Below are 72,089 nucleotides of genomic sequence, written 5' to 3' on the forward strand. Positions count from 1 at the left end.
AGCTCAGGTTTCTTTAGATTCCTCTCAAGCAATGAAAGACACAACTACACAAATAGTTTAATTAAGTAACTTTATTTAACCCTTAACTCAAAGAACAAAGAAATCTGTAATCCTGGTCATTTTATTTAGCTACAGATCTAATTTACCTCATAACTACAGCTGCAAATCTAATATAACTCAACTAAAAGAACAAAGGAGAAACAAAGGACTGCAGATGTTGGAATCTGGATGAAACACACTATGATGCTGGAGGAACTCAGCAGGCCAGGCAGCATCCGTAGAGAAAAGCAGGTGCTCAATGTTCCGGGTCAGGACTCTTCTTCAGGACTGAAGACAGGAAAAGGAGAAGCCTAATATATAGGAGGGAAAAGCAGAGCAGTGATAGGTGGACAAAAGGGGGGAGGCGGGGTGGGCACAAGGTGGTGATAGGTAGATTCAGGTAAGAGTGATAGGCAGGTGCAGGGGAGGAGGGGAGAGCAGATCCACTAGGGAATGGGTCAAATGTAAGGAGAGAGAGGAAAAATAAGGTAGAAATAAAGAGGCTAGGAGAGAAGAAGCATGGGGGTGGGGGAGTTGTGGGGAAGGGGGTTGGGGATTACCTAAAGTGGGAGAATTCAATGTTCTTGCCATTTGGCTGCAAGGTTCCAAGACAGAAAATGAGGTGCTGTTCCTCCAGTTTGTGCTTGGAATTCTCCTAGCAGTGGAGGAGGCCGAGGACTGACATATCAGTGATAGTGTGGGAGGGGGAGTTGAAGTGACTGGCAATGGAGATGCAGATCGTGATTACAGACTGAGCACAAGTGTTCTGCGAAACGGTCACCTGGACTGCGTTTGGTCTCATCAATGTAGAGGAGGCCACATTTGGAGCACCGAATGCAAAGAACAAAACTCAGAATTCTTTATTTGAGTTTCCACTGATAAATCAAGCTCAAGGTTGCATGCAATTCATACTAATACTTATCAGCAATCAACAATAAGCAGCACAGCTTGTGTATTCTTAACCACTTAGTCTTTAGCCGCCAGGGAGCCCCGACACTTCGATGAGACATGAAGGGCTATCAACGTCACCAGGCACAGGTCGTGATCTTGCCCATGGAGAAGCTACAAATATTCCTTGAAAAGACCTTACTATTATACTGTTCAGGGTCTCCCTTATCTACCCTACAAGTGAATAACAACTCCATATAAGGCAAGGCCACCAATGCGTGATTTACTGGAAACCACCACATGATTTCCGGTAAATCCTCTCAGACAGGCCTACCTGTGTAACCAGTCATCGAGTTAACATATTTGACCATTTTGTTAACAAATTCAGCCATTTTACAGCTATTGCAAAAGGGAAGTCACTAATTCTGCTTCATCTTACCACATCTTCCCGACAAACTTCTGCTTCTTTTACAAACCGAAATACGATCTGCTGTCGTATTTCTATGCAAGTAAGAGATCAGAAATCAACAGCTTTTGCAGAAGGATGACTTCTGTACTTTGACCAGATATAAAAGGAGAAAATGCATATGTGCAATCAGATATGGTTTTTAGTACTTTGTGCATTCTTTTTAGAGATAATTTATTCCATATACATTTAAGATTATAATAAATGTATATTCTTATACATAGATTATATGTATATAATCTATGTATATATTAGATAAGCATATATTATATTTTATGATGATCATGTATTCATATATTCATATATGATCACATATGAATCATACATTATATTTTATATGATCAATCATATATCATATGATTGATATATCAATCATATATTGATAATCATATAATCACATATTATAATATATGATTATATTATAATCATACGTTATATTTGTGTATATAATAATCATATATTATATTTTTACTTCATGAAAGCTAATTAGATATATAACTAGCCACTTCACCTATTGATGAAACTCCCTTTCCATTCATCAGAACAAGCGTAAATGTGTTAATGAAACTATGAGACGAATTTGACATAGTATGTGGCAAAAGTAAAAATAAGATACAGTTATTTGATTGAACCATGAAATAAAAGTTAGAAGAAAAAAAAGTGAAATAAGTTGGATCAGAATACAGAAAATGTGCAGAATATATGTCAAGTTACATTGGTATTGAATTTTAAATGTAAAACAGTTTGACAAAATCTATTCAGAAAAAATGCTTTATTTAAGTTTTCTATGGCAGGGAACCAAATCAACTTGTTTTCTCCCCTGACAGTGCATACGTTTAGAAATGCAAATGCAATAATTTCTTAATTTGGTTCAAAACTGAGTAGGAGCTTCCAAAATCTTATGGAGGACATTTTGTTGTTCAAAAGAATATGAATGAGTACCTCCAACTTCTGACTATCATTCTTTAGCAGCAAGAAAGGCAATGGCTCATCTACATGTAAATGTATTCAGTAAATCAATCGTATGCAAGCAGATTTGACTACACATTGACACTCACATATCCAGCAGGAAATTGACTGACATCGACAAGAAAATTGCACAGATGAACCTGATAATTTCTTTATATCACCATTGTCATTTCTACCACATTCTTCTACTCTTTACTGTGGTAATTCCTTGCTTTTGTGAAGTGCCTTGGTTATCAGTCCTTGGTAAGGTGGCTATGATTCATGAATGATCACCATCAGACTATTTAAACATGAAAATCATCACATTTAAATTCAGCCTCTTGCAGAGACATCTCTGAATTCTGATCTGGATTGAGAAACACTGGCAAAGCATAACCACAGATGCTGAGCACAATTATAACAATTTTGCTTTGAAGGTTGGGTACTCATTTCTAATTGGACTTGAATCTTAATCTTCCTGAACTGCATGGTTCAGCTACCTATTGAATAAACAAGAGTGACCCAGTGCAGTTATTTTTAGTATAGCTCCCAAATTTCTATAATTACTATTATAGGTGCATGATTACACAGTATTGTATTCCCCATCCTTCCCCACCCAAATTCTCCTGCTGAAGGTGTGAATTTTATCTTTCCACATGGCTGATAATCTGGTAAAATGGATCACTTGCCTTTTGAGAACCAAGACATATCTTCAATCCTTAACAAAACTTGAAAAAAGATGTTCAAATGTAAAATACTACTTGAACCTAGAATGAAATATGTACCTGATGAAAAATTGAGAATTGTTTTCCCACCCACATTTAAAATGAGCCTAATGTTCATTTCATGAAATAAATATTAAATTCTTAATTGCTCATTCTTGGTGGGTTAATATTCTGGGTACAGTCCATTTTTGTGTGTGTGCATGTGGGGGGGGGGGGGGGGGAGGTGGTGGAGAAGCAGACTATAGGTCCACTACTGTAAGTACTCTATCCATGTACAGCACATTTCAGCATTTTGCTATTCGTGATGTTCCTTAAGTCAAGTCATGTACACTACAGTATGGAAAGTGCTATATACTGGACATCCAATGTGGACTGAATTGCATTGGTATTGGTATTGGTTTATTATTGTCGCTTGTACTGAGGTAGAGTGAAAAGCTTGTCTTACAAACCGATCGTACAGGTCAATTCATTACACAGTGCATTTACATTGAGTTAGTACAAAGTGCATTGATGTAGTACAGGTAAAAGCAGTAACAGTACAGAGTAAAGTGTCACAGCTACAGAGAAAGTGCAGTGCAATAAGGTGTAAGGTCACAACAAGGTAGATCGTGAGGTCATAGTCCATCTCATTATATAAGGGAACCATTCAATAGTCTTATCACAGTGGGGTAGAAGCTGTCCTTCAGTCTGGTGGTACGTGCCCTCAGGCACCTGTATCTTCTACCTGATGGAAGAGGAGAGAAGAGAGAATGACCCAGGTGGGTGGGGTCTTTGATTATGCCGGCTGCTACACCAAGATAACGAGAGGTAAAGACAGAGTCCAAGGAGGGGAGGCTGGTGTCCGTGATGCACTGGGCTGTGTCCACAACTGTCTGCAGCTTCTTGCGGTCCTGGGCAGAGCAGTTGCCGTACCAAGCCGTGATACATCCAGATAGGATGCTTTCAATGGTGCATCTGTAAAAGTTGGTGAGAGTCAAAGGGGACAAACCAAATTTCTTTAGCCTCCTGAGTAAGTAGAGGTGCTAGTGAGCTTTCTTGGCTGTGGCATCTACGTGATTTGACCAGGACAGGCTGCTGGTGATGTTCACACCCAGGAACTTTGAAGCTCTCAACCCTCTCGACCTCAGCACCATTGATGTAGACAGGTGCACGTACACCACCCCCTTTCCTGAAGTCAACGACCTTGTCATTAACATTAAGTCAATAACATTGTTAGTTCCACATTACATGATTCACTTACTCATGGTACTACATGGGAACCGAATTGCATTTTCTGGAAAAAAAAGGCAGTAGATGCAGAAACAAAATTGCTAGGCATTCAGGATTGACGAAGAAAAAGAATATATAGGTTGTAATTATGTGTAAAGAAGATATAAGAAAAAGAGTAAATGAAGCTTTCCCCTCTGTCCAGTTACTGATTTACTTTAAAAATGAATCATTGCAAAAGTCTCTGAAATTTTTTAATTGTAGTTACTTCATCCAGATAAATTATAGTGACAATATTACTTCTTCTAAAATCTATGTCATCAATCAAGCTTTTAGTTATATCCTAATATGTCCTTTTCTGGTTCAGTATGAAATTTTGTTTGATAACTGTCCTAGATAATGCCTTGGGAAAGTTTTGCCACATTAAAAATGTGATATAAATCCAAGTGGTAGTTGCAGCAAGATTGCAAATACATTTTCATCAGTGAATTTGAATTTTATTTCATGCAGCATGTAATGTGTAAGAATTAACAGATAAGAGAAATGGAGAGTTTCATCACAGATAAAATAGAAAGGAATGATGTTCATTTCCTTTCATTATGTCTGATGGAAACAGTGTCTTCATGGAAGGTTTAAAGCAAGATATTGTTTTGCTTTTGTACACTGGTACAACTATAGCAGACAACCCAACAAGCACAAAAGAACCATGATTGATGTGAAAAGTCTATTATCTATCCTAATCCTGGTATAAATGAATATCACATGGTCAAGGTTGCAACTCTGGGTTTTATAGAAAGCAACTGTAATCCTATCATTATATATCCCTGATGAATTGGCAAGAAAATAATAACTAGATGTAACAACAAGCAAAATAAAAACAAAGCCCAAAACTACAGTTGATTGAACAGGTTATCAGGACTTTAATAAAATACTGTGTCTCCATTCTACCCACATCTTTGGTACTGCTTATAATGAATTACAATTATAATGAATTACAAACCTGTTTGTCTGTGTTAAGAGACTAGATTATAATATAATTTGTGTTATGATTTTAGAAGTATGAAAGGTTTCTCTTAAAGTTTATGTGGTTTGAACAATGTAACAAAATTCAACATTGGCCGAGTCCCAAAAATTCCTCTCACATGGTTTTGGAGAAATTATGTCACATGGAATGGTGAGATTCTTAAAAAAAAAGAATTTTAAGGATGAATTTGCTTGTGACCTGGTTCTTTGATTCTTTGATTTCTTAACATCTTCGAGTGCAGTGTTTTGTCTGGAAAGGACCAAGAACAATTCTCCAACAAAGGCCTGGTATTTAGCAAAGGCCTGCAGGCATCACTGCCTGTTTTTTCTGGAGATGTTGTCCCAAACAAAATGCAGCATGGACAGATGGCTGGTTTCAAGTTAGAATAGAAAGATTATGGATAAAGGATAGCTATTCACAGAGGCAGAAGGTAGAAAAATAGCAAATAATCAACAGAATGTATGTCAAAAATAGCAAATTAATTTCAATTGCTAAGTGTAAGGTTTGGTATGAAATAGAAGTTACATATTACTAAGAAAATAAGATTATGAATCAAAATGCAGTACTAATATAAAAGGATCTTGGATCCAAGAAACAGAGTTGACATTTCAGGTTAAAGGCTCTTCAAAGGAATTAATGCAATTTGACCTACTGAGTGTTTCTAGCATTTTCTGTCTTTATTCTAGATTTCCAGCATTTGCAGCAAGTACAGCCGGATCCATTTGTAAAAGAGAAGTAGCCCAGCTCCATGGTTTCAGTTTCAAACACTGATAAAATTGTAGAAATTAGCCTCAGGAAAATGTGAACCCTCTGAGGCTCAACATTGCCAAAGACCATAGGCTGTGAGAGGGGGAACAAAGTTAAGAAGCAATCAGTTTGTGGTTTGTTAAAATCAGAACATAATTGTTAAAAAGTCATTGGAAAGGTGTAACACAGAGGAAGCCACTTAACCACTGTCAAAAAATGCACTGTTAAGTAGGACACCATAAACTAAAGGTTAATCTGGGTTGTCATAATCATTTGGCATCCAAGTGACTTCAAGAAGAATTAAGATGCAAGCATCAGCCAAATTTTTGGAAGCATCAAGTGATTGTTCATGGACTGAATGTTCTCCTGTATTTTGGTACAATCAAAAAGTGCAGTTTTGTTTGTTAATTTATCCACAGCAGAATATCCAAACAAAGTATATGTCAAGAAATTATTGGAGATAAAAATAGCTGGCATTTGTTGAAGCAAATATACAAAATCTCTGATAATTATGTGTGCAAATCATGCTGAGGACCATGAAAGCTGATGATGTCCTTTTATTGCAAAAGAGGCTAAATCCCCTTATTATTTGTGTTATTTGTGTTAATTTGCAGAGTAGACAAACTCTCATACTTAAATTCTCAAACAATAGAAATGCTGAATAGCTGGACAACTTAGTGTTTTCGTGTGCAGTAACCACTATGTTTTCCTTTGTACTTTCAACAGGGTATTTATTGACAAAACCTTGTCAGTCAATAAGTGTGAGGTGGGGCTGGATGTATGACACAGCAATCAATCCACCATACAGCATAGTCAATCCATTCAGTTAAAAAAAAGTCGATATAAAGTGCAAAGGAAACAGAAACTGTAGCAACTTTTCCCAACAAAAGCTTAGAAATTAAGTGTATAAAATTAATCTGTCACTTACAGCAGTGTAGTTACCAAACTTAATTGACAAAGGAACTACTTAATCATCTCCACTCTGCCTGCTGTAGCATTGTCACTAGATATAGCCTCTCAATAATGATTTTTCAATGACTTTATATTTGTTTGATGAGAGCTAAACTGTGACATCTTTTAAACGTGTTGCCATAGCAAAATATAACTAAGAATGATAACAAAGCACTGACTCATATGCCTATATGGCTCATCTACAGTGTACTTCTTTCTTGATGTTAAACTTCAGAGAAGTTTCCTGGATCTATTCCCCACTTTACAAGCTATTATTAAAAATGGTATGGCAGGGAATTGTGAAAAATTCAAGGTAATCAAGCAAAGTCAACATGGATTATAGGAAGGGAAATCATTTTTGACCAATTCATTGGAGTTCTTTGAAGGAGTAAAGTATTGTGATTAAAGAAGTCTAGTAGATGTTCAATATTTAAATTTCCAGAAAGCATTTGATAAGGTGCCACATCAAAGAATATTGTGGAAAATAAAAGCTTATAGCAAATGAGGTGACATTTTGTCATGGAGAGATGAGTAGCTGGCTAAGTGGAAACGGAGATAAGGCATAAATGGGTCTTTTTCTGCATGGCAAGATGTAATGAGTAGTTGCAGTGCTGGGGCCTCAGCTTTTTACTGTTTATATGAATGACTTGGAGAAGGCACAAAATGTATGATTACCAATTATCCGAAAAAGGTACAATGACAGGTAGGAAAGTATAGAGGAACTAGGAGAATGGAATGGAGTCCTTGCATGAGACAGGGTGAGTGGAAGCATAGTCAAGACAGCTGAGAAAGTATTTAGGCTTGTAATAGACGTTTATGCTGGCCTATCCCCTGAGATGGAGATGGAAAGGTCCAAAAATTGAAGGAAACCATGTAAATATGGAAGCTGGGTGGAAACTGGCAGCAAAAATGATGACACTTCTGAGTTCCATTTGAGTGCAGGAAGAAGCACAAATACAATCATTAACCTAACAGAAAAAGAATTGAGGAAATGGGTCTCAGTAGGACTGAAGTAAAATCTGCATCCAACTATCCTACCAACGCAGGCAGAGCCTGGTCTGGTGCGAAAGAGAGTGGAGTTGAAGAAGAAGCTGAGAGGACAAGTTCAGCCGGGTGAATGAGTGTGTGGTAGTAGGGAACTTATTTGGCCTCTGTTCAGGGAAGGAGCAGAAGGCACTCAGACTCTCCAGATACGAGATGAAGGTGTAAGGGACTGTACGTCCATGGTGAAGATAAACTGATTGGCACCAGGAAATTGGAAAGTGTTGAAATTACGGAGGATACCCAAAGTGTCATGTATTAAAGTGGAATTTAGAAGAGTTAGAGGGAACAATTGAAACATATGAGATCCTGAGGGTGGATGTAAACAGTATGTTTCCTCTTCTGGGAGAATTTACACCGAGGGGTTACTGTCTAACAAATAGTGACTGCTATTTAAGACCAAGATAATGAGCTGCTTGATTTGTTACTGTGAGGCCCAACAGTGAATAAAAGGGAAGCAAGATCCAGTGGAGTGGCCATTTTAAGGCAGCCATTTTGAGGAGGGCTGTGTTGAGATTTGAAGTGCTGCTGTTGTGGTCAAAGTCAGGCTTTGGTGAACACGGGGCTTCAATGAAGAAGGCAAGCAGCAACAAGGTAAGGCAAGGTAAGGATTTGCCTTTTTCTTAAGTCTGCTGGTTTACTTAAGGGACTGTAATGGCAGTCAGTGGAGTGGCATGCTCCTCCTGTGGGATGTTGGAGATCTGGGAGCAGCCAAGTGTCTCTGACAACTATATCTGCAAGAAGTGTGTCTACCTGAGCTCTTCTCCGACTGCATGGATCAGTTGGAATGTACAGGAAGCAGAGAGTATCATAGAAAGGTGTTTCAGGGAGGTGGACACACCAAAGGTTCAGCCACATAGATGGGTGACAGCTGGGGGGGGGGGGGGTAGGCAGGTCATGCAGGAGTCTCCTGTGGCTGTTCCCCTCTCAAACAAGTATACTATTTTGATACTATTGGGTGGGATGGCCTCTCAGGAGAAAATGACAGTGGCACCCAGATCATGGGCGCAATGTCTGGCTCTGTTGTACAGCAGTGTAGGGCAAAGTCTAGGCAAGCAAAAATGATAGGGGACTCTATAGTCAGGGGCACAGATGGGCATTTCTGCAGACACAAGCTAGACTCCAGGACCAGGTGTTGCCTCCCTGGTGCCACGGTCAAGGATGTCTTGGAGTGGGCACAGGACATTCTGACAGGGGAGGGTGAGCAGCCAGAGGCCGTGGTCCATACTGGTAATAACAATGTAGACAGGAAGAGAGATACGGTCCTGCAAATAGGATTTAGGGAATTAGGCAGAAGGTTCAGGACCTCTAGGGTTGTAATTTTAGGATTACTCCCTGTGCCATGTGCTAGTGAGGCAAGAAATAGGAAAATGTTACAGTTAAATACATGGCTAAGATGCTGGTGCAGGATGAAGGCTTCAGGTACATGAATCATTGGGCTCTCTTCCAGGGCAGGGGGTACCTGCACTAGAAGGACAGGTTGCACCAGAACTGGAGGGAAGTTTCCTCGTGAGTCTTGGGAGGGTTTAAACTACCGTAGCATGGGAGTTGGGAACCAGAGCAAGAGGTCAGCAAGTGGAGGGATTGAGGGGAAGGTAGATGTTAGGTCAAGGAAGGCTGAAAGGAAGGATAGGTAGGGTCAGGTTAACGAACACAGTGGGGCTGATGGGCTGAACTGCGTTTATTTCAATGCAAGGAGTATTATAAGGTAAAGCAGATGAAATTAGAGCCTGGATTAGTACATGGAATTATGGTTTTGTAGCCATTACAGAAACTTGGTGGAGAGAAGGGCAGGACTGGCAGCTTAACGTTGCAGGGCTTAAATGTTTCAAACATGACAGATAGGGGTGCAAAAGAGGTGAGGGATTTGCAATACTGATCAGGGAGAATGTCACAGTGGCACTTCGAGAAGACATCCTGGGGGGATCATCCAGTGAGGCAATATGGGTGGAGCTCAGGAATAAGAAAGGTGCAAATCCTGAATAAAATACTTAAAAAATATGATAATCTGGTTATTGGTCTTTGTGGAATTGTACTGTGTATAACTTAGTTGCCACATTTCCTGTACTTTGAGACTGTAAAGTATTGAGGTTGTGAAAGCTGCTGTAGGAATGGAATTTCTTTCTTTCTTCATTGTACCTAATCAACATATTACTGCATATCTCTGCCAATTCAAAAAATTACATGAATGGCAGCAGGCGAAAGTGTAGCAGGAATGCAGCAATGAGTATGTCAGTTTGGGATTAACTATCTGCCTGCCCTATTCCTGTTGGTCACACCTGGTTAACATCAGCCCTGTATTGTGAACATTTCTTGATTTCTTTTAACAATCAGTAAATGACAGGGTTATAGTTGGGCTGAATCAGTTGGAACTGGACCACAATATATTAGTCTGCAAGTGACAGACTGTAAGCAGAGTTTGATCTGTTACATATAAACAATAAATCTGTTCTTCTATCTTTGAGTCTTGAATTTTAATGAACCTCACACATCCATGAATGTGCGCTCATAAATATTGCAATGAAAACCAGGTCAGTCAGTTGCTTGCATTTAGAGTGCTCTGCTATATATTCCAGCATGTTGCAAGATATAGAAAACAGATCAGGTTACTACCTAAAAAATTACTATTGATCTCTGAAAGATTTTGTGATAGAATTTCAGAAATAAGGATTCCCATTAATTTAGAAGGATGACATTTTACTTCCTCTTGTGGTCCATCTATACGCCAGAGAAAAGGTATCTCCCCTTGATAAACTTTAATCTTCCTCAGCCATGCTTTCTTATACAGGATCATTCATTCTGTCCAGTTTAACTATTTTTGTTCCCATTTTATCTCTGCCTCATAATCCGATAACGCTAAACTTGATTTGGCCAGAGGAACCAGTGCCCTAACTTTTGTCAGTATATTAATTATTTTCTGTTATTGCATCTAAACTCCAGCAGTTAATTATTATGCTGAATCACACTGCTTTGTACACCCTGTTACTCATGGTTATTTCTTATCTGACTAATGGCAAGTTTACTATCTTTAATACTTTAATTCACGTATTTGCTTCCTTATTTGATCCTATTTCAAATGCTCACATGTGGATTTTTAAACTGCACCTTTTTAAAATGCTGTTGAACAAATCATAGGACACTAAACAGCTTCATCTGGGTGCGTCAACTATTCTTCATGTTTAGTGACTTTATTTCTGTTGTAATAGCTTTTAGAGTGATACATTTGTTGTAGTTATGAATTGTTTTTAAATCCAAATTATTCTTCCACTCCATTTTCCCATTATAAACTTAATTGGTAATCGATTTTCACTGCAGTTAACAGATTTAATGCAGCACTTTCATGTATCAAATTCTCAAATTTAAAGTCCATCTTTTATAGCTCCTTACCTCATAGAGGAAGCATGATTTTTTTCTCTAATCTGTGCAACTAAATGAACACATTTTCTGCTTTGAAGAGATCCTTCTATTTTGGGTTTGATTGTCCAACATTGCTGTTGTATTTCCCTGCATTACAATAATGGTTGGAGTTCATTGGCTGTAAAGTACTTTGGGATATCCTCAAATTATATAAGGTACTTGAGAAATTCGAAGCTTTCTCTTTCGTTGCTGTGAAAGTTCCTGTATATAGCAATGGATACAAACAAATTCTTTTGATAGAAATGCAGCTGATAGACAGAAAGAGGTCAGCTGACACATCGAGGAGGAGCAGCCTTGCCACATTGCCACAATGAATTATAACATCCTCCTCCAACTAAATGCATATCTCGTCTCTAGAAACCATATAGTCAACTGGACGTGGCAAATAAAAAAACAGATAAGAAAGCTGGGGTAATTCATGGAAACTCAATACTGGGAAGTTACTCTCAAACTTCCCCGTAACTCCACCACCCTCAAAACCAACCCAAAGAAGTTTCAATGAGCCAGAGAAAATCACTCAACATCCTGTCTACTTTTTATAAGCAGTGGTATCAGGCTTACCCAGGAACATAAACAGAGAATGCTAGAAGCATTCAGTAGGTCAAGCAGTATCAGTAGGGAGAGAAGCAGATTCGACACCCAAAAGATAGATTGTTTCTTTCGCCACTGATGTTGCTTGACCTGCTGAGTGCTTCCAGCATTCTGTTTTTATTTTGCATACCCAGCATCTGCAGTTTTAAAATTATACTTCAATTACCCTGGAACATATACAGTTTCCCTTCAAATGTTTGCAATGAATTCATACTCAATGTACGTATTGACAACAATGCAAAAAGTAAAACCTCCTGGCATCTAACCCATCTCTACATAAAATACAGGCATGCAGTTTGATTATCCCCAACTTTTCTAATTCAAATAGACTATCACATGATCAATCTTGTCTCTTCATTAGAGAGTAAACATTACTCTTACTGGACTTAATTAGTTTTAGAATGGATGGGGGCATAAATTTATACATCAAACTAGGTCAAACCACTATCCTTGAAGTTTTAAATCATTTCTGATGACACAGTTGCTTATCAGTAGTACTTGACTTGTTCTGTAATCTGCTGTATTACATTCCACTATGTATTAGATGAACAGCATTGGCATAATACTTCATTACCATGGACAGATTTTATTACTCTGGAATCAGACAATCTGTTAGAGAAAGACTTAAGACCACCCCCTGAAATTTTATTTGTTTTTTGAGAGAATTATAATAGGGTCATAGTCCACAATGTTTGGAATTTTCAGGCTGGGTAAAAATGTTCCAAAAACTCAATAAGTATGAATATAAATAATATCAAACCTTGGTAAATCCTAATGTTAGTTGAGATACACATTTCAGCATGCCACCTATCTGTAATGGAAATTATCTTCCTTGGATTTCTAGTAATAACCTGGTACTTTCCAGGTACTGTGGGGTTAAAAACTAGAGACTCAGGATTCCTGATTTTGGAATGGCTCAATGAGATCTTCACAATTTGAATTTGTAGATATTTCTCTTATGGAAGAAGTCAATGAGGTCAGAAGATGGACATTGTAGTGAAATGAGATGGAAGCTGAAATTGCAAAGGATGAGAAGTTGGTTGTTGTAAAAGCTGAGAGACAACAGCTCTGAAGGTCCTTCAAAGTTAGAGAAACTTTAGGATATATGGGTAAAGGTTGAGAAAAGATGTTAAATGAGCATCAAGAGGAATGGAATAAGGTGAGAGTTGTAAAGGAGAAAAAGGTGCCAGCGGAGGAGGGACACAATACAAAGTGTGATTTGGTGTTAAACGCAACACCACAGCAGTCCAGGCAAACAAGGTATAGTGAGATGGAGAGGCAACACTTAGGGGAAAGAAGCTCTTACCCATCCTTCCGATTTCTGTCCAAGGCATTGATATCAACCAACCACAATAACTTGTAGAAAACAAGGGTCTCTGTCACATGAGCAGCCAACTTGGAAAGAGGTACAGAGAGAGATGAACCAGAATCCATGTAGTCAGCAGTGATTGGGCTGTTAATTTGATGGGAAGGAGAATGGAGAGATGAATCCCCCAGAAGGTTCATTGGGCACGGAGTTTGATGTGGCGGCTGTAGCTGCTGATTGTAAGGAAGCAGCAATGCAAATCTTTGCAGAATGCCAAGAAATGCACAGAGAGAAACTGTGGACTTATCTGAAAGTTTAATCAAGCTTGAATCATTGGCAAGAAATTAAACAGGTCAAGGATTACTGAAGGTTAGTGAAAGGATTTGAGAGGACAGAAAGCCTATGAAGAATAACACAAAGGAAAGCATGGTAGTTGGACAGGGTGTAGGAGAGAGAATAATCGGTAAAATGGGGAGAAAATGAAAATGTAAGTGGTTAGTTTAGGTCTAGTGCCAAAAAGTACATGGGAATGAGTGCAAAAAACCCTTGTTAGAGTATACTGTAATTATTGGGATACATATATCCTGAACACAAACAGATAACAAAGAGGATTGAAATTTGGAGGGTGTGCAGACTGGAGCCCAGAGATCCTACACAGAGATAAAGTTGACAAAGATAGGGTAGAATCTGCAATGGGGCATTGATGATAGAATCATGGAGGTGTCCGCCACAGAAATGGGCCCTTCAGCCTATCATGTCCATGCTAATCTACGCTAATCCTATTTGACTGCATTAGGTCTGTTTCCTTCTATGCCTTTCTATTCAAGTGCTTGTCTAAATGTCTCTTAAATGTAGTGACAGTGTTTGAGTCCATCATCTCCTCCGGCAGTGAGTTCCAGATATCAACCATTCTCTGTGTAAAGTTCCTTCTTTGCACCTTAAACTTATGTCCTGTTGTTTTCGATAATCCTACCATGGGAAAAAGATTTTGACTATCTACCCTAAATATTTTATTTTATATAGCACTATCAGGTTACCCCTGAGCCTCATTCACTCCAGAGAAAACAAGGCCAATCCATCCAATCTAGGTGACATCCTGATAGATCTGCTGTCCGAGTTCCAGGACAGGTAAGATGAGCATGTAAAGCTATTTCAAGAGCAGAATATTGGAGGGCACTTTAAGTAATTCAACATCTAGGGGACGTGAAGATTCATAGGTGGGGAACATAAAGAAAATTGAAGGTCTGCTTAAAATCCAGAAGTAGCAAAGAGATGGTATAAAATTGTAAAACTCAAGCTGGAAAATTGAATTGGCTGTATAAAATGCTCAGTTACAGTTTTTAAGGTTCTGTTCATTGTAATATAATAATAGGATGAGAGGTGACTTGATAGAGGTGTACAAGATGATAAAAGGCACAGATTGAGTGGACAGTCAGACTCCTTTTCCCCGGGCAAAAATGGCTCACACGAGGGGGCACAATTTTAAGGTGATTGGAGGAAGGTATGGGGGGATGTCAGAGGCAAGTATTTTACACAGAAAGTGGTGGGTGCATGGAACCCACTGCCGCCAGAAGTGGTGGAGGTAGATACATTAGGGACATTTAAGAGACTCTTAGATAGCCACATGAATGATAGAAAAATGGAAGGTTATGTGGGAGGGAAGAGTTAGATAGATCTTAGAGCAGGATAAGATGTCGGCACAGCATCGTGGGCCGAAGGGCCTGTACTGTGCTGTAATGTTCTATGCCCTAATAGATTTTTGTTAGATATGGATAACAAGAATTAAGAAATAAAAGCAGATAAATAATATTGATAACTATCTCAACCATGGCCTAATTGAAAGACAACAGTGTTAGCTCAAAGGGTTAAATTACCTACTCCTGTTCTTATGTCCCTATGTTCACAAACACGATAACAGTTAACCTTCAGATGGAGTCAAGGGGCATTATTTATTGCTTTCTTAGTACTTAGTGGGCACCAATCCTGGTATATCAGTGTAAACACAATAACAATGGATTTCAAGGCTTGTGATGGAGAAATTATTGTTTGCGTAGTTTAGTGTTGTTGTAATCTCTTTGTACCTGGTTTTGATCATGTAAGAACCATATATTCTCAGAATCCGGTACCCAGCTAAGCTTGCTGTTGCTTGCCATGCTACAAAGTTCATTCAGTTATTTGTAGAGTTTAAGGAAGGATCTTACATCTCTTCAAGCCAAACCAAACAGTATTTTTTTTTCAGTCATACATTGCAGCTATTTCTGAAAATGCTTGCTATCCATTCAAAAGTTTGATTGCCCCAGTGACGGCTTTTGGAGATAATTGTTTGTATCTTGGAACTATCTAAGCTGTTATAAACTCCCACAGAGGTAAGACATGAAGAACAGAACTTTACTGCACAAAGTTTGTGACAAAAAGTCAGTTTAACAATAGGTTTCGTTCCTATATTTTCTTCATATTGAGGAGCTTACTTAAAAGATTTGTACGAAAAATATATACATTATGTCATTTTTATTGAAAAACAGATGGTGTAATTAAACAAAACCAGATCTGAGTTCATGATCAAATTACTTATGATATGGAGAGATTGGATAATTCCATTTAGTGAAGGGAAAGAACAGGCTTGCTGGTAACAATTAAACTGGACATCAAGGTCACTCAAGATATACGCAGGGGAGCTAAAGTCAATGGTTTTAATAATGGGCATGAGGTTAGTAAGGTGCAATTAACCCTCACCCTTTGAGTTTAATGCGAACAGCATGCCAATTTTATGTTCTCTGCTCATTTCCATTACTGCAGTGTCCTGCCAGGGCTAAACCACACCATTCATCAATGAGACACATCACCAGGGGGCCAGTATCATGAATTGTTTGCTTCAGTTAAAGCCAGCTTGCAGCTCCTAGAGGGAAAGATGAATTGTGGTTGGAAAAGGAGTTCCCATGTATTCTACAAGTAAACCAGAAGAATGATACAAGATGGGAGAGAGCAGGTTCTGCACAAAGGCCTTAGTTGAGGTGGTATAAAGTATGTGCTCAATTGACTTAACACACAGTGAATATTGGAATCATTTTGGAGCATAACAGAAATCCAGAGGACACTGTAAGATAAAAAGCAGAAAAGGTCTAGAACTGTAAAATGCAAGCTGGGAACTTTGGCTGCAGATTCTGGGTCAGTTAACATTTTCAGAACTGCATTCATGTAATAGAATAATAAATTTTTGTTGGGTATGATGAATGCCAAGAAATGGATAGAGCAAATCTGTTGACTCACCTCAAGAGGTTTATCGAGTTTAACTCTATGACAAGATATTATGCAGGCTGAAGAGTACTGAGGGGTAGAATCCTTTCAAAACCATGTTGGGGCTATGACCAATGAACCAAAGGGAAACATGACTGTAGGAAAGACATCTTGAAGGGATAAAAAGTTACTGTCTCCTTGGATATAGTGCTGCAAAAAGCTCAATAACCTTAGACATATGGTCAAGGTCAATGAATGCATCTTCAAATGCTACATCCTGCCAATAGCACAAATAGCACTGGATGCTACTCAATTCCCCATACCTCATCACTCACTTATCAACAGTTTCTGTCAACTGAACCCATGTCAAACATTCATAAGTTCACTTCACCTTCACACACTTAGCCTCTCTGCAAGCTTCATATCCCAATGCTTCAAATATGGCACATGGCAGCATGGTAGCCATACCACCCAAAAACATTGTACCATACACAATGACACACTTCCATCTCTCTTGTAAGATAAGGTCACCAAACAAATGCTGTGATGGTCAGCTCCAGAGGGAAGGTAAGTTGTGAGAATGTTGGGAAAGAGATATTGGGGTTATGGTTGTTTGCTTTTTTTTTCCACTTGTCCAAGTTGTTCATAGAGAGCCTGAAAGAAATGATCAATCTGGGAAGCATAATGCCTTCCTCCCCTTTACTTCCTTAGCCTGCTCTGACTGTTTAATCTATCACGTGTAGGAAGGATAATTTGTGATGGAAATCCATACTGCTGAGTACTCGAGGCTCCTCCAGACTTGTTCAGAATAAATGTTTCAGTATACTGATGTTATATTTGCATTTAAGTATGGCTTACAGTCTGTGCTTGCATTGCATAACGGAGGCACAGCTATCTCATCAGTGGAGAATTCTCATCATCCAGCAGGCATGCTTTGTCTTCAACCAAATGCACACATCACAGCAGATATTTGCAGTACAAAGCGGTCATTGCTTCTGCTGACTTACATGATTCTATGTGCATGGTAGTCCATATATTTCAAATACATGCAAATCAGCTGAATGTTGAGGGAGTGAAAACCCAAATGCTGAACTTAAGCATGTGGCACCTTCAATGTGAAGTGCATGCTGAAAGATGGCACCTTTTATTACAGTGAATATTACATTCGTAGAAATGCCGAGTGTTCTATCTGCCTGCTACTTCTGTGAAGGGTCTCTGACCTGAAACATTGACTCTATTTCTCTTCCCATATTTCCAGTATCTGCAGTTTTTTTTTGATTTACTCTTTTATCCTGCTACTTCTAGCAAGGTTTAAGGAAATAACATAGAACAGTACAGTACAGGAACATGCCCTTCAGCCCACAATGTCTGTGCTGAACACAATGCCAAATTAAACTAAATCTCTTCTGCCTGCATATGATCCATATCCCTCCATTCCCTGCATGTACATGTGCCTATCTAAAAGCCTCTTAACCATCACTATCACATCTGCTTCCACCACTACTCCTGGCAGCCTGTTCCAGGCACCTGCCACTCTCTGTGTGAAAAAAACTTGCCCCGCATATCTTCTTCAAACTTCTCCCCTCTTACCTTAAATGCATGTCCTCTAGTATTTGACATTGCTATCCCGGGAAAAAGTCCCAACTGTCTACCCTATGCCTCTCATAATTTTATAAACTTCTATCAGATGTTCCCTGTAATGTAATTACTTCTCCTTGAGTAAAGAGCCATGGTAACATCAGGTCAGGCAGCATCAGTGGAGAGAAAATCAGAGTCAATATTTCAATTTGAAGACCTTTCAACAGAACTCAAATTAAAGTGAGTTTCTTTTCAAAGAACTTAACTAAATTCAATGCAGTCTCTTTTCATTTCAAATTGTGATACAAGTTTCAAAAGGACTTTAGAAATATTTAAAAGGCTAAGTGTTATTTATTTCATCCTTTATATTCAAAATCACTGGGGCACGTTCTGAGTCCTTCTAATACTTTGTTGGCAGGATTTCTCGTTTCATAATGCAACCTCTAGGTTTGATAGATTGTCATTGTATAGCTGAGAACATAAGTGACTTGGTTTGTACTTTAGCCAATTATTAGCATTTACCACTATCAGAAGCTCCAGGCTCATCTACTTCTAATTTGTTCATTAATTTGTGACAGTTTACTTTTGATATTGGAGTCAACTTAGCTTTTTTGTCCTACTGCATAAACTAATTATCTTATCTTTTCACACTATTTAATGACCTCCCATATCACAGATTATTTTCTGCATCCCTTAATAATTGCTGTATATTGGGAGTTCACTCATGGTTGAACCTTCATCCAGTAGTTATCAGGTAATGTTAGGGGTTGAAAAAAATGATTGTAATTGGGACATCATTAGAATTTTGCTTTGGATTCTACATAAATGAATCCACTTATCATCACTAAAATGCCATAAATAATATTAATTGAAGTATGTGGATGATGGAAGGTTCTGCACCCTCTAAATGTAAGAAGTTGTAAACTCCTAAACTTTCCTCACTCACCCCAACTTCCGCCAACAGCCCTTGTCCCAGCTCACCAACATCCACCTTCACCCACTTCTCCAAATTATCCATTGGAATTAGTTTGGTCATATCCAATTTAACAAGATTTATACAATATAGAATTTAGAATTCTGTTAAAATCCCTACAATAATAATTAACTACAGTAGAAATTTAATTGCGAGACCCATAAGAAGGCTGCAGATGTTTCAACAAAGACATCAATGGTAGTTGGCAACATTTCCATCTACAACTGTCCACACAATAAGAATAATATTTCCTTTCATGCCAGAAATCATAGTTTCCATTATTCCTGAGTTCACAATGATGTGTAAAGTTTAATTGTTTCTACAATAATGAGACAGTAAATATTTGCACCATTCACTGTTTCATGTTTCTATTAACTAATCCTATCAGAAAACATGCCATTTGTATAGTACCCGACTATTTAATTTATTGTGGGAAGAAATTCTGATTTTTCTCCATTTGACTACCGATGCATTTGTTTACATAGAACATAGAACAATACAGTACAATACAGGCCCTTTGGCCCACCATGTTGTGCCGACCTTCAAACCACTCCTAAGACTATCTAACCCCTTCCTCCTACATATCCCTCTATCTTAAGTTCCTCCATATGCTAATCTAACAATCTCTTGAACTTGACCAACGTATCAGCCTCCACCACCACCCCAGGCAGCGCATTCCATGCACTAACCACTCTCTGGGTGAAAAACCTCCTCCTGATGTCTCCCTTGAACTTCCCACCCATTACCTTAAAGCCATGCCCTCTTGTATTGAGCATTGGTGCCCTGGGAAAGAGGCGCTGGCTGTCCACTCTATCTATTCCTCTTAATATTTTGTATACCTCTATCATGTCTCCCCTCATCCTCCTTCTCTCCAAAGAGTAAAGCCCTAGCTCCTTTAGTCTCTCCTCATAACCCATACTCTCTAATCCAGGCAGCATCCTGGTAAAACTCCTCTGCACCCTTTCCAACGCTTCCATATCCTTCCTATAATGAGGCGACCAGAACTGGACACAGTACTCTAAGTGTGGCCGAACCAGAGTTTTGTAAAGCTGCATCATTACTTCGCGGCTCTTAAACTCGATCCCACGACTTATGAAAGCTAACATCCCATAAGCTTTCTTAACTACCCTATCCACCTGTGTGGCAACTTTCAGTGATCCGTGGATATGAACCACCAGATCCCTCTGCTCTTCTACACTGCCCAGAATCCTGCCATTAACCTTGCATTCCGCCTTGGAGTCTGTCCTTCCAAAGTGTACCACCTCACATTTCTCCAGATTGAACTCCATCTGCCACTTCTCAGCCCAGCTCTGCATCCTATCAATATCCCTCTGTAAACTTTGACAGCCCTCTACACTATCCACAGCACCACCGATCTTTGTGTCATCTGCAAACTTGCTAACTCACCCATCCACCCCCTCATCTAAGTCATTAATAAATATCACAAAAAGTAGAGGTCTCAGAACCGATCCTTGTGGGACACCACTAGTCACAAATGCACTCCCTCCACCACAACCCTCTGCTTTCTACAGGCAAGCCAATTCTGAATCCACATGGCCAAACCTCCCTGGATCCCTTGGCCTCTGACCTTCTGAAGAAGCCTACCATGCGGAAACTTGTCAAATGCTTTACTAAAATCCATGTAGGCCACATGTACTGCACTACCCTCATCAATCTTCCTGGTCACCTCCTCAAAGAACCCTATCAGGCTAGTGAGGCAAGATCTTCCCTTCACAAATCCATGCTTTAGTTTAGTAAACATCATAATACTTAATGTGTCAGTAGTTAACAAATGTATTCATAGCCTTTTCTTTCTAACTCTCTTCAAACGAATTGAAAGTACTAAAAATTTCTTCGAGCACATGCAATTGTAATCACAGAAAAGATAATATATTCAATGGATTCATTAGGTAGCTAGCAAGTTAAATATGGTGGTCAGAGGATGGACCTATAATGCTATTCATTTGCAATCCTTTAATATTTGGGGATATTAGGGACATATAAGAGACTCTTAGATAGACACCTAAATGATAGAAAAATAGGGGGCTATGTGGGAGGGAAGGGTAGTGTTCTATGTTCTATGTATTTTGATATACAGTATATTAATAGAAGAGGACGTACATGTTAATATGTGTCACAAATTTAAACAGGAGGAAAACATGGTAACTAATTTCAGAACATAAAAAAATAAAAAAATCTGCAGATGCTGGAAATCTGAAATTAAAACAGAAAATGCTGGAAGTACTAAGCAGGTCAGACAGCATCTATGGAGAGAGAAACAGAGTTAACATTACAGGTTGAAAGCTGAAGGTTGCAGAAAGATGATGGGGTAACTATCCCCTTCCACCCCGCCTGCCCCCCCCCCCCCCCACTGCTTCTCTCTCCACCAATGCTGCCTGATCTGCTGAGTATTTCCAGCCTCTTCTAAATAAATTATCCGGGTTATTGGGAGTGGTGGATAGAACTACAATATAAAACAGCTCAGAATTGATCAGAAACTGATGAGCAACCATTACAGGATGGCAAATATTACATGACTTGTTCATTTATCATTTACATATGGCACATAATATGGATGAGACTGGAGACTACATATGATGTTTTTCATATTTGCTATGTGTATGGTGAAAATTTTTAAAAAATTGATAATCTCAATAATTACTTCCTTCATGCCAAGTCTCAGTATTAAGTAGGAAATGGACTTCTGTTCATAAAGCAGACCTTTGGTACCTGTTTTATCCTTTAGAAATTTGTAGAATGAAATTGTGGCAACATTTTGCCCTGACAGGGTTGCACTCAACAAAATATCTAAATGACTAAAGCCAATTAAACAGGTTCTGCTGTCGACCAAGTTTGGGAAGGCATTGATAGTTGGTTCTTTAAGTTTCACACCATTGTGAAGAGAGTCCAAAATAACTAAAATAAATATCTTCATTTCTGCTGCAGTTGACAATGCGGTATAGTGCAGTGCAGTACTGATATTGTTCACTAGCTTCAGATTTGACTCCTGAGTATGGCAAATTTCACCTAATGATTAACTTGGTGAAGTGCAGCCTCCTTACACTATTCTAGTCATTGCCAGCAAGCCAGTTCCAACTTTGTGATGCTGAACATATTAGAGCAAGTTGTTCCTTCAACCTGTGATCTTCCTCATTGATGTAGCTTCTCCCTCTTCCTCCAAATTTAACAACAGAGTGATATTACTGGTTCCACAATGGTGTGAAAATATGCTCAATAGTTACTTATGCTCTACACCATGCTGGGCTTTGAGTAAATCTATGATATCAGCAAATGGAAATCACTAATGCAGCTTATGTTTAAAATCAAGATGAAATGTATTTGCCTATTACTGCAATTGCTAATTAATAGTTCCATTCACAAACAGAGAAATAAGTTTCAATTTCCATCTGAGCACTAGTGAACATCACTCCCAAGAGCAGCTTTAGGACCATGTTTTCTATCATTGTTTTTCTGCAATATAGGTGATGCAATAGGTGGTCAACTTTCTTGTTGAGTTGAGCAAGATCTTTTGCTGCACTGATAACCTTTTCCTTTAAATATGGAAGTGGGCAGTTCACAACAGTAGTCAATGGTCATGTGTCAATGAACTGTGTAAATTAAACTTGTCTAACTTGTCCAACATGTGAGTTAATGATGTCAATAAGTGCAAATATTCACCAGGAAATTAAATAGCAACATAAACCATCTTCTTCTCTGCTCCAATGCCTTTCTTGATGCATACTTGGTGATAAAGACTGTTCATACTTTATTATCAAGTTATGTAGGATGCAACAAACTACCAGAAATCTGAAAACCTATTCAGCAAAGTATTAAAAAGCACTGCTTCAGCACATTGATTGTTTGCTCCTATTTCCCACAGTGACATAGCTCTCATTAATGGCCTATGCTGTAGCTCTGTCCATTAGTGGGCATGAGCATATCTAAGTGGGGACAGGGAGTTTTTGTCACCTAGTAGCCACCTGTTTCATGGATGTCATGAATGGTCTTAGATTTAAAAGCAAGAATAGGTAAATGTCAGATTACTTGTCTGGCATCCAGTACTGAATGAGCAGAAATTTCCACCAAATAAATCTTGTCCGTGCTCTTCTAACAAACCCCCTTTTCTAGTCCTTGACTTCACCCTTCTCCGTGGCAACAGTCTGAGCTCAAACTGGACAATTCACCACCATAGTGCCATATTTGATTCTAGAAGTGCAGTGCACAGGGTTTTCACTAAAAATAATTGTTTCCATCTCTGTAACATCATCTGAACCTTCTCACTATCTCAGCCCATTTGCTGCTGAAGTGCAATATATTATTGGGACACAAAATAAATATACAAATAGTGTTTTGGTAAAACAGAAGTGACAATTAAATCTGCTTGTTCTAAATCCATAAATTGTGACAACATAGTTCAAATTGTTTTCAATTTTACAGGAAATTCAAAATTTAATGCCTTCCGTGTATTCCTGTTATCAAATCTTTATCATTTTCGTCATTAACAAATTAATTTTTATGCTCTTAAAGTTGTTGATCTTGTCCATGATTGGCATTTACTTTACAAACATTGCATTTCAATTATTGGGAAAGGGACGGGTATTATGTATCACGCAGCTAATACAGTGGCTCCACTAGGTTTTGCAGTTGCATAACATAAATTGCATACTACAGCACTAATTTTGTTATCACTGACTTAGCAAACAATTATGCCTCCAAAATTTCACCCAAAAATCTTGGCGTTTAATTAATTGTTTCTGGTAAAATTAGTCTTTCAGATAAAGTTTCCTATTTTAATCAGATTTTTTTAGAAGATCTTACAGTTTCAGAAATGAAGTATTTTGATTATGTGATTGCTGCTTCTGTTAAAAATCAGTTCAGTGAATATTAGTAACAAATTAACAACAATGGAGCTCCCATCACTCTTAGCTTGCCAACATTTTACAAAGAAGCATGTCCTATCCTGCTAAATCACTTGTGTCCCCAAGATACAAATTAAAAAAGTAACTTTTAACTATGATCAATAGCAGTTAAGAGCTTTCTTGTGTATTGTGTTTGAGAACTGAGTAGAAGCAGTTCAAATGAAGGATCTGACCTAATGATCTATCCTTCAATCACACTGCAGAAACTCATTTTTCTCGACCAATTCATGATGGGGGTGGAATCTTGTTTACTTCAGCATTTGTGATGAAATCTGGTGTGAAACCTGTATATCCAATTATTGGATTTAAAAGCTACATGAAATAAACTGTTCAATGACATAGTGGATACTTACTTCTTACAATCATCTTCCTCCTTTCATTCTTAATAACATCAGTAGCAACTGCCATTGCCTTTGTGGTTTCATGATTATAGGATGGATTTGTTTTTATCCTTAACGCACATTTTAAATTTATTTTCTACTGTCTGGCCACACAATATATTTTCTATTCTTACTGGTTTCTTTGCCACCTGTTTGGTTTGAAGTGATCTTTGATCAGGTTCCAACAGAGAGTATTTTTTCCAACAAAACCTTTTGATGTTAACAGATGCCTTAGTTGCAATTCGAAGTCTAGCACTTATGTTCTTCTCATCTGTGCAGTTTCCTTCACCACCTAAATAGCCAAAATATGCTTTAGGTGGGCAGAGCCATGGGATAGGAACATACTAACAGGAGTCGCCCATTCAATCCTTGAAATTCATTTTGGTCATTTGCACACGTCTTATATATTCCTTAAAAGATTTTCTCAACATAAATCTATCAATCTCAGAATAGAAATTTTCAATAGATCCAACATCTGTGACATCTGGCCAGAGTTCCAAATTTCCATGTGCCCAGGCACTTCCTTGACTTTAAATCTATTGTTCTACTTTGAATATTAAGCCATCTTGTTCTGCAAAGTCCCAACAGAAGAAATATATTTGGAGAAAGAGGTGGCCTGTACCCATTTTAGCATATCTTGACTAGGTCTTTTCAAGTCAAGGGCAAACAAGCCACGTTTATGCAAGATGTCCTCATCACGTTATTCTTTCAGTGACAGATATTCAGCAAGTTATGTTGCAGCTGTCTAAAACTTTGGTTAAGCCATATTTGGAGTATTATGTGGAGTTCTGGTCTCTGCATTACAGGAAGGATTTAGAGAAGATGCAGAAGAGGTTCACCAGGATGTTGTCTGGATTGGAGTGTATTAGCTATAAGGAGAAGTTGGACACACTTGGATTGCTTTCTCTGAAGCACCAGAGGCTGAGAGGAAACCTGATAGATGTTTACAAAATTATGATCTGCATAGATAAGGTAGACAGTCAGAATCTTTTTCCCAGGGTGAAAATGTCAAATACAAGATGGTATAGCTTATAGGTGAGAGGGAGGAAGTTCAAAGGAGATACGTGAGGCAAGTTTTTTGACAGAGAGAGTGGTAGGTGCCAGAATATGCTGACAGAGAGGCTGGTGGAAACAGATACAATAGTGATGTTCATGTGCCTGTCCAGAGGCACTTAGACAGGCACATGAACATGCAGCGAATTGAGGAGTATGGATCATGTGCAGGCAGATGGAACTAGCTTAATTTGGCATCACGGTCAGCACAGATATCATAGGCTGAAGGTCCTATTCTTGTGTGGTATTGTTCTGTATCTCTAATAGTGTCAGATATTCAAGCAGCTGGTCCAAAATGCTCAGCAAGAGTTTATCCCAATCAAAAAGTGGGATTCCATGAGAATGAGGCACAATCCATCGTTCACAACAGAGGTAAAGGATAATGTTAAATGGAAAAAAAGGGAACACAAAATGGCAAGGGCCTGTGGTGGACCAGAGACTGGGAAGTCCTTAGGATCCAGCAAAAGAAGACTAAAAAGCTCACAAGAAGAGAGAAAATGAATTTTGGGAGAAAACTTGCATCTAGTTTAAAAAGAAGTAGATGTTTTGACAAATACATAAGTAGAAAAGGACAGCCAAGGTAAATGTGGAGTCTCTAGGGAATGAGGCTGGTGAATTAATAACAGCAACCAGAGAAATGGCAGATATGTAGAATAATTTTTTTCACATTAGTCTTCACCATGGAAGACTTTGCTAATATCCTTCACATATTGCACAAGCTAATTTCAAACAACTTGGTAAAATTTACAAAATTCCCAATTACAAGGCATAAGTTACTGGAGCAACAAGGGCTGAAGGATGACAAGTCAGCAGGAGCTGGTGGACTGCACACCTGGGTTTCAAAGGAAATGGTTGCAGAGATAGTGGACCCATTAGTTCAAATTTTTCATAACTCACTGAATTCCAGGAAGGTACCAAAAGATTGGAAAGCAGCCAATGTGACTCACTTGTTCAAAAAAGGAGAAAGGCAGAAGGTAGAGAGTTGATAGATGATAGAGTCACATTGGAGGCAGTACAAATAATATTCATCAGGCTGATTTCTGGGATGAGAGGATTGTCTTACCAAGTTTGGCTATATAGTTTAGGCCTGTATTCCTTGGAAATTAACATAAAACACAGAACAGTACAGCACAGGAACAGATCCTTTGGCCCACAATGCTGTGCTGAACTAATTAAACTAGCAATTAAACACCTAACTAAATTAATCCCTTCTGCCTACACAATGTTCGTATCCCTCCATTCTCTGCACATTCATGTGCCTATCTTAGTGCCTCTTAAACGCATATTTGCCTCCAGTACCACCCCTGGCAGCTTCATTTCAGGCACTCACCACTCTCTGTGTAAAAAAACTTGCCGTGCACATCTCCTTTGAACTTAACCCCTCTCACCTTAAATGCATGCCCTCTAGTATTAGACACTTAAAAGATCAGGGATGACCTTATTCAAACATATAAGATCCTAATGGGCCTTGACAGGATAGATGCTTTCACCAGTGGGAGAGTCTCCCATCCTGAATATTCTCTCTTCTTCCCCTCCCATTGGGCAGAAGATACAAAAGTCTGAAAGTGTGTACCACCAGGCTCAAGGACCACTTCTATCCCGCTGTTATAAGACTGTTGAATGGACATCTTGTACAATAAGATGGACTCTTAGCCTCACAATCTACCCTGTCATGGCCTTGGATCTTATTGTCTGCCTCCACTGCACTTTCTCTGTAACTGTAACACTATATTCTGCATTCTGTTATGGTTTTTCCCTTGTACTACCTCGATATACTGATGTGATTAAATGATTTATATGGATGGCATGCAAAACAAAGTTTTTCACTGTAACTCGTTACATGTGACAATAATAAACCAATTTACCATAGGGATATAACTATAAGACAAGGAGCAGGTAATTAAAAACTGAGGTACATAGAAATTTCTTCTCATGGAGGGTGGTGAGTCTCTATAATTCTCTGCCCAGCGGGTGGTGGAAGCTGGATCAAAAAGTATTCAAAGAGGAGGTGGATAAATAGAAGGGTATGGAGAAATGGCAGATAAATGGCATCGGGCTTGCTTCAAGAGCCCGATGGCTTACTGCTGCTCCTATTTGCTTGTGTTCTGTTGTGTTCATTCAGGTGAATGTCCACAATGCCCTTTGCAAGGTCAGAATCTCTTTCCTGGTATTTGGTAACCAAATCTGAGCACCATACAGAATCTGAGCAAAACTTTGTACAACTGAAGCATCAGTTCCTCATGATTGAACCAATCCTTGAAATAAATCTGAACATTCTGTGAGCCTTTCATTTATTGTTTGTCTCTGTCCATTTCCATTTGCATGGAAATACTGATAATTGATAATCCACAAAATCTCAATTTACATAACATCTAGAGTATCAAATACTTATTAAAAATTGAATGGATAATCAACTAGATTCTGCAAAAAAAACAAGAATCAACAAAGCTTTTATTTGTTTTCCTTATGCATTATTTATAATGGCCCGAATCCAAACTGGCAGTGCCTTGCAGTTTCAATGGGAAACATAGTCATTCAGTCATTCCCAGATAAGTAGCATTCTAAGTCCACAGTGTGTTGAGTGATGGATGCCAGTGTATTTATCATTCTGCTCCATAGTTGGCATAGGATTGGGAATTAAGGGGCAACAGATAGGATAATGCTATTTATTAATTAATTTTAATTTATTTTATCATTTTCAACTTTTCTTGGAGTTTCAATGTGGTTTTATTTTTTCAGTAAAATTCTTTTCTTTTAACATTATTAAGATAAAAATTGATCAATCTTAACACCTTTTAAAATGATATCATAGACTGTTAAAATTGTTGCAAAGCCTTGGCAGCTTTGACACAGGGTGAGGGTCTGTCACCCAACCTTATTTCCTGTCAAGGGCTACCAGGACATTGCAGGAGCCTTAGCAGTATGCTGCCTGAGACCTAGTTACCAGCAGGGCCACACTAAACTTCACCACGTGCTTTCCAGGTGTGTTGCATTAGCTTTTTTGGCCTTCTACATCCAGCCCAGTAAATGCAGACAGGCAGAAACTGCAGGTGGCAAGGCATATCAGGCTTTATAGTGCCATATGTTGCATATATATGTACATAAAAAACATAGATGTAAATTGATCAATATCTCTGACAAATAACCATCTATATCTTAAGTAATAATTTCCACAAATAATTAGCTAGACTCTATTTATGATGCAACTCTTTCCCACTGAGAACCAATGAGAATTTTTTAGATGGTGTTCAAGTGCAATGATCTACAATTTTTTTTGCTCTCTTTTTATGAAGAAGAGCCTGACAATGATGAGAGAGATAAATTAATGTAGGTTAAATGACTGAGAGAAAATACAACTTAAGGAGACGAGGGATGTAGCAAAAGCAATTAGACAGCATTCATCATCAATTTCATTATCCATACCACAGGGACAAAACTAAAGTATTAGATATATTAACTCAATTTTGCTTAATATAATCAGTGATTAAATATTTTATATTATTTACAAGCACATTTATTACCTGATGGGTAATTATAAAAGTGATAGAAAATATTCTGATTTATTTTGCGGCAGTGCAGTACACCATAACACAAAGTTCCAAATCATATGTCTTCTACTTCTGCACTAAATAAATATAGGACGTACTTAGCACATCAGTATTCCTATATTTCAAAATGAAATATCTATATTTCTATTCACTTTCATATGAACTACAAAATAGGAGTCTCATTTTCAATTCTTATGATTCTTACACTGGATCAAATCAGACAAAATGGCAAAATCACTGCAGTGAAGAACCTCCATCCTGATATCTATTTTGTGGGTATTAACTGCCTTGAGGTCAAGACAGTGGTTTTCAGCACCCAACAAACTACTCCATATGGGCTTAAATAGGTTTTCAAAAACTCTAGAAAACTTTGTAGATTCATACCAACAGCCAGTAAAAATTAATCAGGAATGCGAGGACCTAAGATAAGATAAAATAAGATAAGATTTCTTTACTAGTCACATGTACATTGAAACACACAGTGAAATGCATCTTTGCGTAGAATGTTCTGGAGGCAGCCCGCAAGTGTCGCCATGCTTCCGGCGCCAACATAGCACACCCACAACTTCCTAACCCATACGTCTTTGGAATGCGGGAGGAAACTGGAGCACATGGAGGAAACCCACGCAGACATGGGGAGAACGTACAAACTCCTTACAGACAGCGGCGGGAATTGAACCCGGGTCACTGGCGCTGTAATAGCATTAAACTAACCTCTACACAATGCCCTTGGTGGGTTGCTTAGCACATGTCCATCTGTATGAGATTCAGAGAGGGCATTAGCTGGGATGCTGAGCACTACTTTAACAGTGTTGGTGTCAAATCACCATTAACTTATGTCACAATCAGTCCATCACACTTACTTCTGCCAAGCGGTATACAACCTTGAACAAAGGAAACTGTACAGAAGCTGATTCATCTCTCGTGGTAACCAAGCAATGGGCACCATGGAACTAAATTATAACACCAAGGCCTTTCTTTCTCATCCTTTTTTACATGGTCATACAGGAAATAAGAATGCTGTCCACCCTTGGGAAAAGCGTTTATAAAAGATTGATCTGGACAATATGGGATACCAAAACCTGTAATGCCAAATCTTGCCGGACCAGGCCCACAGACCCCAGTCCCATACTTACTTGCACAGGACATGAAGGGCTGATCTTGAAGGCCTACTACACTGATGAGTCAGGTGACAAATTTTTAACAACTGGCCTTAGTGTGATATCCTTTCCCTGATAAGTTTTGATGGACAATTGTATTCTATTAAAGCTGTCAAAGATTTTAAGAGTTTGTAAATGTCTTTGAAGTTCAGAGTTAAATTGATGTAACTTAAAAAAAAATTTTAAAAAGCATTAAACAAAATTTAAAAATACAATCAATTAAAATACATTGAAATAATTAATTAAATTGATGAAATGATTAAAATTATAAAGTAAAGCAAAATAATTAAGGTAAAAATACTTTGACTCCAAGTCTGTGTGACTAGAATCTGCACTGAAAACAACGGGAGTCAGAGTCAGGTCCACATTTGCTAACATCCAGGGCATAATTCAGTTTCAATGGCTGGAAGCATTTTCTTTGGAATTACCAGCCATAGCAAGCAAGATTTGATCCATAATTGTACACTATTTAATGCAGTACAGCAATAACATGCAGTCCACCATAGTGCTGTGACAAAGGACCATCCACATAACTCTTCATGTGTGCCATTTTCAATCTGTACTCCGGGGATTAATATCAGGTAAATGCCAGGTACTGCTCCAAAAGCAAATTTTGCACAATTACAAGTGATCAATTTCAGAATAGCCTTGGCAGGTTCAATCCTCCTGATAGCCATCACATTACTTTTCAATAAAACCTTTGGATCAAAATTTTCTAATATACAAAACTGAAGGACGTATTTAAATTGTAAAAAAATACTTTGGCCTAGATATTGATGCAGCAGCTCATCAAATGGCAACTGCCAGTCAGATGTGCTCACAGCATTCAGGTTTTTTCAATTTTCTCAGTGGCAAATTGCTGGAACTGCACACTGAAAATGTTGCAACATGGAAACAGGGCATCTGGGACCTGAATGAATATACGAAGCAACAAATGACATGCCAAGGCAGAATAACAGGCTAAAATTATTATGTGGTATTGCTTATGGTCAGGCATTATGGGTAACTGATATTAACTTCTGAAGACGGTCATTATATTGTGCTATTCACTGCTTCATACTTAATGTGCTCCATGTGATTTGACACATAATAAATAATGTATGGACTGAATGGAGAGTTCTCCTTGTACAACACAATTCTGCCTGGAGGATACAGCTTTGGCACAGGTGGTTTAATAATTACAATCACAGTTTCTACTATTCCTCCGGCCTAACAGATCAACAGATCTGTTCTCATAATGTATACCCTTTTAAAGATCACAAGATCACAAGATCACAAGATAAGGGAGCAGAAGCAGGCCATTCGGCCCATCGAGTCTGCTCCAAGGAAAAGGGAAAAAGAAATGGGGTGGGAAAAAAAGAGAGAGAAAAAAAAAAACTATTCTAATCCCATTTGCCAGCCTTATCCCCATATCCCTTGATACCCTGACTATTTAGATATCTGTCTATCTCCTCCTTGAACACCCCCACTGATCTGGCCTCCACTGCTGTGCGTGGCAAGGAGTTCCACAATTTCACCACCCTCTGGGTAAAGAAACTTCTCCTCATCTCTGTCTTGAAACTGTACCCTCTAATTCTAAGATTGTGCCCTCTGGTCCTGGACACGCCCACCAAGGGAAACAGCCTAGCCACATCTACTCTATCCTTACCTGTCAACATTTTAAATGTCGCTACGAGGTCCCCTCTCATCCTTCTGTACTCCAGCGAGTACAGTCCAAGAGCCGACAAACGCTCATCGTACTTAAGCCCTTTCATTCCTGGAATCATTCTCGTAAATCTCCTCTGAACCCTCTCCAACGTCAGCACATCCTTCCTAAGATGCGGGGCCCAAAACTGCGCACAGTATTCCAAATGAGGCCTCACTAGCGCCCCGTAGAGCCTCATCAACACTTCCTTACTTTTATACACTATACCTCTCGAGATGAATGCCAACATAGCATTCGCTTTCTTAACCACCGATCCAACCTGGTGGTTAACTTTTAAGGTATCTTGTATAAGTACCCCCAAGTCCCTTTGTACTACCGCACTATCAATCTTCTCTCCTTCTAGATAATAATCTACCCGCTTATTTCTACTTCCAAAGTGTACAACTGCACATTTCTCAACATTGAATCTCATCTGCCATTTTCTTGCCCATTCTCCTAAACTGTCTAGGTCCCTCTGCATTCTTTCTATTTCCTCTATGCTCCCTACTCCTCCACTTATCTTGGTGTCATCCGCAAACTTAGCCACACAACCATTTATTCCATCATCCAAATCATTGATGTACAAGGTAAAAAGGAGAGGCCCCAACACCGACCCTTGCGGCACACCACTAGTAACCGGTAACCAACCAGAACGAGATCCTTTTATTTCCACCCTTTGCTTCCTGCCAACCAGCCAATTCTCCACCCATTTTGCTACCCTGCCCATAATTCCATGACCTCTCATCTTATTAATCAGTCTCTTGTGAGGCACCTTATCAAAGGCCTTTTGAAAGTCTAAATACACAACATCTACCGCCTCTCCCTTATCCACCCTACCTGTGATTTCTTCAAAAAACTCCAATAGGTTGGTCAGACAGGACCTCCCCTTCACAAAACCATGTTGACTAGGTCCTATCTTGCCTTGCGCCTCTAGGTATTCGGTAACCTCCTCCTTGAGGATAGACTCCAATAATTTTCCCACCACTGACGTCAGACTAATAGGTCTGTAATTGCCTTTGTGCTGCCTCCCACCTTTCTTATATAACGGAACTACATTCGCTACCCTCCAGTCCTCCGGAACCATGCCAGAATCTATCGATTCCTGAAAAATAATCGCCAACGCCTCCGCTATCTCCACAGCCACCTCCTTCAGAACCCGGGGATGCACCTCATCCGGTCCGGGAGACTTATCAGCCTTAAGCCCCTTTAGTTTTCCAAGCACCTTCTCCCTATTAATCTCAATTGAACTCAGCTCCAATTCGTGAGACTCCTGACTAATGGGCACATTGCTTATGTCCTCCACGGTGAAGACCGATGCAAAATATTCATTCAATTCCCTTGCCATCTCACTATCATCCATTATAATACCTCCTGCACCGTTATCAATTGGTCCTATGTCAACCCGTGTCTCTCTTTTATTCCTTATGTATTTAAAAAAACTCTTAGAATCCTTCCGAATGTTGTCCGCCAGCTTCCTTTCGTAACTCATCTTTGCTTTCCTAATGACCTTCTTAGTTTCTCTCTGCAGATTTTTAAAATCGTTCCAATCTTCTGTTTTCCCACTAATTTTTGCTACTTTGTACGCCGCCCCTTTTGCTTTTATTTTATCCTTCACCTCCCTCGTTATCCACATCTGTGCCTTTTTTCCATTCAAAACCTTCTTTTTTCTTGGAATATATCTGTCCTGCATTGTCCTTATTTCCTGTAGAAATTTCTTCCATTTTTCCTCTGCCGTCCCTCCAGCTAACTTACTCCTCCAATCAATTTGGGCCAACTCATCTCTCATACCTTTGTAATTTCCCTTATTCCACTGAAATATCGATACACCAGTTATCAGCTTCTCCTTCTCAAACTTGAAACTAAACTCAATCATATTGTGATCACTTGTTCCCAGTGGTTCCTTTACCTTTAGTTCCCTAATCACCTCGGGTTCACTACACAGCACCCAATCCAAAACAGCCGATCCCCTGGTGGGCTCCTCAATAAGTTGCTCCAGAAAAACATCCCTTAGACATTCCACAAACTCACTCTCCTGAGTACTACCGCCTTGCTGCATTTCCCAGTCCACCTTCATGTTAAAATCCCCCATAATTATCTTCACATTGTCACTCTGACATGCTTTTTCTATCTCAATCTGCAACTTATGGTCCACTTCCTGACTGCTGTTCGGGGGCCTATATATGACTGCTATTATTGTTCTTTTACCCTTGCTATTTCTCAGCTCCACCCATAAGGATTCCACCTCCTCTGACCCATGTCCTTCCTTTCTATTGATTTTATATCGCTACTAACCATCATGGCCACACCTCCCCCTCTGCCTACCCTCCTATCCTTCCTATATACTGTATACCCCTTGACATTCAGTTCCCAATCACATCCATCATGAAGCCACGACTCAGTGATTGCAACGATGTCATATTTATTAACCTGTAGGTTAATTAAAGGTGTCATTTCAATAAGGAAATGCTTTAAAAAAAAGATAGAAAAAACTCAATAGCACAGAAATAAGTTAGCTGGAACTGGGTACCTTCAATCAAGTTAAATTTTTCCATGACCATCCATCTTGAGTTAACTTTAATTATCAATTTAGCTGGGGAAACCCAACTATCATGGTTGCTGTCCTGGGTGCTCCCCTCTTTCAGCATGATGCCCTACTTGCTATGGAGGTGCACTGTAGCAATCCCCAACCCATCTGAATCCCACTAATCAAGCGGAGTCTCACCCAAAGGTGCACTTCAAGAGCTTCCAGCATGGTGAAGGATTGGGCAGCAAAGTTTTCTTAATACCTGATTCATGTATTTTTGAGTTCCATAGAACCCAAATTTGCAATTCTAGTCCAATACATTATTGCTCCCTCACAGCCTTGCACTGCATTGGCATGAATCACCTACTCAGTTCAGCTTTACCGTAAACTTCTTAGTACAAAAGAATTTCTAGCCCAATACTCTTTGTTCATTAAGTTCTAAAAGGTTTTTCATTACTCAATATATTGAGGAAAGGAACTGATGTAGAAATTTATCATCAGCTGCTTGTGCTAAATATACCTAATGGTAGCAACTGCACATTGTACACCTTATTCAAAATATAGTTCTAATACAACAAATTTCAGCAGTGGATTATAATACAAAATGACTTCTGTATTGCACATTTAGCACAAATGATGTAAAACTAACTTCTGTAATCAAGATGTAGATTATAAGATATCTGCCAACAAGTCAAAATGGAAAGCAAAATACTATAGATGTAGAAATTTAAATTAGAATTTAAAAGAAAAGGCTGGAAGCACTCAGCAGTCTAGACAGAAGGTGCAGAGAAAGAAAATAACTTAATTTTTCGGGTAAATGACCTTCCATGAAAACTGGAAGTGATGTACAATGTTTAAGAAAGTACAGGATCGGGGGAAAAAGGACAATGGAAAAAAAACAAGTGAAAAGTACATTTCATGTCTGTCTCCCCTTCTGTTATTCTACTTCAAAAATTTATAGCTCCTCTGAAGGTAACTTTATCCCATTATTATCTCCTTTCACTTTACATCATCATTAATTCTGAAGTTTTGTCACACAGGCCCTTCACCCTGTCATGCTTTGGGTTTTTCTTGATAAATTCCAAAACAATGGCCTCATATTTCTGAAAAAAGGAGCTGTTCTGTGCTGAAATGTGAGCATTTACCTCATGAGGATGTTAAAATTCCAGCACAAGCATAAAGGAACACTGAATTCCTAACTGTCTCACAGCTCGATATTGTCATCATTCCAATTGGACACCGTGATTGGACTCTGTTGGGGCCTAGCAGTGAAGTGCAAACTTCCTGTAGTTTTCCAGCCGTAACTCTGGGAAATCCATCACAAAACCTGCAGCAGATAGACTTTGTTTTCTTTCAGTGAAGAGGTATGTTTGAGAGGGAGAAAGGTAAATTTCAGGTACTTTACATATTTTCAATTTAACTGTGTGAATTTAAATATATTTCATTTTTTGATGTGCTTTCCAGTGTTTTAATTTTGTTTTTATCATGTTCAATTTAGCTTGTCTAATAGCTATTTAATATTTTTGGATGTTCACAGAAATTCAAACTGTTTGACAGCCCTGAGGGTGAGATTTCATTGGCTGTCAAAATACTGGTGTGGTATACAATCTAAAGGCACTGTGCATCTAGTAAGGTACAAAGCCAACTTCACTGAAAATGCCAGAATCCACTTAAGAAAAGGGCAGGTTCAGTGGGGAAGGGCATAGAAAGTTCAATAAGCTTGTCACTCAGAGGAAACTCAAAGACAATATAATGAAGACCAAGAGCAACAATCTTAAGTTACAGTATATACAGACAGAATTATGTAAGATACTAATTTTATGTATAATTATTTTTATATTTTATATATTGTTATTTATTTATATATGCTATTAATCTGCAGGTCTGGATAATGGAATAGTGGAAAATGTAAATGAAATTGGCTCAGGTGCTGTAACCTGATTTGCTGAATTATTTTAAATAAGACCTGGAGGTGTGTCTGGGTGTTACAGAAATCATCACATAGCAGTTGTCGGTACAAACGTGATCAGCATTAGGGTAATTTTCCAGTTTTGATGAGCTAACGAGTTCAGAGTAGAATTACCCAGAAATTTCTCCCATGTTAGGTCATTGAATTCCTTTGCAATTTTCCCAGTTGCTCACATGTTTTTCATGTTGGCTACTGATATATTTACACTGCTTAACTTCTTCAAAGCAGATAAAATGTTCTCCTTTTTGATAAATGTCATCATATTTTACAGATGCTCTTGATGCTACCATGTAGTTTTACTTGAATCTTGGAAAGTAATGTAGTTAAATTATTTTATGTTGGCGACCTCTCTGGAGCTTAATTTAGGACATTTAAAGGCAAAAATGTCAAAAAACTAGCACATACATTAAAGTATCATGGAGTCAATTTAATACTTCCCATCAAACAAATAAAACTTACTTTGATCCAGTTAAAATAATTCTTCAATAAACATTTAAATGTCAATAAACCAAACTGAATCTTAAAAGCTATTTTGTGATTACTGTTCGTCTAGAATGGAAATGCATAATTCAGTGTGTGCTTGCAATATCTTAGTAGTTTAGGAATGTGGTAGGGTTGTTACGTAACTGTGCTAATAATCTACAGGTCTGGACTAATAATTTTAGCATGATCTCCACTTTCCAGGCTTGCTGTTTTTATACCACCGATTAGCATGCTTGCTTGAATGACTATTGCTTTGATTAAAATAACAGAAACATAGAAACAGATATAGTTTGTCCATTCTTCAAGTCTCTACTGCCATTAAATAATCTAAATAATCTGTGATTCAACTCCATATACTCAACGCGTCCCTCAATATTTGCAGTTACAAAACTCAGTGAATCTCAGAGTTAAAATTGTCTATTACAATTACCATAACATGTAGAAATTTAGCCTAACTTGTGTCCTCAAATCCTTAATTTTTAAACCACACCTCCTGGTCTTAGACTCCCCAAGCAGTGGAAATATTTCCCTGTTATCTACCCCATGAATATCCTGAAAACTTTGATTAAATTATCCTTAATTTTTAAAATTTTATGTGTTATAATCCTAGCTTTGTAATCTCTTTTCATGATATCATCATTGGGATCCAGATATTGTTCTGGTAAATCTGTACTCCTTCCAATGCCAACATGTCATTCTTTAGGTGTGGACCTCAGGATTGCTTATTGCATTGAAGTCTTATAAGACCTTCATTTAACTATCAGGTTGCTTCCTTCCACTTGTATTCCAGTTCCAGCAAAAAGATATATTGGCTTTTCTGATTATTTTCTGTTGATCTCCATAACATTTTAATGATCAACACACATGAAGTCCCAAATCTATTTGAGTCTTTATTGTTTCCAGCTTTTCGTCATTGAGGGAATATTTTCTATCCTTTTTAGGTCCAAAGTGGATGACCTTCCATTTGCCTCCATAAATCTATTTGCCATAGTTTTGTCCATTTGCTTAAGATATTAATAGCTCTTTGTAATTTAATGCTTCCATTTACATTACTGATTGTGCCATTTATCTTTATGTTATTGGAATTCTTAGACACATTCCTTTCTATTTCATGATTTAAATAATTTAGCTGCAACCTCAATAGAGTTTATTGTGGGTGACTATTGCTCACATCCTGCCTATTTGAATACCTGCCCACTAACCCACTGCATCTTGATGATTGTCTAATTTCCTGGCCAGAACATTAACTTGCCTCAACTTCTTGAGCTTCAGTTTTAGCCAAAGATCTCTTATAAGACTTTATTGAATAACATCCAAAGGCATGCTTCTTTCCACTGCTTTTGTTCAAAAGACTCAATCAGTTTGGCAGTCATGATCTTCCCTTTACACTCCATATTGGCTTTCTCTTACAGACAAGTCCTGGCAACAAAGGTTTAGCTAATAGGTCCATAGTTCCCGGGTTTCCCTCTCTAACCTTTGTGAGACATATCAACAATTTTTCCACTCCAAAGCAACAGTCTTCAAATCAAGAAAGATCTGGAACCCTCAAAATACCAGAATGGAAGCTAAGCAGCCATCACATAATATCTTACTTTGTTGTTATTTTGCTTGCATTAATTTTGGTGAGTCCATGTTCACAATTTGGAGTAGTTCAACATGGCTGAGTGCAGTGTAGAGCCTCTTCAGCAGAGAGCCTGTCTCAGCGGAGGACATATCTGACTGTTGGGGATGTCTCAGTGTTGGGGCTCTTTCAGTATAGAGGATATCTCAGCAGAGGGGATGATTCAGCATAGGGGTCATCCCCACTGAGATATTACCTATGCTGAGGGAGCCCCAGCACTAAAATATCCACAACACTCCAATATGCCCTCCCCGAGACAGTGGTGGAACTATCTCAGTGCAGCCAACCTGCTGCACTCTTGGAACAGCAACAACAGCCAGTAGTGCCCTGACCAGGCTCACAACCTGTCTAAACTGGTACTTTTATTTATCCACTGAATGTCCAGCAATAACATTTAATAACCCTTGGAAATCACAAGTATCTGGTAATACTTGCAACCATTTTTTAAAAATCCATGCGAAAAGCACATTTTAAATCCTACTAAAACCACTTGAAAACATTGAAACTAACATAAATAAATAATAATATATTACCCTATTTATCTTTATCCTGGCAGCTGATGTCTCGCATTCATTTGAATGAGACTGGTGTGTTTGTGCCAGAGAACTGGGAAACCAGCAGAGATTTGCGGTATGCCATTGGAACCCTTGGAGAGTCCACCAGTGCAGCACAAAGGAAGCTGGCAACAGGACGATAATTCTACTACTTGCTTTGGCCACACCAGGACCGGGGGGAAAAAATGGGTAAAGTGATCTCGTACTGTATAGGAACAGAAGCTCTTGACTCTTTCCCTGTGTCTCAGGAATTTCACGTAACATTGTTGATAGTCAGTTTCAACAGCTGCCCCTGACGGTTACTGAGTGGCTTTATGAGTAACTGGTGCAATCTGCCCTTGCACCTTTTAAACCTCTCAGTCAGCAGTTGTCACTACCTGCTGTTTGCTACAGCTAAGTGAAACACATGATGCAAGAATAAGTGTAAGAAAACATTTTAAACTGCTGATGAATCGTGCCTTTGGTCGACATGGGGAGGGTGCAAACCTTGATTTCTACATCCAGCAAGTCATGATTTTGCTTCATTTTTTCATAAGCTTTATAAACTAAGGTAAACTATTTCTGCCAGGGCACTCTTACAAACAACTGACACCTTCCAATAATCTAATAGCATTCAGAGCAACTGGACTTAAAACGAAAAAAAAGATACTGGACTACAAAGATTACTTTTTTGTATTTTTAAAATGGAGATGTGGTGTTGGATGGAGACAAGAAATAAAAAGGCAAGAAGTCAGGTGACAGATCATAACTGTAAATAACAGAACAGAGCATAAGGGAAGAAACAATTGGACCTTGTCAGAAACAGACGGTGGGATTTTAATTTACATATCGACTGGAATAATCAGATGGGCAAAGGTAGCCAAGATGAGGAATTCATAGAGAGTTTTAAGACAATTTTCTGCAACGACCTGTTCTGGAGTCAACCAAAGAGCATGTTATGATGGACCTGCTATCATGCAGTGAGATAGGATTAATTAATGACCTCACCATGAAGGCACTCCTAGGTAGCAGCAATTCGCATATAATTGAATTTTACATTCAGTTTGAGGAAGTGAAGAATGGGTCCAAGACCAGTCTTCTAAATTTAAATAAGGTTAACTATGAGGACATGAAAGCAGACCTAGCGAAAATGAATTTACAAATTAGGCTAAAGGATTAGTCAGTGGTAGATATTTAAGGGGATCTTTCAGAATGTACACAATAGAAAGAAAAGTTCCAAGGGGAGGATCTAATATCCAGGGTTAACGTAAAAATTTAAAGATAATGTCAAACTTAAAGAAAAAATATATAATTAAACAAAGACAGGTGGCAGATCAGAAGATTAAATAGAATAAAAAAGGACTAAAAGATTAATAAGGAAAAAAAGGAGTTTGAGGTAAAGCTTGTCGGAGTATAAAAATAGCTGGTAGGAATTTAGATACATATTTTTAAAAAGTTAACAAAATAGTCACATGGATAGAGAGCATCAGAAATTTTGAACAGAAAGCAAGAAGGGGAACCAATACCCTGGCCAGGAGGTTTGCCAGTGCTACTCGGGAGGCTTTAAACGAGAGTGGCAGGGTGAAGGGAACCACAGCAGCAGGACAACAGGTGGTGAGCTTGAGGGCAAGAAAGATGGTGTGACAAGTAAGACTGAATGGAAGGACAGCAAGGGGCAGGCTCCACATGATGGGACTGATGGGCTGAAATGTGTTTATTTCAACGCGAGGAGTATTATGGATAAGGAGGATGAACTTAGATCCTAGATCAGTACATGGAATTACCATGTTGTTGCTATTACAGAGACCTGGTTGTGTGAGGGACAGGACTGGCAGCTCAACGTTCCTGGGTTCCATTGTCTTAGATATGATTGAGAGCGAAGTTAAAGAAGTGGAGGGGTTGCACTACTGATAAGGGAGAATGTCACAGAGGACATACTGGAGGGCTCATCCACAGAGGCAATTTGGGTGGAGCTCAGAAATAAGAAAGGAGCAATTACGCCAATGGGATTATACTAGAGGCCCCCCGGTAGCCACTGACAGGCGGAGGAACAGACATGTAAACAGATTATGGAAAGGTGCAGAAACACCAGGGTTGTCATAGTAGGGGACTTTAGCTTCCCCAGTATCTATTGGAACATCCTTGATATGAGAGGCTTAGATGGGGTGGGATTTCTTCAGTGTATCCAAGAGGGATTCTTGAAACAGTATATGGAGAGTCCAACTAGAGGAGAGAACATACTAGCTTTGAGAAATGAGCCAGACCAGGTGACAGACCTGATAGTGGGTGAACATTTTGGGAACACTGACCACAACTCATTACATTTTAACATAGTTATGAGTAAGAATACAATTGGATTTTGCAGGAAGGTACTAAATTGGGGAGGGCAAATTATGACAGGATAAGACAGGAGCTAAGGGGCACTGATTGGGAGCAGCGGCTGTCAGACAAGTCCACGTCTGACATGTGGAAGTTGTTTAAAGAGCAACTGATCAGAGTTCAGGATTGGCATGTATCAGTAGGAGGAAGGACAAGGACGGTAAGGTAAGGGAACCTTGGATGACCTGAGAGGTCCTAAACTTAGTCAGGAAGTAATAGGAAGCATATGTAAGGTTTAGGAAGCTAAAATCAGACTGGGCCCTTATGGAATATAAAGATAGCAGGAAAGTGCTCAAGCAGGTGACTAGGAAGGCCAAAAGGGGGCATGAAATGTCCTTGGTGAGTAAGATCAAGGATCATCCCAAGGTATTTTATACTTATATTAAGAAAAAGAGGATAACTAAGGAGATGATAGATCCACTCAAGGATAAAGGAAGGAATTTATGCTCAGAGTCAGAGCAAGTGGCTGAGGTACTAAACGAGTACTTCGCGTTGTTGGTTACTGAGGAGAAGGATTTAGAGGATAGTGAAAACAGAATGGGGCATGCTATTGTGCTGGGACGTCTTGAGATTAAGGAGGAGGTAGTGCTGGGTCTTCTGAAAAGAACTAACGCGGATAAGTCCCTAGGGCTTGATGGCATCTATCCCAGAATATTGAAAGAAGCAAATGAGGAGATTGTTGGGGCTTTGACAAAGACCTTTGTGTCCTCACACATAACGAACGAGGCCCCAGAGGACTGGAGAGTAGCAAATGTTATGCCTTTGTTCAAGAAGGGAAATGGGATGATCCAGGTAATTATAGGCCAGTGCACCTCACGTCAGTGGTAGGGAAACTATTGGAGATGATATTGAGGGATAAGATTTATGCACATTCGAAAAGGCATGGCCTGCTTAGGGACAGTCAGCATGGCTTTGTGCAGGGTAGGTCATGCCTTTCAAACTTGATTGAGTTTTCTGAGGCAGTGACAAAGGTGCTTTATGAGGGTAAGGCAGTGGACGTTATCTACATGGGCTTTAGTAAGGCTTTTAATAAGGTCCTCATGGTAGGTTGATTCAGCAGATAAAGATGCATGGGATCCAGGATGAATTGCAAGTTTGGATTAAGAACTGGCTTGTCCACAGAAGACAGAGAGTAGGGGTGGAAGGCTGTTATTCTGGCTGGAGGTCCATGACCAGTGGTGTTCCACAAGGATCTGTGCTGGGACCTCTGTTGTTTGTGATATACATCAATGATTTGAATGAAAATATAGATGGGTGGATTAGCAAGTTTGCAGATGACACCAAGATTGGTGGAGTTGTGAAAAGTGTGAAGGACTATTAGAAATCAGTTATAGATATAGATAGAGGGATCTTGGGGTCCAGGTCCATAGTTCACTGGAAGTGACTATGCAAGTGGATAAGGTGGTAAACAAGGCATATGGCATGCTTGCCTTCATTGGTAGGGGTACTGAGTGTAAGAGTAAGGAAGTCATGCGGCAGCTATATAAAACATTAGTCAGACCGCACTTGGAGTATTGCGTGCAGTTCTGGTTGCCCCATTATAGGAAGGATGTGGACACTGTGGAGAGGGTGCAGAAGAGGTTCACCAAGATGCTACTTGGATTAGAGGGTTTGAGCTGTAAGGAAAGGATGGACAGACTTGGGTTGTACTCCCCAGAGGCGCTGATAGGGTAGACAGTCAGAATCTTATCCCCAGGGTAGAAATGTCAAACACCAGAGGCCATAAGGTTAGAGGGGGGAGTTTAAAGGCGACATGAGGGGCAAGTTTTTTTTACACAGAAAGTGGTGGGTGCCTGGAATAGGTTACCAGGGGTAGTAGTTGAAGCAGGTAGTTTGCTGGAATTTAAGAGGCTTTTAGATAGACACATGAATATGAAGGGAATGGAGAAATATGGATGATACACAGGAGGAGCACATTTAGTATAAATTGGCATCAAGACTGGCACAACATCATGGGCCAAATGGCCTATCCAGTGCTATATTGTTCTATGATCAATGTGAGGAGATTGACAGATGAATTAAAGAGAGATTTTATATCAGTCTTCATTGATATACCTACACCTCAAGGACTGCAGCAGTTCAAGAAGGCAGCTCAACACCACCTTCTCAAGGGAAACTAGGAATGGACAATTAAATACTGACTCATCCTGTGAAGTCCACATCCCTTGAATGAATATACTGCAAATAAAAACTATAAAGGAAATAAATAACATCCCAGAAATAGTTCTAAATTGGAAACTGAATGGAAAGGAGGACCTCAGGCAAATTACAATCGTTGGTGAAGTGGTTGTGAGCAAATTGATGGAGCTGCAGGGTGACAAGTCCTCATATCCTATTGAACTTCATCGTACGGTTTCAAAAGAAGAGGTAAGTGAGTTGCATTGGTTTAAATTTTCCAAATTTCCCTGAATTCAGGAAAGGTTTCATTAAATTGGAAAATACCAAGTGTAAACCCCTTTATTCGAAAAATGAGGGAGATAGAAAGCAAGAAAATACAGGTGAGTTAGCTTAATATCTGTCATAGGGAAAATGGTAGAAGCTAGTATAAGGAACGTTATAGCAGGATACCTAGAAAAATACAAGCTAACAGGCAATATATACATGGTTTTGTGAAAGGAGATCATGTTTTTATTGGAATTTTATTGGAATTCTTTGAAGAAGTGTCGTGCTGTAGATCAAGGGGAATTGGTGGACGTACTGTTCTTAGTTTTCCAGAAACATTCTATATAGCGCTGCAGCAAAGCTTATTGTGGAAAATAAAAGCTCATAGAATATGAGCTAACATGTTGGTGTGGATAGAACATTGGCTGGCTACAGAAAACTCACAATAGACTTAAATGGGTCTTTTACTGATTCCCAAGATGCTATGAGTGTATATCACAGGTATCCGGACCAGGCCTCAACTTTTTACAATTTATTTAAGATAAGATATCTTTATTAGTCACAAGTACATCACAACACACAGTGAAATACATCTTTTCGCATTGTGTTCTGGGAGCAGCCCGCAAGTGTCGCCACGCTTCCGGAGCCAACATAGCACGCCCACAACTTCCTAACCCGTACGTCTTTGGAATGTGGGAGGAAACCGGAGCACCCGGAGGAAACCCACGTAGACACGGGGAGAACGTACAAACTCCTTACAGACAGTGGCCGGATTTGAACCCGGGTCACTGGCGCTGTAAAGCATTACGCTAACCGCTACATTATATCATTGCTATGTTTACTATGACACAAATGTGAGTGGAAAATTAAGCTGTGAAAAGGACATTAGGAGGCTATGAAGGGATATAGACAGGTTGAGAGATGGGGCAAAGATCTGGCAAATGGAAAATAATCAGGGAAAATGTGAAATTGTCTATTTTGTCAGGGAAAAAAAGGAGCATATCTAAAAAGTAGAAGACTTCAGAGCTCTGATATACAGAAGAATCTGGGTGACCTAATGCATTATTCATCCAAGGACCAATATAGAGGTAGAGCAAATAATCAGGCAAGATGGCAAAATGTTATAATTTTTTTGCAGGGGGAATTGAATACAAAAATATGTAGGCTATGTTTGAGACACACAGGCAATTGCTGAGACAACATCTGGAATAATATGTACAACATAGTTTTCCCATATTTAGGGAAGAATGTTAATGTGTTAAAAAGAATTCAAGGAAAGTTTGTAAGACACCATCCCTTGATATTTAATAGCATTATCCTTGCTGGGTCCATTGCCATCAGCATCCTGGAGGACAGCACCGCTGGCCGGGAACTCAACTGGACCAACTATATAAAAGCTGTGGCTGCAAGATTAGGGGCAGAGGTGAGGGAGCTTGTGACTATTGACTGCAAAAAAGCAGGTAATGTAAAAAAAATTGTTTCACCACCAAAAGACACTAGGCAGGAGTTACCAGGATGAGTGCAGGTCCGAAAATTCTCAAGAAACTTGGAACCACCTAGGCCAAAGCAACCACTTAATTGGTACCCTATCCAGTAACCTAAGCATTGTTTCCACACCACTGGAACTGCAGTGAAGTGCAGTGCAGTGCAGTGGAGTGCATTTTGTAGAATTCCATCTACAAAATGCACTCCAGTTATTTGCCTTGACTTCAAAGGCAATGCATCCTAAAGTTGCAGCCTCCAACACCAAGTAGTTTCAGGGCTTTAGTTTTTCTCTCAGTCCTTGGACCTCCATTCTTTAAAGCGTGATGGAAACACAGTCTTTGAATATTTTTAAGGCAGAGGTGGAGAGAGGGTAACAGGTTACTGCAGATTGATGGGAATGCAGATTTGGGGTTATAATCAGTTTAGCAAATGGCAGAGCAGGTTGAGAGTTTACTCTTGCTTCTAATTCGCATGTTCAGAAACTCATATGTCGACTGAACTTCTGTGTAATTTCTGCATTTGAGGATCATGGTTAATTTAACCAACTTGATTGGTCCTACATCTATTTTCAACAAGTGAGGTGATGGCCAATATATGAATCATTTTCAGACAAACTTCAACTGTTCAGCATGTTTGTTTAAAATTTGAAAATTTTATTTTCAGTTCTTTCCTTATTCATGCACTGATTTGTGACTTGTTTTGCTTTCGACAATACGGTGTGGTAGCACAGTGTTAAGATTACCAGGTGAGTAAACCAGTAAATTCAGCCTCATGACCTTAAGGCGTATTCACCGTGGCAGATGGGGAAGTAAATTAAATGAATTAAATACATTTACAATTTAAAACCAATTTCAGTAATGGTGACCATTTCAGCAGCAAATTGCCATTAAAAGCCATCTGGTTTACAAGTGAACTTCAGTGCTCCAAACATATCCATGTGCATTCTCATCTGCCTTTGTCCAGGTTGTTATCTTGAGTCTTCCAGGCTAGAACTGGTATGCAACATGTTTTGGGAACTGGCTACACCTCCCCTTGATCTAGCTGCAGGTTTACTTGTATTGTTGGTGTGGTTCTGAATTTGAGTTGGATGGGAACAAAGCAACATTTCTGCTTTTTCCTTCTCTAAACCTTGTTAGCATTTGACTGTGCAAGCGGTCTCCTTTGCATATCTGAAATGAAAAAGGCACAAGGATAGGATTATAGCAAAGGCAGAATAGACTGTGAGATAAAGGGAAGGTGGGATGTGAAATTAGAGACTGAATTTTTGATCCACCAATGGACCTGTCACTGCCCCAATGTTTGCCAACACAATCTTCTACACTGGGCATGAAATGAGTCCCTTACAATCTTCTGCTGCAATCAGCATTTCTGGGATATCTTCTCCTGAATGTGATAAAATTGTTGGCGAGTGTGTTGCAAGCCTGTTTATGAAATAGCTTCCACAATTCAATAGCTGGAAGATGTTGATGGAGATGTGTGTGAAATAACTGGTGTCTCAGTGTAAGTGTCTCAGTGTGGTAATGCAATATTCTCAGACTTGTTGGTGTTTCCACTGACATTGCCCAGACATGTGAGATAATTATCTGATCTGAGTTGACCCTGGCCAACGGTTCCAAAAAGTACCAACAGTTTAGGTAAATACATCGTAGACTTACAAGGCTACATTATAAGCCTGAGATGAGCTGGGTGACAAATGCCTTTGAATCTCATCACTGAACTTCACAATGAACCAAGATCTTCCATTCAACTGGGGTCGCAATTCATTTGAATGGGGTTTCCCAACCAAGAGATTAGAAAGAAGATAAGTTTAGTTAACTTTTATCTATTTTAATTTTATTTTAATATTTCATTGATTTATTAGTTTTAATAGTTCTTGTTTTTGAAACAAATGAATGCATTTTAATTACTTAGAACAAGTTTAATTGTTTTAAACATTTCTGAATGTCAGAGATTTTTAAAAATTCTTACAGTATCTCAAAGGCATCGATTCCAGTCTTGCCACCTGGCAAAGACTGTCAGGGTATGCCAAGGGTGGGGTTTTGTGGTAACTGCTGAGGACCAAGTACCCAACTCTTGGAGGGTCCGGCCAAAGATGATTGTTGGTGTTTCCACTGACATTGCCCATGTAACCTCATGAGGTAATTATGAGTTGGAGCAAGCACAGAAGGGAGTGAGTTTAGGTGGCTAAATTATTATTGCACTGAAATTTAAGCCATCACTCGACTCACTGATCTATCTGGTCACTTCTTCCCACAAATGTTTCATCTTTGCCCTTGTGCAAGGACCTTTCTGTAATATCCACCTCTTCTACTATGATACCTAGCTCTGCATCAGTGAAAAACGGTGCCTACTCTTGGTCCATGACCTTCTATGCCTTGGTGATTCAAGTGTTCATCCAGATACTTGTTAAATGTTGCAAGAGTATCAACTTAGGCTGTGCTTTCCAAATTCCAACCACCCTCCAGGTGAAAAATTCTTCTTCAGATCACCTCCAAATCTCTTGCTCCTTAACCTATACCATCTGATTTTAGACACCTTTTCCATGGGGGAGAAGCATCCTATTATCTACCCTATCTACGTCCCTCATAATTTTTTTATAGCTCTATTAGGTCACCCCCTCAGCTTCCTCCACTCCATGGAAAATAAACCCAGGCTATCCAGTCTCTTCACATAACTTCACATGAAATGTTCCATCTGGACCTGGTAAATCCTGGTAAATCTCCTCCGTACCATCTCCTGTGCAATCGTGTCCTTCCTATACCATGGTGCCAGAACTGCAGAGAATACTCCAATTGTGGCCGAAACCAAAGCTTTATAAAACTGTACCATTACATCCATGCATTTTTATTTAATATTCAGGCTAATGAAGGTAAGCATCCCGTATGCCTTCTTTTTCACCTTATCCACCTAGTGCTGCCACCTTTAGGGATCTATGGACAGGTATGTCAAGATCCCTCTGTCCCTCAGTAATCCCTGGGGTCTTACCATTCATTGTGTATGTCATTGTACACACACTAAATCTCCCAAAATGCATCAACTTGCACTTATCAGAATTAAATTTCATTTCCCATTGCTCCATCCAATTTACCATCTTATCAATATCATTTGGCAGCCTAGATCTATCCTCCTTACTTTCAACAACATACTAATTTTTGTGTCATCTGCAAACTTATTAATCAAAAGGCTTCCCCTTAGGAAATTCTATTTCTTGTCTGAGAACCACATAAGAGCTAGCTTGACTCATGAGGAAGAAAGAAAGCATGATGCATGAACTTTTTAAAAGAGAATGCATGCAAGGAAGTATGCTAAAAAATCTTAAGGGTTTCCTCACATTTCCCCTTACTAGTATTTTTATCACAAGACACTTTTGTCACGGTTCCTTGCATAATAGAATTGGTCAATGTGGAAACCTGATAAGTACAGTAAAACCATCATGATCTCTAACAGGCAAATCTAAATCCAACTTCAAAATCTATGTGGTATTTTAATCTCCAACATGAAATATGAGCAAGTTTAGTTTGATTTTCACAAGTCGACATCCACTGGAATCTGCAAATGATCTTGTGCTGAATTAATTAAATTTTGAATTCATCTCCCTGTGTTGATTTTCCTTCAAAGACATTGAACATGAAGTTGCTTAATATCAGTATGGGGGGTTACAATGAGTACTATAAATAGCCACAAATTTTTATGGCTATTGGAATCATGTTCACATGACCAATTAAAAATATTTCAAGGAGTGATAGGGATAAGATATAAGGATTTGTTCCAAACAAGGTAGTAATAGCAAGCTAATTTGTAGAAAATGAAACATATCTTTATTTGGTGGTAGAAATAATTCTTTCAGCTGAACAAAAGAACATAACTAATGCTTATGAATCTCTAATAAATGAAGATAATCCTTTTTTCACACCAACCTTTTCATTTCTTGCTACAGAGCAAGATATATGCCATATAATGACACAGGATGATTTAAATAGGTTAGTACCTAATTTCTGAAGCAGCCATTACATGATCCTAATTAAATATATGATTGAAACAAGTTGAAAGAACAAAAGATAGCAAATTCACAAATGACAATTTTGACTCCTCCTTGTGTAAGCAGTGAGGTAGGGAACCAAAAAAGAGCATCCGATCACTTACAGCCCCTTTTTCACTTGCATGGCATGAATACCCATTCAGTTTCTAGTGGGAAGCCTCTGTAGCACATAGGAAATTGAATGCAATTTTGAGTAGGAAATGAGTACTGATTATGTTGCCTGTGTTCCATCCATTTGCATCATGGGGAGCAATTTATGAACCAACACAGGAACCATATAAAGAACTGCAGGAGATTGCTCACAAAAACATTTCAGGATTTTTTTTTCCATTGATAGAGCCAGAGGAAGGAAGATATCTTGTCCTTGGCCTATGATAAAAAGGAGTGGGTAGCTGCCGGCCAAAGCAAACTCCCAAACTTTCCAACACACCTCCGGAAGTTAAGCTGCTCCACCATACAAGCTCAGCACGGAAATAAGTAATCCCTTCCTCCCAGCATTTGGGGGCTGGAGCAAAGAGTTGGATGCACATGGTTGACTAGCAAGATGTAAATTGTGGATGGAAATACTTAGCTGCCATTTCAACCAATATAATGAAATAATACTGGTAGGCCAAGCATTACTGTTTTGTTTTTGTTTCAGTTTAGAAGTGTTTTCTTTAAGTTTTGTGCTTGGCCAAATCCAGCATCTTTGGTTATTAAGAAAAATCACTCAAGAAATACATCAAGTTTTGATCTCTAAGTCAACAAAATCAAAATCAGTAATAATAACTCTTACAGACTAGTTCAGGCCTTAATTATTTATTTGACTTGATCTTAATTTTCTTTTATTGCTCTTTTATTTCCCCATGTTTTTACACTACCATCCTGTTGTTTGCTGTCGCATCCCCTGAACAAATGGGATTGGTCTATGTGAACATCTTGAAAGCCAGGTGTGGCATTCTGAAAGAAAAATGGATTAAAATATAAATTATGCATGGTTGACATTTAATGCTAGAATGGAGTTTAATTGGTGAAAAAAATGGAGGTATATCTTTTGATTTTAAAATCAGTTAAAACTGAAAAATGCCTGAGAAATAGGATCGAAGACCATTCATCACCTCATGCGTTTGCAAACTCTTTAAGCAGAACAGAAAATCATTCAACCACAACAGTTTCCTTCCACAAATAATTATAAAGGAGAAAGAGAATAAATTCTAGGCTCCGTTTGAAATTAAATTAAATAAATTTTCTTTCAACAGGAGATCTTAGAAAAATTCACTTGTTTCATTGAAGTAATTTGATATAACAACAGAATTATATGCTGAAAATGTATAGTAATCTTACATATCAACATAGAAAAAGGCAAAGATGACCAAGTCAGCTTTATTACTTCAGCTGCAAGTCTAGCACAGCCCATTGGCTAGGTTACAGAAAACTGCGAAAGAACAAAATAAAAATCGTAAAGAAGCAATTTTTGGACCATTTCTGGAATCTAAACCACTTCCACCTCAGAATCATAGATTTCCACCATAAAACGACACATTCTGGTTGACATTAAGCTCTTTTGTATTTTAGAATTGATAGACTTTGATTCAAATCAAGCGAAGATCAGTGCCATTTGGATGAAAGTGATCAACTTATTTTTCCCCTTTCATATCTGCCTTATTTCTACAACTTTATCCCTTGCTTTCCTCGATACAAAAAGAGGGGTAATTTAACAAGAAGCAGCATATTAGATTAGGTGTAAATGGGATGAGAAAATCAGCAAAATACAGAAGCTTCTGAATGATGGCTCAAAGACATTGACAGCTGCAGTGAACAACCGCAGGTTCTGCTGAATATGTGCAACCCATTTAGGAACTACAATATGGAGACCCACGAGATTCTGCAGATGCTGGAATCTAAAGCAACACACATAAAATGCTGGAGGAACTCAGCAGGTCAGGTAGTATCTATGGAGGGAAATAAACAGTTGACGTTTAGGGTCACGACCCTTCATCAGAAGTACAATAGTCACCCAGCTGGAGGAACAAGCAATATAATTTTACATTTAATGGCATATTCCTGAAACTCGCCATTGAAACCAAGGCAAAATAAAGAGAATACGATCACTATTCCATGGAAATGCAAATATCCCAACAAGTACTTGCTATTGCATCTCCTTTCTAATAGAACAGCAGTTTGTGGCTTGCTGAGAACTTACTTTCTGCATTGTAGAAGCTTTCACAATCAGATCAGGATGCATGACACCTTGGTTGCTTTAGATTGAACCCCGGATGAGGAACAATGTCAACAGCAACATCAGCAACAAGTTTCTCATCTGATGTACCTGTGTGGGCATCAAAGAGGGCAGTAATGCCAGCAATAGTTTCCTTTGACAGATCTGTGGCTGGATTGCATAGAGCTGACCAATAATTGGAAGGAACTTGCATGAAGCACCATTCACAATGCAGAGTATATGGGAAGAATAGCAACCCTTCTAGAACCTCAGGTTGTTGTGTGAGTGATGGCAGACATTTGAATGCTTGCAGAAAAAGAGTTGTGCTGTCCTGAGTCAGGTGTTCATTTGTCACCTCCAGTTATCAAAGTGATGAATGGGTTTGATTTTTTTGTCTCCTTATCCTTCCAGGACACTTCTGGAGCAATTTCTAGGCCCTTGTGGTCAGAGATTCACAAATATAGATTATAAGTGACTGAAGGCTGCTGCTGGGCACGGTAACTACATTAATTTCTCCTTTGATAACGCCATTTAGAATGAATGATTCTTTAAGTGACTTCCCATCAATACATGGACTCATCAACTGCACACACGTAAATCCAGATCAACTGAGGTGACACAAGATGACGAGAACAAGTTGTTATTGTGATTCACTTCGGGGGAAAAGAAACCTGCAGTCACATAGTGCTGAAAAAAATCTTACGCTATCAAATTTATTTCTCTGGTTCCTCCCTGCTCCTAGTAGTACACCAGAGAGCTTCATTATATTGGGCACAGCCTTTGCCTCCACTGCAATCATTGTCAAAGTCCATCAGTGTGTTTACAGCTTGGAAAACCTTCAAATTCCTCTGTGGATTTTTCTAGTTAATATTGGAGTTGAAGATTGTGGGACTGCATCATTGTCACATCATTGATGCTGAAAAATGAAGTAAAATGGTAACCAGGTGCATGTGTTGAAGACACACTGGAATTACCTTTGAGTTTCTCACATGATATCAGATCCAACTTCTTCTCCCCACATGCCTCTGAATATCAGAGCCAGCAACTCCCAAATGTATTGAATACATAACCTTCAATTTGAAAGTTTGTTGAAAGACTACCATGTAGGGCATCCATTCAATTGATGAGAGTGAGGTTAATTATTAATGTATTTATGCATCCAAAATTAAAGAAAGAAATATTCTCCAAAAAGTTATGCCTGATTCTTTAAGCTTCTTTTTTAAAAAGTGTTAGGGACACCGTGGATTTAAAAATAATTATTTCACTACTGGGATTTGTTTCAACACCAGCAAGCGTAGATTGGGCAAACATGTCCTTTGTCTAATGACAATTAAGAGTCATAAGTAAAATGAGTCTGGCAATCTTCAATGGTTCCCAACGGATGTGAAACCACAGCACTAAAATACTGCCCTTGAATTTAACACAGCTGGCATTAATTGGGCAATTTTACTGAAAAGTCATAAGAAGACAGCATAGGGAATAGGAAAGTTTTTTACACAGTGGGAGGTGTTTTTCAAAGATTAGGATTTAGTCACACCTATCAGGGTGACCCAGAGGGACTGCATCTTATTTGTTCTAAGAGTACTTAAAGATAAATACAAGAATTTTCTTTTAAATTAAATATGCTCCATAGGTAATGTTATAAAATTACGTTTGTAAACCCCATGCATCAGAAGATAGATATTCCTGGCAAGGTAGGAATATGATACAGCAAATTTTTTTAGATTTAGAGCCTTCACCGTTGTTTTGAGAATTAGATTCCCTCTTTTCTTCATCTCTTCCCGTTCTGAGATGAGATTAAATTGCTTTACTTAGAATGTTGTCAATCTTTGAAATTCTCCACCTCTGAGAAATGTGAATGTTCAAGTCCTTGAATACATTCACAGCTAAATATTGATACGTTACTGGAATTTACATGAATCGTATGGTGGGGATTGTATAGAAAAGTAGATGAGGTAAAGGATAAGAAACTGAAAGGCAATAAAACTGCAGACGCTAGACATCTGAAATAAAATGTACGAGTAGGTTAATTTGGGTTTAAAATGGGTGGCGCGGACTCGTTGGGCCAGAAGGGCCTGTTACCACGCTGTAAATAAAATTTAAAAACAAGTAGAAAATGTTGAAGAAACTCAGCAGGACAGACAGCGTTTGTGGAGAGAGAAACATATGGAGTTAACATATCAGATCAATGACCCTTCATTAGGTAGGATATCAATTTCAATTATCTTAATACTGGAGTCAGTTTGTTGGGTCATATAGCTGCTCTTACTCTTATTTCTTATATTTTTGTGACCTTGCACCTTCCCCATCATATCATTATCTTCCTGCCTTCAAGCTAATGTTTGTCTGTGAGTGCAAAATCAAGAAATTGTATTCTCCACCATCATTTATGGTTCATTAACAATAAAAGAAGGACATGTACAAAGTGTGCAGCAGCAGCAAATTTACCTATTAAGACTCTGCTAGTGTGCATGTTGATTAATGTAATGTTTAATAAAGTTGATTTTCCAGAAAATACACTCTCATTTTTATGCAATCTAATAGTCTTGATTAGGTGCATATTAAATGTTCCTTTTGACATACCAGAATTTTACCTGCAAGGTACACTTTAACTGCTTATGTCCATCAGAATAATATCTCTGCCAGCAACAAAGGCTGATTTCATTTTTTTCCAATTTTTAACCAACATTCTGGACAAGCAGCAAAGATGTCCATCTAAATAAGGTAGCACCAAATTTGGAAATGCAGATGAGGGCCAGTGGTATGAGGTATTGAAGTGCTGGGACAGGCTTGAGCAAGGAAGTCAACACAAAGGCAACTTGAGAATTTGATTTCATAGACTAATATGAGTAAAGAGGTTCTAAGAACCCTACTGGTTCACCTATATTCTTGATGAAAGGAAATCTAGTACCCTAATTTGCTGACATTTATCTTCAGGGTAGAGTTTGATAGATATTTGGACATAACATGAATCAAGGGGCATGGGATAGTGCAAAATATGGCACTAAGGTAAGAGATCAGCCACGATCTTGTTGAATGGCAGAGCGGGTATGAAGAGCTCAATGTCCTATTCCTGTTTCCATTTCTTAGGTCAACATGGACTACACCATTTCAAGAATGAAACATAGAGGCACAGAATTGTTTCAGTGCAGGAGGAGGTAATTGCCACATCACGTACATACAGGGTAACAAACACGTTCCATTTTTACAGACCTTCTTAAGTTGATTTTGTCCGTAAGTCAGAAAATACACAAAAATCACTTAATATGGTAACCATACCTCCACAGTGTGGTATTGAATGGCATCAAAAGCACATACGACAGATAAGAAAGAATAATTCCTAAAAGTGGAAAAAGACAGGAAACTAGTTCTGCTGTTTGTAGGAATGAACTTATGTACATAAGTTGGAATTTTGATTTTAATAATATTGTGGGAGCTTGTTTGTATGTAGGGGGTGTCCATAAGTCAGGTACTCATAACTTAGGGGCAACTTATACTGACCCTTTGTACAGCAATTCATTCAGTTCCATTGCCCATTTTTTTTTTCCTTGGGCTTGCAAGTTTTCCTTTCAGTGCCTATCCTGTTACCGTTCAAAAAACCTGTTTGACTCTTTTCACCATCATGACAGTTGATAACAATCCTGAGTTTAAAAAAATCCTCCTATACCTTTATTCCATTAGATTAACTCTGTGTGCTTAACCCTTTGCAGGAGGAAAATTCAAAACTGAGAGATAACACAAAATGGAGGTGAAGCAGAGAGAACAGCTACAGTCAAAAGAGAGTGGCAGAATGAAAAGACAACATGCAGATCAAATTTTAGACAAAGAAGTATGAAGTGTTACCTAATGCCAGAAAAAAATGAGGACATACAATATAGACTATACAGTTCCAGATACCATATGGGGGAAATCTACATGCAAATGTGTAGTTGTATTTTCTGATACCTCTTTGTGAGTATTTTCCATTTTTCAGCTCTCCCTTGCATCTACGGAGGATTGGAAGATGACCCCAAGTAATTCCAGATCAGATGACTTAATTTAAGCCCAGCTATCTTTCAAGTACCTCCTCAATTTTCACCACATACATTGGCCCAAGTCATGCTCCCAGCTTGCCACCCTTACCACGGTCAGATGCAGACAGCCAATCTTTCCATACTCTGACAATGGGCTTCCTTCCAAAGGAAATTCTTCCTTCCAGAGCTGTGATGTACCTTAATAATTTTAAATGTTTCTCGTGTTCTGAGACATTTAAAATTAATAACATTACAGTAAATAATATGAAAAATTAAAAATATAAAGTTAAAACCATTAAAAACATCTTAGAAATAATTAAAACATTAAACAAAATTAAAATGATTTAAAAAAAACTTTTGCCAAAAACAAACTGCTGACGGAACTCAGCGGATCAGGCAGATCTGTGGAGGGAAAGGAATGGTCAATGTTTCGGTTCAAGACCATGCTTCAGGACTGTGAGTGAAACCACTGAGGGGGAGCAGTGAGAGAAGGACTCACTGCACTCCCTTTGAAGGAAGGAGGAAAACATCTTCAAAGTTGGTCATGTCTTAAAGAAACTTTGCAGTGGAGTATTAAAATGGAGACACAAGAGACTGCAGATGCTAGAATCTGGAGCAATATTCAGCTTACCTTCCCTTTTGCCTTTTAATGCATGGGCTTAAACTCCCCAAAGACTTGCTGAAGTTTAAATGGTTGTACGTTGTCAGTTCTGATCAGAACCATTGACTCTAGCAGTAAGACTCACTCAATTATCCCTGCTACATCTCCTTGTACTGCAATATTAACTGTTCCTTGGTGAAGGCCAGTACAAAGTATTCCTGTCTTTATACTTAGATAAACTTTTCAGTTGCTAATTGTCCCTCCTCTTATTAACTGCTTACAATCCACATGCCTGCACGAGTCTTTGAGTTTCCTTTAATGAGAACTGTCATTTAATTCTCTCCTTGCTTGTTTTAATTTACTTGGCACCTCCCCTCTCAGCTTACTATTTTCAGCCTGGTTCTCCATTGTTAACTTACCCTACATGCACCCCTCTTTTATTTCACCATATTCTGTAAATCCTTTATCATCCTTCGCATTCTGGGTTTGAGTCCCTGGTCTTTACCACTGTGGTATGTACCTTGCCTGCATCTGAAACATCTCTTCAAAGGTCACCCACTGCTTTGTACCAATATTTGGGCTCACTTTACCCTGGCCGGATCCTATCTCATCACGTTGAAGTCATCCCTCCTCCAATTAAGAAGTTCCACTTTAGACTGCTCCTTATCCTTCTCCATTATTTTTTAGCTATAAAAGATAATCACTGGTGCTCAACAGTTCACTGACATTTGGTCCATTTGGCCCACTTTATTCCCCTCCTTCTTCATGGAGCTGAAAACATACAGATCAACAAAGTACTCCTGAACGTATTTCAAGAATCCCACCCTTTCCCTCCTCTCTTAATATTATACCAATCAATACTGAAGTCCCACAGTATCACCACTGTATTGTTCTTACAAATCTTTGCTCCTCAATTTCCCTTCCACTATTTAATGGTCAAGAGAATAACCCCAATAGGATTATAGTGACTTGCTTCTTACTTTTAAATAAATACCATGCCCTATCTCCAGCAATATAATATCTTCCATAACCAGTGCTATCCTCACTTTTTCTCCTTCACTACCTTTTTTGAACACCCTGCAACTAGGATTATTATGCACTCTGCCCAAATCTTTTTATGAGCCACATTTCATCTATCTTCACCACATTATATTTCTACATGACGATTTGTCTGCACAGTTTGCCAACATAATTCATGCTTTTTTGGGTGTATACATATACATTCTAAACCTGCTTTTATCCTTCTCATATTTTTCTTAGGTCTGTTCCAATCAAATACTGTACCATATCCTTTGTTTGTGCTATTTTGTTTTTTGCTTCTCCTCAAACATGCTGTTACCCATTCCTCTATTGATTTTGTTTAAATATTCTTCAACCATATGACTAAATTTCACTGCATGGACACTGGGAGGCCCTTCTCTCTCAGTAATACCCACAATCTGGAAACATTAAAAAAAATTCCTTGTTTGAAGAAATGTTTCCTGCCACATATTTTGAGTGTTATATTCTTTTAAGCTATTTTGAGCATTATTATTGTAACTACATTATAATCATATCTTCATTTTGAACCACAAAGTATCTTAAATATTTTTACATCTCAAGATAAAAATCCTGACACAAATATAAATTGTGGGTGTACAGAACTGACTTTGCAATATTCATTTAAAGACGAACAAAATTCTTAATTAGAGAGATTTATTTACTTATGATCTAGCAACAAATAAGTTCAGGATATGAAATGAATAAGCCCAAAAGTTTTCAGTGTCCTCCTGAATAAATGGATGGATTTCTCATTGTGTATCACATCCAAAGAAAGGCACTTATGGCAGAGCAGTAGTTCCTGATAACAAACTAGAAAACCAACTCAGCTGCTGGATTAGGCCTTCAACATACCAGTACCTGACTCAGAGGGAAGAATATTATGAATAGAATCAAACTGATTGTCTTGGAGCAGCTGGGAAATGGTTGATTTGTTTTCTCAATTGAACAGCGTGAGTTGCAACTAATGATGTATCTACTTACAACGGTGTAAGTAAAGCTTAACTTGTATTATCTTCCAAGTCATTTCACTGCATTTTGAACAAATTAGTTTCACAACCAATAAAATTATCAAGATTCAACAAGTCATTAAGGAGTAAGATTCCATCTTATTGTTTACTTTGGTGATATTAGAAATACATTTCTTAAGATTTCCCTTTTTTAATATTTCAAGCAAAGGTCTCAATGCCTTTTTTGAAGATTATGGCCTGTATTACCTTTAGTTTGTGCTGGTACTTCCAACGCAATTCTCCTAAACTGGCCAAACTAGCACAAAAGATCAAGAAGAGTCAATCATGAATTATACCAATCATAAATTAAGTCTCCACAATCTTTTGCACTAGCTTAGAAAACATTGTGCCAAAAACCAATCCAACCCACAAAACTGGCCATGCTCCCAGAACAAAGTAATCACCTTGCCAAGTTTCTGATAATGGTGTCCATATGCAGTCCATCAGGGAAGCTCCTAAAAGCATACCCAGTAATCAAACATTCATTTCTATCTTTTTGATGGCCTAAAAATTTCATGTAATGATTTGCACCCAAAAGTCTGGATCCAGAAAAGCCAAAATCTCTGTGGAATATAATGAGGCATTAGTTTGTTTCAACCTCTGCTGGTTCTTTACCACTAAATCCTACGTTTCTGAGGGTGTAACTGAAAATGTGGCATCTTTCCAATAAATTCCAAGAAGACTGCTATTGATATCAGAGGTGTGCGATTCTGATTATACTGATTTCATGGGCAGTCACTGTATAAGAGTGATAAGGATCCAGTGTGGAGGTTCTGTGGCCACTTTTTTGAAAGATTTGTACAGAAGTCAAAGGCGACATCCAGAACTGTTACTTGCAGCGGTATTAACAATCAAGAATCTACCAGTGTGGCATCTGGCTGCTTTACTGGGAATCTGCTGCAGAGGTCATTAAGCTTTAAGCAAGCATATAGTTCAAAATTCAGTGACACCTCAAGGAGCAAGGGACTAGTTTTTGTTTACAGTGAGAATAATGCATAAAAAGTCAAAGATCTTATAAATTCATTGATTCGAAGTTGAGTGTTTCAATAAAGTTGAGCAGCAGGGTATCACTGATAGAAAAATATGGATTTCCATTCTGAGCGTCTTATGTGCATACACCAGATGTCTATTTTACAATCGAATGACAGCAAATGCTGATAGTTTTACAATCTTTACAACCACAAGTCTCAGGCCTTTATTAATATACAAGGATTTAAGAGAGTAATTACAGGAGTCTTCCTGTTGTTAATGCTATTGGCAAGCTAGATAAAGCTCTGGAAACTTATTTTGAAAGCAGTATTATAGCTGTGAACAATAACTTCAGTCCAAATTTTGTACGGATGCATAAAACTAATCCTTGTCCAAAGCAACTTATCCTGGGGATCAACATCGATTCTATAGGTATTAGTTACCGTCAAAATGCCTGGCAGTGAACTACATCACTAAAGTGGATCTCTGCAATAACAACCGATTCTGCAACATATGTTTCCAAATGTTTTGCTAGAATGAAATGCTTGGGAACAAAAAAACATTCCTTCTGGGACTGTGGCCAATCACACAATTATTTTACAATGATTAACTGTGGCCAATTGCTTAGGACTGCTGTTCCACATTCTATTTTCTCCCCAGGATGCTTTTAAGAAATTTTCTATCCTCCTTTGACATTAATAACTCCTTTGAGATTGACGACAAAGGAGGAAAACTGAGATACAAGATTACTATCCTCCCCTTTATTCTTCTCTCACAAAATAAGCTTGAGATTTGTAAATCTGTAACTTTTATCATCCTATATCATTGTATGTCATGTTGTGATTTAAGAAAATGTATCAACATATGAGGATTAATAATCAAAGGAAACAAGACCCTCTCCTTCCATGATGAGAAGGGGCATCAAATATTTATGAATATTCAGAGGAAAAATACTCTTTAAACATGGCAAAATGTCAGGCAAAAGACTGGTAGTTCAGGTACATAACATGATAATCTTGGAAATAATTATTTACCAAGGTCTTTAACATATTGACTCTTCCTTTTTTGTCAGATATGCCATTCCCCAAGCAGGAGAACTTGCAAACCAGGGCAATTCCCGTTCTTCTGCCAACATTGCTCTATTAAGTCTACTGATTTTCTGTGTCGAAGTAACTAGAATTTGATTGTTGTTTCTCTCCAGCAATATTCATAAACCTGCTGTCAGATGTGAGGACAAAGCCAAATCATATTACTTTGTAAATGTGTTTACATTTACACCAACATGCTGTACCAATGTGTTTATGGTCAAATAGCTTTCATTTTTAAATGGTGAAAAGCTTATTACATTTCTTGCATGACAACTGGAGTTTGTGCACTCTTGGAGTTCAGGAGGTACTGTTGCTTTGGGAGTGAATATAATTTATTACAGAATAGCAAACTTCATATGCTCAAAGCAATTAGTATTTATAAAATATACTTGTAGCTAGAGGTAGTATGCTTCATTTTATAATATTGCAATGCATTCATTACCGAACTGTTGGGTAAATTATTACTATGCATGAGATGCTTTTAACAAAATAATAGGAGTGACTGAAAGTAGATTAATTGGCCAAGGTAAAGAAGAGGATTACAAGCTGACAAAAACTAAAATAGCCCAAGGGAAGGAAGAAAACTGATTGTTTAATTAAAATTTCCCTTAATGTTTTGTCTTTTCAATTTCACAACCCAAATTCTTTTTTCTTCCTTCTACCACTTGATACCCATTGCTACCTCACCAACAATCACACTCCTGCCTCCAAAACTTGGCCACTTTCATGGTCTGCATTATTTACCAAGTGATGAATTGTGAAGCCCATGTTGCAAATACACCAGTCAAAAGTGACTATACTCTCACAATGAGTTAAACCTACTCACTGGCCAGTGCTTTCATCAAAAAGGACCATTAGCATCAAAAAATCATTGTGTGAGCAATTAAGATCATAAGTCTCTATCTTAAATCTCCAACAATACTGAGTGACTAAATACAGTGTCATTCTATGGCCAGTGGCTGAAGGGTTTAAAATGAAATTTGTTTAAGTGTAATAGCTTTAGAAACCAAAGACAGAGATATCAGGATGGAAGTAAGGTGGAGGCAACTGGAAGCTTACAATCACACTTGCAAATTGTGCACCCAATCAACATTTAATTTCTTCAATGTAGAGGAAACCACATCGAGTATTGAATGCAGTTCACTAAATTGGAAGAAGTGCAAACAAATTGCTGCTGCACCTTGAAATACTGTTTAGATCCCTGGATGGTGGGGAGGAGAAAACTAAAAGGGTAAGTGTTGCAGTTATATGGGAAGGTGCCATTAGAAATGGATTGGGTCTTTCAAGAGATGAAAGAGTGAACCTGGGAGTCACAAAGGGAATGGTCCATTTAGAATTCTGAAATAGGCAGGGTAGATATGCCTGCTTATGGCAAAATGATGGAGAATTATGGCCAAAATGATGGAGAATTATGGACGAAATCATGGGGAATTATCTGTCAAATCTAAAGACTGGCAGGGTGGAATGTGAGGACAAGAGAACCCTGTACTTGGATGGGAAAAGAAGGGGTGAGAACAGAAGTGCAGGAAATGGGAAGAGCCCTGTTAGTAGATGTTACTCTCCTCAGTGTTCTCAGCATTCTCTTCTATTTCAGCTTTCCAGTAACTGAAGTGTTTTCTTGCTCAGATCCTGCACTGTTTTGTTTATAACTCTCTACTCTGATTTCATTCATTCATCTACATCTTTGCCAGACAAATCAGCTGCAAACAGCAAGCTTTCACAACTCTCTCTTAATTTGCACCACCACCACTTGTTCCCTTCAGTCTCTCTTGGGCTTCACCCTTTCACAGGTATTCCATTTCTTCTACCCTTCTCTACAGCTTGAAACATGCTTGATTTCAAATATTTCCTAGTCCGGTTGAACAATCATCGATCTGAAAAGTTAACTCTTTCTCTCTCTACAGATGCTAACTAACCTGCTTAATATTTCTACCATTATGTGCTTCCTATTTCAGACTTCCACAGTTCGCAGTTTTTTCCAGTGATATGTTCACCGATGGAAGAGTGTACTGCAAGCTGTTGCTGCTATCCAATTGGATACAGTATTTCTATGAGTGTAATACACTCGAATCACCAAACATGCTCGAGCATGATGCCCTGAGAATGGAAAAAAAATTGAGGGCCATTTTTGGATCAAGAAAGGCAGGCACAAAAATGTGTCCAGATTTCAGAGGATCGCTCCACAAAACACAACAGATCATTGATCATATTAATAGGCAGTGAATATGGTTTTGTGTACAATGGAGAAATGGAAGGAGTCAACCATACAACATCTGCAATACATTAACCAAGATCTCACTTGCAATAAAGACTTCATTGGAGAGAAGGACTGTCTAAGTCATTTCTGCAGCAACAAGATAACCGTGAGAGTAACAGGAAGGATATATCTCACTGAACCACTTGTCCTTTGTTTCTACTCACATGCTGAAATGAAAAGGTATTGTTATGGAAACTCAGACAGGCCCAAACTATTCCTGTCTCCTTGAGGGATATGGTGAACATTTTATTATATGTCCAGTTCAGGCCAGCTTCCTCAGCAGTTTATTTTTAACCAATACATTGATGACTTATCAGTTCTGCCTCCTGTTCTTGCCCTCAACTAGAAAATTTCATCACCCTTGCTGCAAATTTCTATCTGGCTCCTACTGTCAGATTGTTCAGCTCCAACTCTTCCCTCCATTGATGTCTCCATCTCAATTTCAAAGGATCTCACAACCACAATCCAATATATGCTCAGTGACACCACTGGCCATCTTCACTCAAGTGCCACTAAGTTCCTTCCAATTAGGACTCCATTCCATTCTTTCAGTTTCTCCATTTCTCTCATATCTGTTCTGATGATCCCAATGTACTTTCTGTTTTCCTGAATTATGGATTTCCATCCTCAGTAATCCTCATCTGCTTCCACTCTATTTCCTGCAATTCTCCTTTCACTCCTTCACCTCACTCCCTGAACTAGGATAGGATGTCCTGTGTCCTCACAACCAGCTTCTTCTTCAATAGACATCTGAATGATCTGCCTAAAAGGTATATTTTGATAGGACTTGTAAAGACTGGAATGGAATAACTAAACATCATCACACTACCTAGTGCACCAGTGACCTTGTGCTCTACCCTAAGATGCATGAAGTGGTCACAGATGTTGCTATCTTTTTGCAGAAAAGCACAGGGCCAGCTTTGTTCCAAAGGTTTTGTATGCCACACATAATTGAAACCAGCATTTCTCAATGCCTCAAGAGAAAGTGATCACCCTAGGGCACCTGTATCTGAATTCATGAGCAGGCTGCTTTCCAAACTAAGGCTGTGTGCCATTGAGCATCCTTGAAACTCAAGTTGCACTTTATTACAGAGCCTTCCATCTTCCCTGGTGTTGGTGATAACCCTGGTAGCAGAAGGAGCCTGGCTGTATCTCTGCTTTATATTTAGTTCTAAGAAATACACAAGTGTCACCATTTAAGATGACAGAAAATGGGTGCTATTTCCCAGGACATAGCAAGTCACCTAAATTTCAGCTCAAAAGCGTAATGACTGCTTTGAATACTTTTGTGTAAAAAAAGTTTAAGAAATGACTCACTGAGATTGGAATCTTAACTACTCACCTACCCATATAGTTATAGTTTCTATTCTCAAAGAGAGATGATGAACTACAATTTCTTTATTTTTGTGAAAATTAAATTATTTTCATGTGCAATTCAGTGACTATGTGTAAATTAAATTAATTTTGCTAAACACCAGTGTTTTGGCCAATCCAGGCACATTTGCAATATTCCAAGTTTAGCACATTTGAACTGGTTTAATTATGGTTGTTGCATTACTGAAAAGAATTGTCCAGGCTTGACAGCCAACTGCAGATTCTTCAGCTCTGCAGGAATTATAGCTCAACAATGTGATTACAAAGCTTTTTCTACTGGCAAAACATTTGTTGAGCTGGTTAATGCTATGGTGGCCACAAAGCATGTTTGTTTTTTGCAAATAGACTGATACAGTCACCAGATCATTAATGAGAAAAGAGTTTGAGAAAACTTTTCTGATTTGTCTCAAACACAAAGGATAAGTTTAGGGTGAGTGGATGCTCCATGCAACATCCTGTGGAAATTGAAGCTCATACATAGGACAAAATGGTATCCATTTAACTGACATTAAGTATTTCCCCTGATTACAGTTATTATATAGTGATTTTGTGGCAAAACCATATACATATCTATTAATGTTGATGTCATCAGCAAGGGCAGCATTTATTGACCATTCCTAATTGTTCCTGAACTGTTAAGAATCAATTACAGAAGTCAAAAATAGGTAAGGATACCTCATTTACTTCACTGATGATGAAAGTTTTGGCATAAAAAATTCCAGCTTAATAAATCCAAATTTTACTTAATCATTTAAATATAAATTCACCAGCTATATTTGAACTGAAGTCTACAAATTAATGGACCAGGGCTCTTGATATTAATCTGGTCAATTAACAATATTGTTGATACACTTATATATTGGTGACTCATCATGAAACAAAAGCCTGAAAATTATTATTTGTTATATTTTTTTTAACATCAGTGTTCAATCTAAAGCAGTAACTTCAGCAGGAGATCAGTGTAAACCTGTAAGAAGAAGCAGGAAAGAAACTAATATCAGCCACTCATATTATTTCACTTGAGTTTCTACTGATCTTCTGCTAAGTGGCTGGGAGAAACCTGTGGAAAATCTACTCCTTTGTATGAAAAAAAGTTTTCTGCAATGAGAACACTTACAAGCCCTCTATATGAAACCAGATTTCTTCTTGTGTCATTTTTGTCCCAGCTAAGTAGCTTTTCTTTAATTTAGGAAGAACTCACGGCTGCCTCAGTGGTCAATCTGCCAATGAACCGGGTGATGTGTGACTTCTGGTAATGATCCAGGCCACCCCTTCCTGACTGCAGTGTCCGTGTAGTTGAGAAGCCAATTATTTAAGGCCAAACTCTGCTGCCTATACTCAACTGTCTCCCCAACTTCTCTTTGAATCTCCAACTGGGATTAGTATAGATAAGCATGATGGTCAGCACAAACATTGTGAGCCAAAGAGCCTGTTTCTATGCTACACAACTCTATGACTCTAAGGATCATAAATCCTGCTCCGTAATCTTTCAGTATGCAGAAATTCAGCTCAAACTACATCATCTTTATTTATCTGCTTTATATCTTGAGTCAGCCGTACACCCACCTTAATACAATTTCAATAGATCACAGACCTGCAATTAAGTTACACTGCAGCTGAAGAAATACATCCGACAACTCTGTATCAAACACCTGATTGCACTACCCTGGATCTTCAATTGAATCATCTAATTCCTGTTTCATCCAAGTCCATGAGTTAACCAGCCAATTGTCATTAAGGAAATGTCATCCATGAAGATTTACTACTAGCAAATAAAGTTCGTTGGATGGGAAAAGTTTTGGGTTATTTTGAAGAGCTGATTGATGGGTTAATGTCCCAACAATGATCTCAGCATAAACATTTCTGAGACTTTGGGGGGATGAATCTGGACTTTTGGAGCCAAGGCTGTCACTTTTCTGTGAACTTGAGCCAAAGCACAGGGGTTCAGAGGAGAAATGAAATGGTTAAACTTTGTTAATACACATCTGCGACTTCTATGTTTCATTCCTATCACAGTTTGTTATTTAGAAGTCTGTTACACAGCCCCTTAGTTTCTCACAACAATCTGAGATATTAGGCATGATCAATTTCTCTGCACGTGGGTGACAAAACTATCCTAAGAGCACAAGTCACTCAACACTTGAAATAGAAATAGTTAAGTGAGCACTTGGTGCAATATGGCTACTATCATTTAATCCACTGAATGAAAGCACCATTGAAAGGCCTTAATACTAATGTTTCCTGCATTTTTCATGACAAGTTGTGCTCCTTGTTTTGAATCACAAAATTCCTAAAGGTCAAAATATTGCAACAAGTTCTGTTGTTCTATTTTATCTCATTTTCTGCCATTCTTACTGCAATAGTCTGGTAGAAAATGTAGCCACAAAAGATTTGCAGGTAATGCCAGTCTTTCTCATTCTTCATGCAACAGATGGCTGCACATGTCACTATCTATAATAATAAATGTAAGATAGTTTAAAATGAAAGGATCCAGTTGTTTCAGTAAGGAATTTAGCCTTATATATTTCAGCTACTGAATAATGCAAAGAATAAATGTTGTCTAAATTGGCTAAGGCCATTATTAGTTCTTCTTAAATAAATAAATGGTTTTAGAAACAATAATAAAGAAAAAATAACTGGCACTTGGAGAGGTTTGAGTTTATTACGGGGAGCTGAGAAGGATTTGTAAAACACAGATTGTATTTGACTAAGCTAACTGATCTTTTAATGGAATAACAGAGAAGGTTGATGAAGCTAATATAGCAGATATTGTCAATAGGAATTTTAAGATTTCTTTCATGAAGTATCACAAAAGTCTGGCTAGCCCAATTGAGGCTCATGGCTGGTGTTAGCTTGGATTGAAAAAATGCCTTAAGGAAAGAAAACATTGGTAAATAATTCTTTCTCAAACTGAAGATTGTATATTTACAAATGGAATATGGAGTTAAGTTGTTGGTTTCACCTAATTTGAAGGTATGGTAAACAACGAAGATGATACAAATTGACTGCAAGTGAATATTGTTTGGTTAGCAGAAGGGGTAGTCAAGTGGCAGATATAATTTTAATTGAAGAACAGTGGTGTGATGAATTTTGGCTTGAAGGGATGGAAAGACACCTGCCTCACCTGACTGTGATATTCAACCTGAGGGCTTCTCAATTCATTGAATGGACCGTACAGCGTCCTCAAGCAAAGTTAAAGGCAGAGGGGTCTGCTTCTTAATCAATACCTTGTGGTGCTCGGACGTGATGGTCCTGGCGAGCTCCTGCTCACCCAGCCTGGAATATCTAACGGTGAAGTGTCGACCATTCTATCTGCCAAGGGAGTTCACTTCAGCTGTCCTGATGGCAGTCTACATCCCACCACAGACAGACATGAAGCCTGCACTCAATGAGCTATCTTCCGTGGTCAACAACCTTGAGACAGGATACGCTGAGGCCCTCTTCATTATCGCAGGGGACTTCAATCAGGCCAACCTCAAGAGTGTGTTACGAAAATACTACCAGCACATCTCCTGCTCCACCAGAGGCACCAACACCCTTGACCACTGCTATAGAACCATCAAAGATGCCTTCCGAGCCACCCCTCGTCCTCACTTTGGGAAATCAGACCACCAGGCTGTGCTCCTTCTCCCTGCATACAAACAGAAACTGAAACAGGAGGATCCGGTACAAAGAGTCATGCAGTGCTGGTCTGAGGAAGCAGATGAGCTCCTATGTGACTGCTTTGAGACAGTGGACTGGTCAATGTTTAAAGACTGAGCAGCCAGCCATGATGAGTATGCCACCACCATCACAGACTTTATCAACAAGTGTGTTGAGGACTGTGTACCAAGGAGGACAATACGGGTGTTCCCAAACAGGAAACCATGGATGAACCGGGAGATCCACTCCCTACTGAAGTCGAGGACTGCTGCACACAAATTTGGTGATCCTGATCTGTACAAGAAATCAAGATATGACCTTCGGAAAGCTATCAGGGATGCCAAGAGGCAATACTGACTCAAAATAGAGTCCCAGACCAGCCGTCAGTTATGGCAGGGCTTACATGCCATAACAAGCTACAAGACGAAGACGGGAGACATAGTTAACAACAGCACATCCCTTCCCGATGAACTTAACGCATTCTAGGCACGTTTTGAACAGAAGGGAAGTGGATTGTCACCACCCACCCTGACAGACTCCAATGCAACTGAACCTGTGGTCAATATTGAGGACTTAAGTTCAGTCTCCCGGAGAGTGAACATGAGGAAAGCATCTGGCCCAGACGGTGTCCCTGGCCGTGTGCTCAGATTTTGTGCTGATCAACTGGCAGAAGTATTTGCAAACATATTTAACCTCTCCCTGCTTCAATCTCAGGTTCCCACCTGTTTTAAGAAGACCACTATCATCCCAGTACCGAAGAAAAGCAAGCATCTGGACAGTAAAGACACTTACGTTAGACTATTGTTTATTGACTACAGCTCTGCCTTCAATACAATAATACCAAGCAAACTTGTCACCAAACTCCAAAACCTAGGACTCAATACCTCCCTCTGTAACTGGATCCTTGACTTTCTAACCAACAGACCGCAGTCAGTGAGGATAGGCAGCAATACCTCTGGCACGATTATTCTCAACACTGGTGCCCCACAAGGCTGCGTCCTCAGCCCTCTACTCTACTCCCTATACACTCATGACTGTGTGGCCAGATTCTGCTCTAAGTCCATCTGCAAGTTTGCAGATGATACCACCATTGTAGGCCGTATCTCAAACAGCAATGAGTCAGAGTACAGGAAGGAGATAGAGAGTTTAGTGGCGTGGTGTCATGACAACAACCTTTCCCTCAATGTCAGCAAAACAAAAGAGCTGGTCATTGACTTCAGGAAAGGGGGCTGTGTACATGCACCTGTCTACATCAATGGTGCTGAGGTCAAGAGGGCTGAGAGCTTCAAGTTCCTGGGAGTGAACATCACCAACAGCCTGTCCTGATCAAATCATGTAGATACCACGGCCAAGTGCGCTCACCAGCGCCTCTACTTCTTCAGGAGGCTAAAGAAATTTGGTTTGTCCTCTTTGACTCTCACCAACTTTTACAGATGCACCATAGAAAGCATCCTATCTGGATGCATCATGGCTTGGTATGGCAACTGCTCTGTCCAGGAGCGCAAGAAACTGCAGGAGAGTTGTGGACACAGCCCAGCGCATCACGGACACCAGCCTCCCCTCCTTAGACTCTGTCTTTACCTCTCGCTGTCTTGGTGAAGCAGCCAGCATAATCAAAGACCCCACCCACCTGGGTCATTCTCTTTTCTCTCCTCTTCTATCAGGTAGAAGATACAAGAGCCTGAGGGCACGTACCACCAGACCTAAGGACAGCTTCTACCCCACTGTGATAAGACTATTGAACACCCTTATACGATGAGATGGACTATGACCTCACGATCTACCTTGTTGTGACCTTGCACCTTATTGCACTGCACTTTCTCTGTCACTGTGACACTTTATACTATTATTGTTTTTACCTGTACTACATCAATGCACTCTGTACTAACCCAGTGTAACTGCACTGTGTAATGAATTGACCTGTACGATCGGTATGCAAGACAAGTTTTTCGCTGTACCTCGGTATAAGTGACAATAATAAACCAATACCAATACAAGTAATGAGAGCACAGGAGATTGAGTACAAAAGCAGGGAAGTTAGGTGGAACCTTTATGAAACTCTGAGTAGGCCACAACCAGAGTTTTGAATCCAGTTCTCGTCATCACACCTCAGGAAAAATCTGAAGGTCCTTAAGAAGATAAACAAGAGCTTTACCACAATGGTTCAAGGGATGAGAGGTTTCAGCTGCAAGGCTAGGTTAGGGAAGCTGGAGTTGTTTTCTTTGGAGTGGAATACAAGATTATGACTGGTTTAAATAAGGTTAACAAAAAAAAACTGTTACTGTTAGCTTCTGGTAAAGAAGTGAGAATACAGATTTAAGATTTGGGAAAAGAGACACAGAGGAGGATGTGAAGGAGAATGTTTTTTGATGCCATAAATGGAATTTACTATGTGGGTGGTGGAAGCAGAGGTAATCAATGATTTCAAAAGGAATTTGAATAGAAACTTGAGGGAAGTGACTTGATTCATTTGCTCTACAGCAACGAGCATGGCGCTGATAAACGAATGGCCTTCTTCTGTGCCTTTGTAAGAATGAATAGTTGAGGAGCAATTGTTCTGTAACTGTGACTGAGGCTGAAAGAGAAAAATCCACAGCTGCATTTATCTGCTCCCTTCATTTGATATAATTTGACTTTCTTGTGCTTTTCATTGCAGGCAAAATAATATAATGAGGATTAAAACAAAATTACTATTCATGCAAATAAATTGTTCAAGCTGGCAAACTACAAAAGGGAAAACCAACTGGAATATAAATACATCCATCTATTATTCTGGAAATGTTAAGGAGATATGCAACACTTGAAATTTAGAAATGAGATAATATTTAAAGTATTGAACTCCAACAATGAAATCTACCTTAAAGACTGCCTGGATGGAAAGCCTGCCTGCCAATAATAAGTATTAGGTGCTGTGACCCTTTGTAATTTAAAGGCAATTTATATCATCCAGATAGAGCATCTTCAAATATATTTTAAAACTTCATGCAATGGCTCTGATTACTTTATTGAGTAGACGTTGGTATAATATTCCTTCATGCGTACAATAATATATCTGTATATCACATATAAATATATTGTTTGTGGAAGATCAACCAAGAGGTCAGGGTTGCACAACTCAATTAGAATAAGAGTAATACCAGTCCAACCTACTGCAACCAAGAAGAACAGACAATGAGCATGTAAAGTGTTGTTCAGGCTCTCCAGCCTAGGGGATAGCCATCTAACTTCCAATAAATGACCCTATTGCTCTGATTGCACAAGGATGTGCAAATCTATTTGTACCTGAAGCTTCCATTGGAGCATATTTAATGTCTCTGATATATTAAATTCTTCAGGCATCCTCAACTGATAACACAGATTGTGGATGCCCAATCAGCATATTGTACCTCACCATTATGTTATCCCGACATGCATATCTCTTGTTACAATTTGGTCATGTTATTTGCATCATGTGTTGAGAAATTTAAAGGTGGCATAATTACTCCGATTGAAAGATTGCACTATGTATGGTGGGGTTTTTTCCCGAGGCCACAGTTGCATTTAATGTTGTTTACTACAGTGGAAAGATAGACAATGTGCATGAGGATTGGGTCACACAGTATATTAGTACACTGACTTTGCAACTTCAGAAACTTTGTTCAAATTGCTCTGAAAATGAGTTGGGTGTTCTCTAGCTGATTGCTAAGGTATCCCCTTGTAAAATAAGCTGAAGTGTCTAAATCCTACTTCTTATTGGCAATAGGCCTCAGAATTGAACTTCCTCTAATCAGGCACAAAATTGGCAATTTCACCCAAAGCTCACAGGATAGTTGTTGCTGAATGTGAAAAATATTACACTAGCTTGGTATAAAGGGATTTTCTGAGGTTGAGGCTGAGGTATATTGGCAAGGCAGAAACGAGTGAGCATTTCAGTGGCTGTATGTTCCTGAAATGGAAGTGCTTGATACTGAAGTACCTGAAATAGAAAAATGATCCATTTTCAGATCCATTAGCTCACCTTGATGGGTACATAGCAAATTGGGATTTATTGATATTAACATCTGCAGTATGTTTTAAATAGAATATACAGTGACACTTCAACCTTTCTAAAAGGGTAAAATGTAGACTTGTGATGGACAAAACAGTTCTTTGGGATGTTACAAATCATAAGAAGTAACACTTCAAATTGCAAATGTTCTATGGTCCAAGCATTAGCTAAAGTGTACACTCTCAATCAGGATTTGCATTAACCCCTTGGGTATACTTACACCTTTCTACTTAGCATTTAAATTAGACTTTTCATAATACTTCCCAAATGCTTCTTGATCAAAGGTATAATTACACAATCAGTATATATAATATTGTTCAAACTTTGTCTCCAAGTTGTTTTTATAATACTTTTAAGCACAATGCAAAGTTACAGCTTCAACATCTGAGCTTCAAATTTCAGCAGATCGCTGCCATTGTTTGGTACCCCAAAGTGGAACTGGTTCCCAAATGCCGACTGGTGCACATGTATTTGCAGAGTGAGTCACATAAGTCACATCAAGGAGACGTGGTACTAAAACCTGCCAAAAACATGTTAAGTGGGCAGATTATGACATCAATCAGCATGCTTCTTATTTTCT

Source organism: Pristis pectinata, chromosome 4 (assembly GCF_009764475.1).
Source record: "Pristis pectinata isolate sPriPec2 chromosome 4, sPriPec2.1.pri, whole genome shotgun sequence".
NCBI lineage: Eukaryota > Metazoa > Chordata > Chondrichthyes > Rhinopristiformes > Pristidae > Pristis > Pristis pectinata.